The 71,184-nt window shown below is 43.3% G+C and overlaps 2 protein-coding genes and 1 long non-coding RNA gene across 4 annotated transcripts; all 3 read left to right on the top strand.

The window, feature by feature from the left end:
• Positions 1 to 3,547: 3,547 nt before the first annotated feature.
• On the top strand, positions 3,548 to 21,277 carry AP1S3 (adaptor related protein complex 1 subunit sigma 3). The gene is made up of 5 exons (XM_074877706.1): positions 3,548 to 3,610; positions 17,257 to 17,435; positions 18,645 to 18,753; positions 19,705 to 19,842; positions 20,790 to 21,277. Exons 1-5 carry the CDS (start codon positions 3,608 to 3,610, stop codon positions 20,823 to 20,825), a joined length of 465 nt encoding a protein of 154 aa, XP_074733807.1. The 5' UTR covers positions 3,548 to 3,607; the 3' UTR covers positions 20,826 to 21,277.
• A 22,127-nt stretch (positions 21,278 to 43,404) lies between these two features.
• On the top strand, positions 43,405 to 49,654 carry LOC141947059 (uncharacterized). Its single transcript, XR_012630011.1, has 2 exons — positions 43,405 to 43,536; positions 49,222 to 49,654. It is a non-coding gene; the product is annotated as an uncharacterized LOC141947059 (long non-coding RNA).
• A 1,311-nt stretch (positions 49,655 to 50,965) lies between these two features.
• SCG2 (secretogranin II) lies at positions 50,966 to 65,454 on the top strand. Of its 2 annotated transcripts, none has more exons than XM_074877705.1 (2): positions 50,966 to 51,019; positions 63,094 to 65,454. In XM_074877705.1, the coding sequence occupies exon 2, from the start codon at positions 63,108 to 63,110 to the stop codon at positions 64,986 to 64,988; it is 1,881 nt and encodes a 626-aa protein (XP_074733806.1). In that variant the 5' UTR covers positions 50,966 to 51,019; positions 63,094 to 63,107; the 3' UTR covers positions 64,989 to 65,454. The 2 variants fall into 2 exon arrangements, with proteins under 2 accessions (XP_074733806.1, XP_074733805.1); XM_074877704.1 differs by lacking the exon at positions 50,966 to 51,019 and adding an exon at positions 59,579 to 59,660.
• Positions 65,455 to 71,184: the final 5,730 nt, after the last annotated feature.

The following is a 71,184-nucleotide window of genomic DNA, read 5'->3' on the forward strand; positions in this document are numbered from 1 at the left end:
TTCAGAAGGAAATTTTTTGCAGTTTTTTAGAAGGAAGTGAGATGTTACATTTTGTTCTCTCCCTGCTGTTGTTTAGACAGTGGTTTGTGTCTCTTAATTGGAGCTGTCAGGATTTGTTTGTTTCCCTGGAAATATACGTGAAAAATAACTTCCCAATCAATTGTAAATCATTAGTGAAAGTATAGCTTTACTTATATGGTCCAGGATTAGCTTCTGCAGTCCATAAAGCTTACAGAAATTAGGAGGGCCTAAGACAAAGCTTGTGCAGGTTTAGGAGTAATGACTTCTTTTCAAATAAATAATGTCCAAACTTAACAAAACTTATACCTAGGAGCTAGAGGAGCTCTTACCAGCAGCTGTAGGCAAACAAGGCTTACTGAAGCCACTGTAACTCTCAGTGTGAACGTTTTCCACTTCTGAATGTGATAGGCTGCTTAGAAGAGTGGAATATAAGCAAAGAGGGTGCAGTAGCAGTAAAAAGCTGCTTGCTTCACTTAAAAGCCTTTTCAAAGGGCACTCAAGAAAGGAATACTAGCATTTTCCTCCAGGCAGAGACAAACCAAAAGAGAAGGGTCTTAAAGCCTTTTGCAGCCCACTTTGAGTTAGAGAAATAAATTTGCATTACTTTGCAAGCTTTTGTGTTCAGATGAATTAACTGGGCCTAAGGGAAGGACCCGAAGGGTCCATAGTATGGCATTTTTCTGGCATAAGATCACCCCACCAGTTCACCTGGCACAACTGTGTGCCACAGCTGCCTCTCCCCTTGCTCCCATTGCTGTGTGACACTGATAACCATCAGTAGTTCCTACGTGGGAAGTTTGAGCTATCTTCTTTATCATAACATTATGCAGGCACACAGTGCTAGTGGCAGAGAGGCAGGGAGGGGAGAATTCCAACTCCTTACCACTTCTGGTTAGCCAGTCATTAAATACAGCCTGGCTTTCTGTGCTGGAAAGCATCTAATTTAGGCATGATCCTACATCTGCAGCCTAGTTTCTGTAGGGCAGGAAAATTCTTCTCTCTGCTGACCTGCAAGATTGGCCATAATGGGTTGATGTTGGTCACTGCTGTTAATGTGCACTGTATGCATGCTGTGTCTGCTGCTGCTTTTTTTCTGATGTACTTGCAAAAACACAAAAGCAGCAGGCTAGTTCTCTTGAGTTCATGGGCCTAATTAGGTAAGGTCTTTTCATAGAAAAGTAAGATTATTTGGAAACAGTTGTTAAGCAAAAAAATATTATTGTCCATCACAAGTAAATTACATAGCTAGGTAAAATGTAGGCTGCTGAACAGAGTTGTTTCTGTGAAACTGAGGGGAATGTTCATCCCTTAATTCTGAATTAATTTCTGAGATGAATGTTGATGCCCCACATCTGTAGTACAACTGCACTGTGGTGTCCACATTCTTGCATATAAGACAAATCCAGTTCCGAGGGTTCACAGAGACGTGGCTTTCCCAGTGCTGCAGCGGTATCTGCGGACACTCCCCATTCAGCAACAGTGAGGAACGTCTGGGGTTTAAGTGCAGAGCCAGCTCTCTGCTCTGCGTAGGCCACAGTAGGTAGAGCTGTGGGCTGCAAGGGACAGGAGCATGACCGTGGTTGTGGGGAAGCCAGATGTTCACCTCCTGGGGAAGGCAGCGTGGGTACTGTGGCGCTTCCTGTGGCTTGTTTACTCATCCCAGCTATCTTTCAGAGAATCCAGCAAGAGGTTTTGGTCTACTTTAACAGATGCTGATAGCAATAAGCACTTATCTAGCTCACTGAAGGCAAGATGGTGCCCCAGCAAAACCAGCGAGGCCAGTGCTGTCTGACAGTGTAGCGCGGCGTGTGCTGCACCACAGCTGTGCAGTAAAGGGCGAGCACGTTCGAGTGGCCTGCAGGTAGTGCTGCTTTATGGGCCCAGGATATGTACTCAGGAAGCGACAGAAGCCAGAGGCAAGTGAGCAGATGAAGTACAAGTGAGATCTGGAGGCAGCTGGGACTCGTACTTCTTGTGTTGTGCCCTCCAGAAGTGAAACCAGAGTACTCGGAAGCTGGCAGCATCACAGTGCAGCATGCGCCATGCTGCTTGGCAGGACGGGGTTGGAACGTACAGAAACCAGAATGAGCAAGAGCAGCGAAGGGCTCTATGAACAGCAGCATGTCTGTATAGACCAAATCGAAGCTGAATGGGGGCAGAGAGGAGTAGGGTCATGCACGCTTAGGAAATTGTGGAAATTACCTCCACACTGTTAAATGAGTGAGTGTAAGGAGGACACCTCTGCATATGCTCTCTGCTCTGGCAAACAAGCGTTTCCAACGCAGAGTGGATTTCAGCCCCGTTGCCCTCTCAGCCAAGCACGCACAATTGCTTTTGATGGAAGGACCTCTCCCCCTTTGCTGAAGCCAGAGGCTGAAGCGGGGTTCCACCTGTGTCAGCCACTGGCACCAGTGTCCCCAGGAGTCCCTGAGCTCCTTCGGATTTCCCTTTCTCTCTCACCCTTCAGTTGCATCTAGCACTGCACGAAAGAGCAGGATGCAGCTCTGCCCAGAGATACTGCTCGGGGCTAGATGCCTGCTGTGCGCTGGGGAACTCTCTCCTTTAGACTGCAAACATGGGACTTAAATGTCCTAAATCTTCTAATTTTATGCTCATGCGGTAGTTTGCATCTGGATCAGACTCCTGGTAAGAGCTTGAGAAGCCTTAGGCCTGGATTTAGAGCTTTTGTCTCAAGTGCTGAGTCTGTGGATGTTGCACATTCTTTTGGCACCAGCCGCTTATCAGCAAATCCCTGCCAGAGGTTACAGGGATTTGCTGATCTACCGGCAGAGCTGCTCATGTCTTGCTCTCTCATCCAGCTCTGTCGAAGAGCACAGGTTAGCAAAGCCCAGCCATTTAAGGTACTTAAACTATCTGAGTTTCGTTTTGATGGTGATGGGCTGCAGAGCAATCGTGCCTGTAGCTCTACCCGAGTGTCTTTAGGGTATGAATGACGGGAACGGGAGTAGCTAGAGCCAGTGGAGGACACGGACAGCGTTCTTACTAAACTGGGGTTTCACTGGGGCGAGAAAGGCGCCCGCTGAGCGGTTGAGGTGTGCACAGGGCCACAGCTGGGTCTCTGCAGCCCCCGCCGCCTCCCAGAACCGGGCGGGCAGGGGGGAGCCGTTGCCCGGGCAGGCCGCGCTGCCGCCAGCACACGCAGCTGCACCGCCCCGTCCCTCTGCGGGGCGCCGGCCCCTTCCCGCGCTCGGCCTCCCCGCGGCAGGAGCGCGGACGGGGCAGCGCGGGCCGGCGGCCCCTCACCGCCAGGCCGCGGAGGGCCCGGGGCCGCCTCTGCCCACTGCGCCGGCGGGGAGCGCGGGCGGCCCGCTGCCTCCCACAGGCCCCGCTCGCACTCCGCGCTGGCCGCTGGGCTGCCCCCTGGTGCCCCCCGCCAGCAGCCCCGGCCCGGCCCGGCGGGGAGGAGGTGCCCGGGGAGTTCCCTGACGGGGCATTGTGGGAAGGCGCGATGCGGCCGCGGCCTCACCTGCGCGGGGCGGGGAGGGGAAGGAGGGCGGGAGGGAGGCGGCCGGCAGCCAGCCGGGCCGGGCCGGGCCGGCGCCCAGCCTGCCGCCGCCGCCGCACCATGGTAAGTGGGCCGGGGCCGCTGGACCTCGCCGGGGCCGGGCGGGAGCAGCCGCCCCCTGCCCCGCCGGTGCCGCGGCTGGGCCGGCGGCGGAGCCCCCCTCGCTGGGGCCGGCGGCAGCACGGCGGAGCGGAGTTGCCCCGTTCCCCTTGGACCCGCGGGGAGCGGGCTGCGCCGCCCGGGGCTCGGCAGGGGGAGATCCCCCCGCGGGGCCGGCCTGGACGCGGCTTTCCCAGGAGCCTGAAGCAAGCAGAAATGTTTGCGCGCTGCCTGGAAAAGCAAAGTCCCCGCGGAGGTGGGCTCAGACCTGGAGCCGCTCCGCCGTCGGAATACCCCTGTCCTGGCGTGCCTGGGGAGAGGGCAGGTCCAGAAGTGGTGCGCCAGCCGGCTATTTTGTGTTTGGAAAAAAGAAACTTGGATTTTTTTGAAAAACCATTCTGCTGGGATAGTCCAAGTTAGCTTCAAATAGAGGTAAAATGTTCTTTAGAAGCTGCATGCCAGCCTGTTAGGGCTGTGCCGGCTGCTCCGAGAATCAGAAATGCTATTTCTAAGAGGGTTTGAAAAAGGTCTGCACCTGTTTTGAGGAAATGAAAGTAATTTTCTTTTCCTTTCTGTTTTCTGACCCTTGGGGTGAGCTCGGGTCATGCTGACAGCCTTTCGTAGCCAACCAGGAAAACAAGGCTGTTAGAGAGAGAGGTTTTATAAAGTCTTCCTGTAACTTGAGGAGCTGAGGTTCAAGTCGGTTCCAGTACCTGGAGAAGGATCGAATGTGGTTTCATACGGATCTGTGTCTTTTGGCTGGCTCTGGGGTCAGAGCGGGGCAGTGCTGGGCAGGGGGTTTTCTTGTGATGGGAGCATTGGGAAGAGCTTTTCACGACGGGTAAGTGGAGAACTTGGGCAGCAGCCTCGCCTCCAGCTCAGGTGCCTGTGCTCAACTGCCTGGTCTTGTGGGGGTTGTAGGTACTTAGCTTTGCATTTCCATCAAGTAATGCGTCTGTGAGAGAGCATGTGGGTCTGGTTCTGTTCCTTGTATGTTGTCTATCGGCAACGAGTCCACGTGTGTGACCCGGCTTTATGGCTGGGTAGAGAGTGGCTTGTTTTAGCTTGGAAGGGGGCAGCAGCCCTTCAGGTTAAAGGGCTGACAGGCAGGATCCTGCGAGGGAGCCCTTGGGTTCTCCGGTGCTGTGCTTGGCGTTGGTTTGCTGGGTGGGTTGCTGTAGTTTGTTAAGCACGATGACCAATATCCTCAGAATAATGGCTAGATTTTCCCTAAGGAGGGCTGCGGGCTCTCAAGCAGTAAGATGGTCAGTGATGCCTCTTAATTGAGAAACCATCTCACTGCTTGATAATTCAGACTTGGGGCAGGTTCTGCGAGCATGCCCTGAGCTGCTGTCTCGCACAGTTTGCCTATTGTGTGCGTCTGTAGTATCAGTTACTGGCAGAGCAGCTGAACAGAAGTCTCTCAACTCCTTCATCAGAGGCCAAGTTTTGTTGTTCGTCTGTATCCTCAAAGGCAGAGCTATGTTGTTTCTTCTCAGTGGTTTCGCTAGAATGCTAAATACGTGTTAGTCCAGTGTATTTAGAAAGGTGTACCTGTCATTACATTTGCAAATAGAGTATGCACAGTAATGAATTTACAGATGGCAATGCAGTCTCCACACCTAAAGTCCCCATACAGATACAGCATTTCTGGTTACACCCTGAGACAGCCCTACCTATCCGCTTCCCTCGGGTAAAGCTTGTGTAAACAACTGGAGTTCCTATTTTGCTCTTGAAGGTCAGTAAATAATGGGAGCTGATTTCGGGGAAGCTGATCTCAAAACCCTCCCTGATGCACACACTTCACAAATGCTAGTTTTCAAAGCACTCACAGTGGTCCCAGGGGAGCGCTGCATACAATAGTGCTGCTTATTGACAATTTGGAGACTGTCTGCTGCATTGATTGTTATAATTTTATACGGTGAGTGTGCATTCTTACAATTAATATTTTTTTTTTTTTTCTTTTCTGAGGTCAGTACAAACTGGCATTAGGACATTAACTAGTGCTGTCAGCCTTATCTCATTCTCCTGTTGTAGAACCAGTGCTGATGAAAGGGTGCTTTTGTCAGGGTACTCTTTTGGTTTAAAATTCCTCTGTCTGTCATCCAGTCTCTGTGAAGGGGTTGTTACACTGGGTTAGGTGTCAAGAAATAAGGGTTACTGGGTTACAAACCAAGAATAAGCCTTATTCAGGCTCACAAGTGAAGAACTTTTCAACAGGTCATTTAAACTCTCTGTAGATCGGTTCCTCCGGTTTGGAATGACATAGTTGTGCTTGCCACCTTTTTTCTGTGTTTTGAGATCTGAATGGAAGGTACTTGAGCAAATCCTGTGTGTTTTAGCAAAACAGTTGTTTCAATTGTTTGCTGTGTTGCAGATGTCCAAGGAAGTTTCAGGGAAGAGTCTGTTTAGCAAAGCTAACTTCACATCCCGTTGAGAAAGACTGCTTTTCTGCCCGGCTGCTACTTTGTGACATGTTAAAAAAAAAAAAAAAAAAGACGACTCTTTAGAAAAGAGACTAAATTCTGCTCCCTGACATATATGGGTGCAGCAAAGAAACATGTCCTGAAGGATTGCTGTCTCAACAAAGTCAAAGAGCAGGGAGAGAGCAGAGAAGAGAAAATTACTAGTTTCCCCAAGGACAGGTGTTGCTTAGTGTTTCAGCTGTAAGTGTTGCAACACCTTGATCCTACTACCACCTCAGTGTTATCAGTATTAAGTTCATGACAGCACACAGCTCTGCATGTGTAGCTTTGAGTGCAGAATTGGTGCCTGCATAGCAAAGGGCCAGCTTCCCTCCTATCTGTGCTGCTCATCAGTACAATGGGAAAAATTAGTACTTGTGGGAATGATCTGAAACCCTGGAGAAAGATCAAAAGAATCCCACTGAGCACAGGGGCGCTAAAAATGTACTTGGCGTGAATAGAAAAAGAGTTGGCAAGCACTGTTTCCACTTAGCAAGACATTTGATACCAGCCACTGATCTAGAGGCTTGGGTGGCAATATTAGTTGAAATGACTGCAGCTTGCCTGGTGTTTGGAAAGGAACTCTCAGCTATTCTGAATATTGACCTCACGAACAGTCTTAATGCCCTTTATTGTTAAAATAGACACAAATCTGCAAAAAATGTTTTCAGTGCTGCACAGAATTTACTATCTACAGTTTGAAGAATAACTGCTTTTTTCCACTCTGATACAGTTGTGTATTGGCCTAGCAAAGACGATGAACTTTGCCTCTAGACATTTACCTCTGAAAGACAAGAAGGGCGGCAGATTAGAATAAATGAGGGAAGGAGAGAAAATTACAAATAAATGATTCTTATTGTTTGAGGCAGCTTCTACATAGGAAGGAAAAAAAAAAAAGAAAGTCCATGTGGTATTTCTTTCTTTCTTTATCTTGTAGTGAACTATTAGTGTGGGAGTAGATAATGGTAATGGAATGGCTTCCTTTTTAGAAGATCCTGAGTAGATAGACTTTTCAGCTTGGAATGAGATGACTGCAGGGGAAGTGATAGAAATGCATGAAATCATGAATGCTATAAAGAATGGTTGCTACAAGAAGAGTCAGGTTACATCCTGTGAAACTTTTAGGCACTAAATGTAAAGAAAACAAAAGGCCCTACTTTTCACACAGTGTAGATGAATGTTTTAATCCACTGCCAAGCATGTGAGTGTCCTAGTAGTTAGGTAGTTCATAGAGGATGGGTCCACAGGTGGGTTGTCTGGATCCAGTTTCTGGCCCCGAATCCTTAAACCTGTGATTCCTGGAGACAGGACTACCAGAATGATTTTACGCATGCCCTGTTACTTATATTCTCCCCTTCTGGAAGCTGCTCAGATCAGAGTACTGCTCAGGGGGTGATCCATAATCCGGTATTCAGTTACTCCCTGACATTCAGTTGAACTCTTGAATACTGTTTTGTGGGATTTCCTAAGAAAAATGTTTTTTAGGATTCTTCTCGGGAAGTCTGTAATCTCTGACTGTTGATGTGGTCCTCTTCCAGATTTGGATGTTCTCTTTCAAGTACTCACTATCATTACGGGTTGTCACTGTTGCACTAGAGGCTGTTCTGGACTGGCTGGCTACGCAGTAATTGCGATGCACACTTTACTGTCTCTGGGTAATAAGCTTATTTCCGGAAAGCAAAAGAAATGTTATGGTAGATCATCTGCTGATTCTTTAAGTCATTTTTTTATATTTTCACTCACAAATAAGGAAATTGTAGGCATGTCTCAGAGCCAGGAGTTACTAGGATGTTGAGTGCCTGCAGGGCTTTGGAGAAAGCCATGGCGTCTGGGGTAGGCAAATGCAGGAAGAGGGCTGGAGGGGTAATGGGCAGCCAGGGCTTTGAGGAGGCAAGAAAACGCTGCCAAGCATGTGGACCATGTAAAATGTTTGCTGCTTTTCTGTATCTTTACTTGAATTACTTCAAAATCCCATGCTTTATAAACCATCCCATAGATGTTCTGCCTTCTGAAGGCATCAGCAGCAAAAGGACAAAATGATGAAAGTACTGAGGAAACTGATAGGTCAGGGAGAGCAGGTGTAGAGCTGCTACTCCCCAAAGTACTTACAGGATTTATGCTTCATCATATACATCAGGTATGTATGTGAAACAATTGTAGTCTTTCTAGTGATGCCTAAATTAAAACTGTACTGCTCCTGTAAAAAGAATTATTTCTGTATCACATATGCACAGCTACTAATCACCATCCCTGCCCATTCATTTCCCTACTGTCCTTTTCCTGCAGGCTGTCATCTGCATTTACTTCGCTGCTTTGGGTGTATGCTTTCTTGAGTGGCCACCCTTGGCCTTTGCATTTTTGCAGATGTTGCAGTTCAGAGAGGTGCAAGATCCAGTCATGCACAAATGATATTTCATTTGTGAGTAGGAATATGGCATGCAGAGTCACTGGGGTAGGATGAAAAAAAAATTTACATTTCTGTGTTTGAAGGCAAGCTTGACATGACATGCCTTTTTGACCAGACATGTCTTTCTGGCCTAGTCTGTCCTGAATTTATATTTCTCAATATCACAGACATAATCCCAGGTATTCTATGTACCAGTCTTTTTCTTCTCTAATGTGCTGAATTTGTGTAGGATGTCCATCTGCTAGCCTCTGTTCAGACCTGAGAAGAGAGGGCATTGAAATCCCTCTTCACCAGCCAGTAAATGCCTGTTGTTGCCTTGCTGCTTGCAGTGGAGCTTGAAGGTGGTTTTGCTCAAACACTTGCAGTTCTCGATGGCTTGTTAACCAGCGCAGGAACTCCTCCTGTGTGGTCATCGTCCTCTGCTTGGTCCCCTGAGGTGAGCGATAGACACAAACCACAAAGGAATGAGAAATGGAATCATTTTTGCTTGAAGAAAATGCAGAAATTTACCATGTTGTTCCTTTGTTTTGCAATGCTGCATGCTGGAAGGAGAACATGTGAAGTGTTGGGTGAGTGTCTGCCTGTCTGCTCTGAGCTCTAGAAAAGCCATGGGAATGGCTACATGAAACTCTTCACAACTCGCTCAGGAGACAGCGATGGGGAATGACCAGCACCACAGGCATTTCCTTTCCTTCCAAGCCTCATGACAAGACCCAGATGAATAGCAGAATTAATTTTTGGTCCACTTTTTCATTCTGGAGGCTAAATTTTGGGCCAAAGCATTTTGTGAAATCCTGTGCTCTAGCCCTTCCTTCCATAAATAATGGTTGCTTCTTTTATGTTTAGGTTATGAAATCCATGTCATTTTTTTTACCTTATTGAAAAACTGTCATTTTAAAAGGGAAAAATGAGAATATCTCTATTGAAAAACGCCTAAATGAAATTCTTTGGTGTTTCCAAAAAATTACTCCTGTGGTCTTTTAGAGTCATTCAGAAACGTGATCCTAACTCACGTGTATCTTTGGTCCTTCCAGAGCTCAGGTTTTCTGTGAGTGTCTTTGTTGGGAGCTGGAGGAATGGGTGTGAGGCTTCTGCAGACCTGCAGTGTTCCTGCTCCATGGGGCACAGACGTCCTGGGCTGAAGCACTATCTGTCAGCTGGCTGAGGAGCTGGGGAAACTCCTCACCTTCCGGTGTGCCTGCCCTGTTCCAGAGCAAAGCTTTTTAACTTTGCTCCTTGAAAGGTCAGAGGCAAGGGAAGGGCACTGCGGCAGTAAGGCTTTGCAAATACCTGATAAGACAAACTGGAAATGAGAATAAAAGAGGCTGCTCCTTTCGCCAGAGTCCATTGAGCTAGATTTTATCTCTGTTTCTTCACCAGCTGTTCAAGGAACAGACTGGGAAAATGGCTTCTTGTGACTGTAAAGTACATTGGGGCTATAATGAATTAGAGGTAGCTCTCGGCAGCGTGTTTAGCCTTTCCCCTGGTCTCCTCCTTGTAGTAACCTAATGAAGATTTCCACTGCCTCCCAAATATGTATTATCAAATAAAAATACCTCTGAGAGCCCAGCCCAGGAGGCAGAAGGGATGTGATTACCTAGTTAATAATTGTTCTGAATGTCTTCAACTTGTGCTGCTTTCTGGCCCCAGAGCTGAGACTAAAGATGTGAGTGCTTTCTCTCTGCTTCACATGGCTGTAGTGCAGTCACTGACCTGCCCTCAAATGGCAGAGTTTGAGCCAGGTTTTCAACAGACTCCCCTGCCTGGATCTGTTCTTTCTTATTGCCTAGAAACTGGAGCAATAAAAAAGTACTGATTTAAGAAAACTGAGAATAATTATCCTCTGTGAAAACTGGATGTCATTGCCTGCATCTGCATCTTAGGAGCTATCTTGGAAAGCTGTGCAGTCTCCTCTCCAGAGGGGTGCTGGAAACCCGGCTTCGCTGTTGGTGGAACCTGCAGCAGCCTGCGAAGAGGAGGCACAAGCATGCCTGTACTGTAGGGAGGACATTGAAGGAATGCTACCGAAGAGAAATGAGCCAAGGTCGGGGGGACTAGACCCTCTGGAAGCAACGATAAGCAGGAGCAGGGCTGGAGGGAGTTTGTGGGGCACTACAACTTCCTTGAGCTTTGTTTTCTGATCCTTAGGTAGAGATCAGAAGTGAGGAGCTTCAAGATGGTTTTGGTTCAGAACTTGAGCTCAGCTATACTGTTTTGATCATAGTTTTATTTAACTCAGGTGAGGCTATCAAGAAGGTTGTTGGCTGGATCAATACTGTATGGTGTAAATATCCTTTAAATGCTAGTATGCTCGTCTATTTAAAATCTTCAGTAATAAGATAAGGGTGACTTCTGCATCATGAAAAGCATAAAATCAATGTGTAACTATAGTCACGTGTGCCTGTAATGATCTGGCACAGCTTTTATTGCATGGACTTTGGATGTATTGTTTAGGGGAAATTGTTCAGAAATGTTCCTAATAGAGATTAAGCGTGAAAGAATTTGTGCCAGTTAGGCAGCAATACACTACTTCAGTATTTTTGTGTTGCTGTTTTTTCACTTACTTTCTTTTTTCTTCTTTGCTTTTATCATACAGACTAAATATGTATTTTAAATCTTAAAGATGAGATTCTACTGTGTTTAATAGACATATGTCAGCTTCTGCTCCGCTGTGAATAAAAGTTGTGGTAACAGAGTATACAAGTAAGGAAATTAATATTTTTGATAAAGTAGCCTGGTTTGGATTTTACTTATTGCTTTAAAAGTCCCTAAAACCCCAGAGTGTATGTATTAAAGGTCAGTAGCCAGATGGGCACTTCGTGCAGCAGCAGAATGCCAAAATACATATACTTCAGTGTGTTATTATTCTGTCTCTTTCTGATCTGGCTAGATTGTTAATAGTTAGGTCAGTAGTTGTCCATTCAGTATGTCTTTCTCATTTCATCCTAAACACCTGGCATTCCAAATCATCTGTGTGCTCACAGTATAGCTGTTCATTTCTTTTGTAAAAATTTCAGTATTTACTTCCCTCCCTCCAAAAAAACCACTAAACAAAGCAAATACTAAAAAGAAATTTTTATTCTTCAAATGTTTTGGAGAAAAAAATAAATCAGCTAATGGCTGAAATAATTTGGATGTTCATGCTTTTTAAAAGAAACAATTTAATGAAAGCAGGTTTTGTTCATTTTCAGATGTGATGTAAAAATAAATACTAATAAAAAAATTCTGGACAGCTGTCTATGTACAGAAATACATTCTTTCATATCAGAGGAAAGAATGAAAGGTCGTAAAAGATAAGCAGAATATTGATTCAACTAGACTAGAACAGTGTCAGAAGACCAAGATGACTTCAAGGGAGTCAGAATAAGTTAAAAGAGAACTTTATGATAAAAAGTTGCTTCCTCTCCACCAGGTACAGCCAGTCAGTCTGGTTTTCCCCAGGCTCCTGTCAGCAGCTGTTGCCATCTCAACAGCTGAAGGTGTGGCTTTTTTCATCCCACCTCCCTTTTTATGTGGTCCATGAGTTTTTCTTTATTAGCATGCCATATATTGCCTGTTGCGCTACTGGCAGCAGCAGGCTTAAATGGAAAGTTTTTAAGGAAAACTTAAAAGTTTCCAAGTTCTGCCAAGCTGTCTGTTTTAGGATAGTAGTTCCTAAATTACAAATTCTAGTTAACTGATAAATTTCAGGAATCTTTCTGTTTTATAAAGGTGACTTTGTTTTGGGAGGGCTCTTAACTGGATTTGGAAAGGTTACAGCTGAAGCAGTAACCCAGTGCTGCTGGAGTGACAGAGCTGCCTAGCTGCGCAAATCCTTGCCCAAACCAAGCACCCAGGAAACAGAAGGATGCTTGCTTTTCGCAGCCTTCCAGCCGCCATCTCCTCTTCTGCATTCCCTCCCCTTAGGCTCCTTGGAGTCCTCCCATTTCCCTGTCCTCCCCTACTGAGGGACTGGAGCAGCCAGATGTCACAGAACAGGTTTGAAACAAGTTGGTAAACTTCACACAGGTTGAATTACAGGAGGAGGAGAAGCATTTCTAGTGCACATTCTTCTCACGGTGGGGTGAATTAGAGCATTGACCTCTAGAGTTCACCTCGCAGGAAGAAATGTGGCATCTTTTACATGTTTATGTCATTGGACAGTAAACTGGAGAAATTACCCTGGGAGTCAGGAAAGCCACTTTGTGTTCCCGTGTTGTCGTCTTTATTTGATATCCCTACAGGTGGTTTGTTCTGTATGTAACAGAATATAGTCTGGAGTCCTTTAGACAGTCATAGTAAACATTGCAGTACAGATTATGTTAGGTTTTAAAACCTTTGTAAAAGCAACAAATGCTCCGAGTTTGAAACCAGTGAGCCAGCTGTGAAGTGTTTGATCAGTTTGGAGTGTGAAATGGCCAAATACTGGGGAAGGCTGCACCAATGGGGACCTCCAGTCTTGGCAGGGAACAGTTCAGGAGACAAGCTTGGGTGAGCTGCTTATCAGATCATGACAGCCCATTAGCAGAAGGAGGGAAAGGTCTCCCAAGGAAGGTGGAAAAAAAATCAGTGTGCATTAGTTTTATGTATTTCTCTTACATTTACTGTTTGTGAACCTGTACACCTTCAGTATTTTGCATTTTCGATGTCTGTTCTATTTACTGTTAAATTATTTCATGTCAAAGTCTAACATTTTTTGTTGTTAAGGGTGTTGTTTGTTATCCTGGTACAGTTTTGTAGATCTCAATAAAACAGAAGGCCCTGTAACTTTCCAACCAGTTATATAACTTACAGCTGCAATTGATTCAGAGATGCATGAGAAGGGGATAGAGTTCAGGTTTAGAAATCTGGTTTAAATGCTTGATTTAAAAAACACAACTATTTTTCGAACTAGAAAATAATGGCCTACAAATATAAAATGCAGTCATTTAGGCTACTTACTGACGTTTATGGAGATCATTTTGCACAGTGCTCGAGGTGGTTGGGTCTGATTCAGTAAAACAAACTAATAAAATTACACTCGGCTCCCAGACCAAAGCTTGTCTCCTACAGATTCCACATGTGAAGGCAGCCGATGCTCTCATAGGAACTGTACTCCTCATCCCGACCCACTCAGGCTTGGACCTAAAAATTCCCTCTGGCGTTGCCTCTGGGTCTGGTGATTGTTAGTCACAGCCAGCACACCCTAGAATGGTAGGAGAAGGGAACCAAGCACCCTGTTTCAATGGTATTTTTCTTGAAACAAGTAATTTGCCTTTGTTTTCCTCTGGAATCTGAATTTACAAAGATGAGCAAAACATTGCAGGATAATCTACCTCTATTTGTAGTTTGGCTGCTGAAAACCAACCCAAAATTCCTTAATCAACATCTGTCTTGTCATTAGCACTATAGGAAAGCAGCTATGTTTTCACAGTCAAGGAGCAAGGAACAGATGAGCTGTTAGATTTGTGTTTGTGCAGTACTTCAACATTTCCATGTTTATTGATGCATCAAAATCCTTCCAGTGAGCTGTATGAACAGAGCTATGAGACCGAGGAATGTGTTGTATCATGTCAGTGTGGCTGGGCAGAGCAAAGCTCAACTGAACGAAGCAACATCTGTAGCAGTTGGATGCTTAGGCGTACAAGAATTAAGCCATTTAACTTCCTGAGACTGTAGTAGTATTTACCTCCTAGAGAGTTCACCAGATTGAATGTACTTCAGAAATTAGAAAAAGGAAGAAGAGTCAAAAAAGAAAACCCTACAGTATTTTCTAAGTTTCTGCAACTTTCTGACATATTGTTTTGTTATAGGAGCTCTCAGCTGGCCAGTCATACATACCTAGGCTTGAGGGTACACTGTTTTGCTGCAGACTGTAAAATTAGAAATAGACTACAGTAAAGGCTCTTATCTATTTTCTAGCTGTATATATTTCTATAATAGTAAAATTTCCTTTTGAGGTATGCAGTTACATTCTACGTATGAAACAGTGTGGGATGGAAGACCCAAAAGATAAGATTTTTGAAGCTTGTGTATGAATCTTGATGTGTTTAAGAGCATTAATGGGTATTTTCTGATTGCAAAGAATGTTGCCTCTGCTCGTGAAAGTGGTGGTGAAACATCAACTGCATCTTTATAAGAAACAGTGCAGTTTTCAAAGCTTTTAAATGGAGAGCAGCTCACTTTCCTATGGGTGAAGCATAACATCCTGAAGTAAACTAATCAGCAGAAAATGGTGGTAATATTCACCGTAATTCCCTGGGTTGCTGGTATTTAACCTTTTAGAGGCATAAAGTTGCTCTCCTGGAGATCCATGGCACTCAGATTTAAGGTCTGTTGGGTCCAACAGCTGAACCTAAACCAGAATACCCTTTCATTATCTTTCCCTATTGAAGCACTGCAGGCAAATATATTCCAGAGGATGTCTCCAGCATGATGTTGTTATGCTGAACATGCTGTCAGCTTTTGATAGGGATTCATTGACTAATTCCCTGCATTTGCAATCGAATCTGATCATCCTCTCCTATCTGATTCATCATATTTTTAGAAATTTATCAGATAGCTGCTACCTGTGCCTGATTGCTTTTAAATGGACACCCGCTGACCTGCTGCTCTTACCTTCAGAACCTACGCTTTGCTTTTTGAAGTGCACTCATCTTTACAAAGGCTTTGGAGTTAATGTGCTGTGCAGCAAGCAAAATAGTCTTGCATTGATCCAGCTCCTCTCAGTGGACAAGTGTATGGACAGTAAGTACTGTCCCCTCATCTGCTGGGAAGGGGTAACCCTGACAGCTGGAATATTACCATGTCAAAACCCGGTTGGTAATATGAACAGAGAAAAGCAAGAATGTGGTGCCTTGATCTTCACTGTAATCAGGCCATGTGTACTGCCAGCAGCATAATTGTTTTTATTTAGCGTGCTCATCTGGAGAGTATTACAGAACTCAACACAAGGCAGCTACAAAATCCTTGTAATTTTATCAAGCACATTAGACTAATGATAGCAAGAGCCATACTTCCAGCAGTAGATCCAGCCACAGGCACATATGAATAAAACAGTCCACCTTTTCCTAAAATGATCCCACATTTGAAGTCTTTCTCAATATAGTCAGAACTCTTATCTCAGGATTACTCAACAGCTATGTCACCTAATAGCTAGAGAATGGTTCTGAATGATGAATGAATGTTTTGTTTAAAATCCAGTAGTGCTTTTTTTTTTTTTTTTATTTTACCTAGAAGCTTACCTGGTGCACTTCTCTGCTTGGACTTCACCAGAGGTTTTGTAGAATAATTATGTCTTCACAGAAATCTGCATTGTAATCTTCATAGTAATTGTGAACATTAACTTTCATCCTCACTGTGGAGATGGAGTGATGGGGAAGTAAAAGTACAGCAATAAGCTGGAATAGAAAACAAGTAGGAGAAGGAACTAGGCTGTAGATTGAGAAGCTATAGGGAAGGGTAAGGCTAGGCTAATGGGAACGGGGATGTGGAAAGGGACCTGCCAGCTCTTGTGTTGGGAGTTTGCAAGGATTGGGAGCAAGTGAGGGAAATGAGGCTCCTATGCTTCTCCCTGGTCCTCCCAGGGAAGCCTTATCTCTGCACGGGCAAGTGACAGGGTGCCCGTCATCATACACGTGGCTGTGACTATGGTTAGACATCCTTCTGCCTGGCCTCTGTTGGGACTGGTGAGAAAAGCAGTGGGGATGTCTGTCAAGAACAGGGCAGTTCACAGTGTCTTCAGCCGCTGGAAGCATCTCTATCCCTGCTAGGTTTGGGGATTTTTTCCATTTAGGAGAAGACATCCCACTGAGATGGATGTCATCCTCAAATAGATTTCCTGCATTCTTAAAACCATTTCTGTGCTGTGGGTAGATGACTTGCTGTACTGCTTAAAGACACAATATGGTCAGTTATTTTAATCTGCTAATAAAAGTATTTGTATATATGTGAATTGATAATTTTCTCTCAAAGGCCTGCTGGCATTTGGAAGCTGGTACTTCTGTATTTCAATAATTAATAATAATGAAAAAATCATGGGTCAACCTATGTAAAATTATGTCTGGCTTTAAAATTGAAAGTTTATAAGAGTGTAGGTATTGTGCTTTATGTAACATAGTATCCTTGGTCACTGAGGTCTGTCCTTTGTCATCAAGGTCATCTGTGTTTTGAAATCTGGTGATTTCTTTAGTAAAACTAGTCAAGCTCCCTTTCCAAAGTAGTTGGTTTCTTCTGCTCCTCATAGCCCCTTATAAGGAACATGCTGCTCTGTTTGTGACCTGAAATACTGCAACACCAGAATTGTTAATGGTTATGATTGCTATCTAGGTATTCATATTTGTGCCACACTGCATCCTTGATCTCCCTAGCCCTGTTGTATGTAAGTCTTTATTCCCTTCACTAAGGTGTCTTAACCTTGCTGGAGGAGGGGCTGGGGCCCTCACCACTGCGAAGTGGTGATGCTCCTCCTGTTCCCCAGGGAAGTGACAGAATAGGAAGCAAGTCTGCTGTTTGCACAAGGTAAAGGAGGATGGGTGGGGAAGGATGCAAAGGGAATGCTTAGGGAGAAGTCCCACAGGGAGGGGAGAGCTGCCAGGGGATGAAACAGGAGGGGGGAGGGATCTCTGCTCACATGTTCATCTTCCCCCAGACCTCACTGATGCTGCATCCAAACGTCATACCAGGGCTGGAGATGCCTTCCCTAAGATCTCACAGATTTCCAGCATCAGGCAGAGGAATGCTCTTCTCTGGTGTTAACCATGTTGTTTTGTTTACTCTAGATACACTTTATACTGCTGTTCAGTCGGCAGGGGAAATTAAGGCTTCAGAAATGGTATACGACGCTACCTGATAAAGAGAAGAAAAAGATCATTCGAGAAATTGTTCAGATTATTTTATCTCGCAATCAAAAAACAAGTAGTTTTGTTGACTGGAAAGACCTCAAGCTTGTTTACAAAAGGTGTGAGTAATTTTATTAGAACATATAATTACTATTCAAATAAATAACACGTGCTAGAAGAGGAAAAATAAAGGCTCACTGTAAGAAAAATAGCAAACAAAACCCTAAGTGCTAGACTAAGCTAGTAGGATTGCCACATTGGGAATCTAACTGGGTATAACAGCAGTGTCCCTGGATAAATTGGCAGGGTAAATTGTGGGGTGAAAAATACTTTTGCAGTCTGTCAAATGAGAAAAATGGGAGTAACCTAGTAAGTATTAGTGGTTGAAATTCTGTTAGAAAGCTTTAGGCTTCGCTGCTCCTTCTAATTCCCCAAGGTAGCCTGCTGAGATGTGTGCTGGGCTTTATCAGGCTCTTTGGGAGGTTGCAGGAACTGTTCTGGGGCATGTTCAACATTTTGTCAAATTTTGTCTTTGAAATATTTGTTGCTCTGGAAAGTTTTCAGTCCCATTTCCTTTCCAAACAAATCACTGGTCCCCAGTTACACTATACTTAGCATTCTGCCTGTTAATTCTTGTAAAGTTGTAGCAAACAAAAGTAGCCTTAAGGTATAGCATATTGTACAAATTAAGCAGCATCTCCCATATAGCAAAAATTGAGTTCCATGCTCTGAAGTGATGGGTGTAAACATCTGACCAGATGATGTGACAAGTTGGGCCTCTAGCTACAGAACCAGAGAATTGAGGTAGATCATTACACCCATCTTGGGTTGATTTAAACATGAAGTTTTGCTGAGAGTTAGTTATGAAGACTGTTTGGTCCCAAGCAGTTTCATGCTTTCTGGCCCTATGTAAAACATTATCATTTGATAACCAGTAGGCTTGCTGAGTTGTAACTCCTTCCACCTTTATTTTTGTCTTTATTTTTTAATAAAGAGCAGTAACTCATTCTATAGTTTAATTAACCCCACTTACTGTGTTATTGCAGCAGGTGAGTGAGACCTTAAAGTACTACTGATTTACTGGTTTAAGACCAGTGTTGGAGGTATCCCACTTTGCCAAGGGTGGAGTTTGTTTTTCTAACTAAATTAATAATTTGTTTAAGTTACCTATCTTTTTAAGTGTTCTCTGGGACACTGTAAGAATGAAAAAGAATAATTATTTTAGAGTCCAGATAGACATTAACTGTCATTTGCGTAACTTCTAAGAGACGAGCAGAGCACTGAGGATCAAGCTGGTCACTCTTATGTTTTTGCCTTTGTTTCCCTAGGTATGCTAGTTTGTATTTCTGTTGTGCAATAGAAGACCAGGATAATGAGCTCCTGACACTAGAGGTCGTTCATCGATATGTAGAGCTTCTGGACAGATACTTTGGAAATGTAGGTTTCACTTTCTCCCATGAACCATGTTCCTGGCTATTTGATAATCAGTTATCTGAAGCTGTTTTGCTTCATGTTTCCATCTGCGCTACTTGTCCGGTAGGCTCTCTCAATCCAGAGTGAAATTAATTTTTAGAATATTTTATAGAATAGTGCTGAAAATAGCATAAGATTATTTTTCCATCCTTTCTTCCCACCGCCCCCCAATTAATCTTGATGCTTTGTATGTCTGTCTTGGAATAGAATTTGAGGGGAAAGCTTGAGGAAAATTACTTAGAAAATTTAATTCTCTCTCCTGATATCTTCAGATACACTGGTTTTGTTTGTTTCATAATATTGTGTAACAGTTAAGGACATATAAAGAGGAGAAAGGTGGTGGTGTTTTTTTAAAGAAAAGACCTGAAGAAGGTCCAAATAAGTCTTTCAGTAAGTGCTTAAAGACTACAAGAGACCCATCTTTTCTGTGAATATTTTTGAAATTATTCCCACCACCTTAACTAATGTCTTATTTAAATCACTGTGCCATGACTCATGTTTGTACCGCCTCAAAACAAAAAAGCAGTTGGTGACTGTAAGGTCACTAGGACAAGGAATTTGTCTTGCTCAGTGAAACTGTGCATGAATGTATGTAACCCGTATTACAAGTGCTATGTAAGACCTATTGTAAAGTTAGTAGGGTAGGAAGTCAGCTTTGTTCTCTGAGAACCAGTATGAATGTAGTGTATTAGATAAAACAAGAATATCTTTGCTGTAAGTTTAGGGTATATATGTGAACTGAATATGTGCAGAAGTTGCAATATTACATAATATGCAGTATCTTTCTTCACCCTGCTACCTGCCACAAGAGTGCATATGTTGAATGCATTTGATCATCTTCACAACTTTTGGCCCAGTAGTGCTTATAATGCTGTGGAAGTTATTTAAATGTGGGGTGTCCTTTTCTTCTGGCAGGTGTGCGAGCTGGATATTATCTTTAATTTTGAAAAAGCTTATTTTATTCTTGATGAGTTTATAATTGGTGGAGAAGTACAAGAGACTTCAAAGAGGTCTGCAGTGAAAGCCATAGAAGACTCTGACATGTTGCAGGAGGTAAGGCAGAAGACAAGAGGCAAACACCTCATCTTCCTACAAGTTTCTTGTTGGACAGGAGCTTAAAATACAGCTAAGCGCTTCTGGTACTTAATTATCAAAATGTGTCTTATGTTCAGTTTCAACAGGTACAACAAGGCAGTTAAGGTAGCAGTCACATAAGCTTTCAATTCAACCCTCTTGCATCTTGCGGAATCATCTGGAGGCTCTTTATATACTGCTGTTGCTCTGGTAGTTTAACTGCTAGAGTTTCTTGGATATTATATCGAGAAATAGTTTAAGACATATCTAAGATATTTATATAATATAAGAACATAATCTAAGATTTTATGTATACATGTATATATATAAATACAGAAAAAAACTCTTTCACTAATGCATTAGAAACAGATGACCTACTATTAACATTCAAAATTGGAAAGAGTATGTGCTGGCAAACTCCACATTCATTCATAAACACCCATGTAGTTTTTCTGGAGGGCACAGATATGTAACCTTTATTCAGAGCCCTGCAGGAATTCTCTTCTGTAACTTGTACCATTGAGCCAGGAATGGCAAAAGCAGTTGAATGTGACGAATTTACTTCACCCCATTGTAATACTGAAGGAAACAGCACGCTGGTAGAACTAGTTAGGGACACGCTGTGCAAGTCGAACAGTTTTTCACAGTGGTCTGGCATTTGCACGTGAAACTAAGCCAGCTATGTAAAAAGACCAGCTAGACATGATGAGTTTAGCCACAACAGTGGTATGTCACGATTTGAAGATCAGATTCTAAAACGCTGTTAAAGGTTTTTAAAGCAGAATTATTTCTACATTTTAATTAATGTGATCTAATTCCGTGTGTACCTACAAGTGTCTTCAAAGAGGACAAGAGGGTTTGTTTGAATATCACTGTACCACGCCATAATGCATCAGTTGTTTCTCTCTTTTTATTTTTTCTTCCAGACAGTGGAAGAGTACATGAACAAGCCTGCATTTTAATGTTAAAACTACCTGGAGAGAGAACTGCTGTATGCACCTGTAAAATGCGCTTCCTGAAATTGCTTCCCAATGTGCCAGATCCTCAGAGAAATACCAAAAACCAATAACTAAAGGGGTTTGTTTGTATAATGGTGAAGATGAAGGTCAGCTAATGTAGCACAGGGTTTAACAATTCTGTACTTGCGTTACTCTGCGTATGAGTTTCTCAGAGTTGTTATTACCCTTGATCAAGTTTCTCTTCTTCTTGCTGGACTAAACACTTGTTTTGTACCATGTCTTTTAGCTACGGGTTTTGTCATCATAAAATGTTGCTCTTAACAGTACTTTGAAGAGGTATTTTTACTAGTTTTGGTCCACTGCTGACCGTATGACTCTACTTTTGTACAAATGTCCATTATTTTGAATGTAATGATTATTCTGCTCTAATAATAATCTTTTTTCTAAAAGCCAAATTTTTGTGGGCCCTGATTTCACAAGGTTGTTTTCTTGAAGAGATTAGCCCATCTAGTATAGGAAGAAATATGCTCCTCTTCAGACCATCCCCTTTCTTTTACTATCTTCCTTCTATTTTCTGCTCTAGTCTGCTAATAAGACTGCTCCAAGTGCTGCTAGAGCACACTCCACACCTCCATTTAATCTGGAAGACTGTTCTGACTCAAGGTAGACTTCTTCCAGGTTTAATGAATCCTTTTTGCTGCTGCATGCGGATGGCCTGTTTCTGTCATTTTCCTATCCCCTTCCTAGATCCCCTGGACCTGGACAAAAGCTACAACCCTTGGAAGTGTGCAGCTTGAGAGCAGGAGATATCCTAAGGAGAAGAAATTAATCTTTAGGATTTTGGGGTGAAGATCATCTTGATTATCTTTTGGTATCCACCAATAACCGCCTTTCCCAGTAGAGTTTTCCAGTCCCAAATTCACACACGTATTGGAATGATCAGCTTCCTGGTAGTTGAACATGGCCCATTTTTGTGAAAATTGGACAATTTAACCAACCTTTTATAACTTTGCAAGCTGCACAAAGGGGAAAAGGGTGAAATAGTAGAAAGGAGAAGAATCAGCTGGACTGTGCATCTTACTGTGTGTCATAAAACATTGTAGCTGTGTGTGGGGAGCCAGGTGTGTTAGCTTGCCTGTCTTTCTGTCAGAGCAATTTGGACTCTATAAACTGATTGAACTGGCTTCCTGAGATTATTTCCTCTTTTAACAGAATTCAAAGCTCAGAGAAATTCTCTTTATCTTAGTCTGTCAAATCATGACATTATTGTGTACAAAAAATTCGGTAAGTTATCAGACAAATATGCCAGAATGATCTGAACATTGATTCGCATTTCCCTTCAACATATATTTTCTTTGATTTCTGGAATGTACAGCCAGTATTTTCCTGGAATGTACAGTCAGTATTTTCCTTCAGGGATTTTTCTAATCTTTAAATGCCTGCATGCCTAGTCTTTTTTTCACTGCTCCTTCTTTCCCAGTCTGTTTGTATCTTCCTGGGGAGGGGTTTGAGGGTTTTTTTTTGGAGGGTGGGAGCACTTTGACACAACATGACAACTTTGGTAATTGTCAACCCACTTTTCTGCTTGTGTTATCTAGTCTGTTAGTAAAACTGTGACAAGCTGGTTCATAGCGTCATGCTGCTCTTTTTATAATTACTTTATCCATCTGTTTTCTCTGTATTGATGTCAAAGGCATACTTTCAGCATTGGAAAAATAGTGAAATTGCTGAAGGGCTTTTAATAGCTCTGAAGACATTCAATTTAATAGTAAATTAATGAAATTGTATGAGTTGTATATTATTTTCTCATGGTTTGAAATGAAGTTTTTTAAAGTAGAGTGTTTAATTGATTAAGAAGCCACTTCAGAATGTGCAAAGAGGCTCTTTCCGCTCTTTACTTCTACAAGTGACTTCTATTCAGTGAAAAATCATCAGGAGTTTCATTTGCTTTTACTCTTTTTTTGGAGCCATGCTGTGATTCTCTGACTCTTGTAACTGTCATGTTGCTTGAATTCTAGAGTATATCAAAATAGGAGTTCCAAAAAGAAGATTTCTTGGTATGAATAAGGGTATCATAAGCCTGTCTTTTCAGTCATTCTAAGAAGAGCTGTAGGACTTCTTTCTCATTTCAAATGAAGAATAATTCCTTATGGAAAAAATAATACATTAGCTAGGGGTACTTATGCCAGCCATATCAATACAGCATCTGAAATAAATAGCACTGCCAAACAGATGTATCCAATGTCAACTTGAGAAGTGTGAAGGAGTGAGTATAGTTTGTTTGCCCTCGTGCAAAGGGTCATTGGAATATGGTGTGCCTGTTGTACCAACTGCCTTTGTGCTACAAAGTTGGATGGAAAGTATGTGTTAAGCACTCTAAAGAACTGCTAAATTGTTTTTGCTCTCTAAGAAACATCTACAGATTCCTGTTGCTTTGCCTATAAGATGGGCTACTCAAAGTAGGCAGGTGAGCATTACTTAACCTGACTTTTGCAAGTGCCAGTCTGTATGTACTTAAGAACACATTGGTTTGAAACATAAAACTTGTCTTTATACTTTTTACAGCCTTCAGTGAGAAAGGGGTCACTCAGCTGGGTGGTGTTATAATGGCATTCAGTTCAACCCGACTCTTTCTCCAAGCCCAAATGAAACCCAGTTATTGTCAGGTTGCCTTTAGGTCGCTGTGTCAAAATGCCTGTGCTTCCATCTTTGTGGAACTCCACTGCCATCAACAGGACTCTACATAGATTAGTGCACTGTGGAGTATAGCTCATCAGAAGATTTATGTCTCTCTCAATATCTTATTTCTTTGATTTTTCTTAAAGCAGGAGATACATATTGTATATATGCACAAATCTCTCTGAAGCATTGCACGTTTCATTTGTTAGCTGTTGATGTTTGTCTTTCCAACCTGCCTATTCTAGGAAATGCTTAATATAAAGCTTTCTGAGATAACTTTATGAATTTATTATCTAAGAAAGTATTAGAAAGCAGGTTCCTTAACAGTTTTCCCAATCTCAACTCTCACCTTGCTGACAAGTTTCAAGCACATATGTCCTAGTTTGCAGAATTGCATTTACTAAAATCACCAGTAATCGTGGTCATGTTGCTAGCCTAGATTCCCTTCCTTGCTTTCACCAGCTGCATCTAACAGAAGGCTTCTTGATTTTCTTACTAGCATCTCTGCCTGGAGGATTCTTACAGTGATCTTACTGCTTACTAGTTGTGACAGGGCTGGTTCTCTGTCATGCCATTATTTGCAACTCATTAGTTGTGACATCTTTGAACATATCATAGCAATTAAAAAGAGACAGATGTTAGACTGGGATAAAAATAAGTGTAATAATGTCAAGAGGAATACTATAAAAGTATGACAAATAATCATGAGTGAGAGGTAAGAGTGGCAGGATCTCACAGGATTAATGAATTCTTATAATTTCTGTTTCTTTTTACATTATGCATTTCTGAGTGTTGTGGCTCATTAAAAGGTGTCAACTCTTACAAATAACTGTAGGAAAATTGACATTTAGGTTACCCCTATCAGCCTTTGTTTAACAAAAAACCACTGAAAGTGAATCTTCAATACCTCCCCCTAGCTGCTCCTACAAAAAAAACCCCTGTGCTTTTAGAAACCCAGGTGGGAAACTTACTGTTAAGTTTAGGTATGGTTCCGTATCTGAATTTATGTTCAACAGAGTAATGCTATACTTACGAAAGGGTGAATTACTATTTTTTCATTTATTTTACAGTCCTTTCAATAGATAACACATTTCTTATCCTCTGCTTAGCACTGTGCTGTGTTGGAGTAACACAGCATGCAGTAACACTACCTCAGGGGTCAGGAGAGATTGGTTTATAAGGAAACATTAGAAGTGTTTTAACAGTGTGAGTGAGGCTTTCAAAGATACCCAGAGATGTTCAAAATAACAAGGCTCAATACATTTCATAGAGAGAGAAAACTCCTATCTGTACCTGTTCATGATGTTCTACTCCACTGAAAATGCGTTTGAAAATATTTCTGTTAGCTCCTGTGTGAGGGGGATGTTGCTCTTGCCCTGCATAAAATGACTAAATCCAAAGGTCTCAATTCTGCAGTTAATCCCTATGGTGGGATTTTCATTAACTTTATCTGATGCCTTTATGAGCATGAGGTCTGCGTCATCATCTTACATCATTATATTTTTGTTTTAGACAGCTGCCAAGAACTTGTGAGCTCAGACCAGGTAAAAGCATCATTCTGGGGAATTTGACGACATTCCTACTGAATTCGATAGCCTGCGTGTTCCTTAGCAAAATCATAGTACAAATAAAATACAGCTGTTGGTTTAAATGTCTATTAGGATTGTTCAGGGATTTTTTCTCATGAAGATAGCTGGTCTAGGCTGAAGTATAGTAGTGAAAGCGTTTATAGCAGAAATAACAGGCTGTGCTGCAGACTTAATGTTTGCTGTCATGGAAACCTGTTGCCTTGGAACATGACTAATGAGACCCAGGCTAAGGGAAGGGAAGAAGCGATTCTTGAAGTTATTCTTCAGCAAACCCTAAGGAAGACCAGCAATGCACACTATCATAAATTATAGTTATTTCAAGTTCTGTTGTCTTTTTATTTACTTATTTAACAGCTCTTGTAACCACATTCATACAAAGAATGCTATAAAATAGTTCAGAGCTAATCATTTGGTCATCTAGAAATAAATAGCATTCCTCTTTCCCAGTACACTACAAAATTTGTCCAACTTTTGTGGAAGGGGCACACTGAGAACAAACTTGTGGCTGGTATGGAATGCCCCAGTAAGCTAGGGGATAGTTAGCAGTTTAGCTGAGGATTTTTGCCTTTGGTCGTAGTTGTACGTTTTAAAGACAGTCCAGGTATATGACGTAGGGAACATTTCTGTGTACATATCCATATGAAAAAATCTGGTTACCCCTGTTTATCAGTGTGGTAAGGTTGCTGCTTTCTAATGCTGAAAGGAAGCTTGACAGGGGGAACATATGGAAGGTATCTTAAGGTTTACCCTTCTGTCATCTCCTTTTAAAATTCCCACTGAGAATTCTCCTCTCTTCTGGAGCTTCCTGCTCCAAACCCAATACGTATCATTACACACCAGATTCTGCAATGGAGAATAGAGTGCTGATGTTTCTTTCCTGCAAAGGTGAATTTGATGTGTCTGTTGTAAAAAACAATGCTGAATGTAGAATCCCTAGTTACACAGGGTGACAAATTCATTACAGCTTGCTGTGGATTTCAGCTGCTCTCTGGACCAGGATCTTCTTGCATGAATAAATTGCCAGCAGCTGTGTAAGTGTCCCTACCTTGTGGAGATCATGATTCAGGGTCCTTCTGGAAGCAAACAGTGAGGAGTCAGCCTTAGCTGAGCAGAGCCGACAATGACAAATCGCAGAGGAACATCTTCACAGAAGTTTCAGGTGGAAGAATATGGGGTTTTTTATTTCTCGAGAGGGCTTGCATGTGTCCTAGGTGAGTATTATGCTGCATAACAGCTCTGAAAGAACAGTCTGACAATGTGGCAAGAAGGAAATACTCTGGGAAAAAGAACAAAGAACTGGCTGGGTTTGTAAGCTGACAGCTGCATTTGGGGTGAAGGAGTATTGTTTTTCTGGTGTCTGTTAGTGACAAGGTGGTCCTTGTTCTCAGATGAAAACCTGGCTTGGTTAATCAGTTCTTGTTTGGCAATGACTGACACTGTTATGTTGGCAATGGCAATGTTCTGCTGGCAAAAAAGGTACTGCAGAGGGCAATGAAATGTTATAAATTATTTTTAAATACCATAATAAAACATTGATTCATTCTGGTTGGGTTAATGTGAGGAAACCGCAACGTTTAGCATGACAGTTCTGTCTGAATGATGATGAAAATAATTACTATGTCAAAAATGTTACGTTGTAATGTATACTCTAGCATTTTAATGTTTAAGCCTGGTGTAGGAGTGGAAAGACTAGGACCTCAAGAAATCCTGTTCATCCTTCAGTCCCAGGCAGGATCAGCTGTACTTAAATCATATCTGAGTTATGATTTTCTTCTTCAAATCAGCCTGTGGTGGAGATCCCAGAATGTTTTTGGACAGTCTGCCCTGAAACTAAACTCCCCCTCAGTTGAAACGCTCTTCCTAATGCCAGCTCCTTCACTGCGACACAAGCCCAGCACCACTTGTGATATCTAAGGCATAGGTATAAAAATACCTTTATTACATTTCTCTTTGCAGCAGCCTTTTAAGGGGTTTTCTGTTTTGCTGTCTAACTCCCAGGTAATGCTTAGGGAGTGATGAAGTACACACAGAGCTGTGCTTTCAGTGTGGGGGTATCGGACGGTTTTAACCTTGATTCTGTTGTGTGAACCATGTTCAGTTGTGGCTCACTGGTAGCTGGTCAGAAAATTTAAATAGCAACTAAATTGAGGAAGACCCAGAAACACGATTTCTTTCTCTTTCTCCTGTTTTCTTGCACTCTGTAACTGCTCATAACAACTGTGCATGAGGCCTGGATTCAGCAAGTTCTTTGGGGTGTCCTCTGTTACAAGTGTGTAAGAAAGCTCAGACTGCTTTAACGGGGCTACCTGCATTTTTGAGGCTTAAATTAATCCCCCTGCCTTGCTGGCCCAGCACTGGGGAAACAGCTGTTTCTTTTCTGATGTGGAAAAGGGGCGTTCTCTTCACTATTACAACTCAAGTCATGCTTTAAGATAAAATTAATGAGAAATAAAATTTTGTTTAATTCTAACAGGTGAGGGCTGTGGGTGGGAGTTTCAGCACATCATTTTTCAGCTGGAAAGCGGCAAAAGAGCTGACTTCCGACAGGCAGGCTCTCCCCCAGGAGCGCGGGGGAGAACTTAAGATATGAAACTGGGTATGTTTTGAAGCCAAGGCAAACAGTGAAGTGAGGCATTGCAAAAGAGATGATTCCTGCCTTGCCTGACTTCTCTGCTGGGGTGCTGGGGTCAGGCAGGGCTGGGCAGTCTGTGATGTGCTTCAGCTGTGCTGAGGCGGGCACAGCTGGGCACAGCTGTCCCTGCAGGCGGGGGCCAGCGCTCAGCCTGGGGCCTGCGGAGGGTCAGGAGAGGAGCTGTGCTTGCATTACTTACTGTGCCTCTTCTGAAGGCAGGCTGCGCCGCCTGCAACAGACCCCAAAAACGCAGGGCGCGTCGGGTTGCTGCCTTGTGGGCCTGGGCAGAAGTCCCTGGTGCTTGTCCTTCGTCCCATGCTCCCCCCAGCACTGCAGGGGCCCGCAGAGCACCCCACCGGGGTCAACTAGGAAATGCAAAAGTTTTAGGTCTAACTTCTGGCTTTTGCTAAAGCGGAGGGCTGGGCCAGGGCTCAGGCATGTGGTTTAATAGATGTGGCTCTGCTCCCTATAGGACTCGGCCTCGAAAAAGTATATCAAAACACTTTAACTTGTTAGTGTTTCACTGCGTGGGAAGGGCTAAGAGCATACATAGACAGCTGATCTCTGAGAGAGCATGGTGGTCAGGTTTGTCCCTTTGGCATATAAACACCCCAAGTGCCCCAAGCCCCTGCCTTGGCTTCCAGAAGGAATGGGAGATGAAATCCTTTGGGACAGCAGGAGGAGTGGAGGAGCAGGGTGGGAGACACAAGGGTTTGCTGTTGGTTGACTTGTCCTGCCATGTGCTAACAAGCAGAGCAGCCTCTGCATCCTGTGCTACTAAGGTTGTCCCAAATACTACAGCCACGTTGGAGCATCCAGTTCTCTCCTAAAGAACAGGAAAAATCTGAGACCCTAAGTATTTGCAGATTACTCTGGTAAAAGGAAACACTGTCAGAAAAGCAAAGGGGTGCTTAGAGAGGGAGGAGAGCCTCCATTTTTCTTCTGTTCCTTAATGAAGATGCAAGGACTGTATTTGCTTCTAACAAGGTACTGATAGCAAATACGTTGTTGAGGGTTTTTTTTGTTGGTTGTTTTAAATAATGACTTTATACAGCTGCAGAAGGCTGTATATGTGAGGCCAAGCAGTAACAGTGCGGCACAAGTAAACAGGAGTGAAAGCGCTTGCTGTTCCCTTTCTGCTCTAAGGTGATCCTGGCCAGGAGGAGGAGGGAGGTGTTCCAGGACTCTGGCACATAGCTTCCCCTTTGCACAGCTTGGGGAAGCAGGAGATCTCTTAGTCAGGGATGGCTGCCAAGAGCATTAGAGAAGCCCTCAGTGCCAGCTGGTGGCGGGAGTGACGGCAGGCAGCCTCTTCTGCTGCCAGCATCCCCCGGGCGCAGGGCAGAGGGTGAGCCGCCCTACATGCGGGAGAGATTTTTTTGCAAGAGGGAGGAATAAGACCTTTTCTTCTCCTTTCTGTGTTTCTGCCAAGAATGTAAAGTCTTTTGGAAAGCCTTGTTTGAGGAATGACCATATTTCTGGTACTGTATTCCCCATTTCTCCTTCTTAATTACAGTGCTCAGATGAGTTTTGCAATACAGTGATGCTTTGCATAGTGCGTTACTGCCTCTAGATAAGATGGCAGTTAGATGCTTTTTCAAGTTGAAATGTTGTTTGGGGTCTAAATGTGAAATTATGAGGCATGTGCAAAATTCAAGTCCGTTAGAAATTCATTGTTAATCAATTATAGAAAGATAAACAATAAGAGTACTTTCACTCCCATTTTAGAGTGCTCTGTTGTCCAGAGTTAACTTGCATACCCAGGGGCCATTTTTGCTGTGAACTTAACATCTCTTTGCCACATATCTATGTGAGAAAACAACTTCTGATTCGGACTGCAGATAGACAGAGACCTCATAAAAAAATAAGTAGTCAAACCAAGTTAAGGCTAAGAACACTAATTGACCCAAAAGGTCAGACAGTAAACCCATTTCTGCAGAATGACATAATGTTGATTTTTAAATATTTTTTTTAATAGAAAAGTGTGTTGGGTAGAGGCTCGTGTCATGGCAATTCTTGGCCTGTGTAACACTTTTTTTCTGCACCTTTTATGTTCTGTATGTTTGGTTGGTCAGTCAGTCATCCTTGGGGTTTTATATCATATCTGTGGCCTGACCAAGTATGGTGGGAAGGAGTGTAGGTGGGAGTGCAGCCGTACTCAAGCAGCATTTTCCAGCTGTGGCACAAACCCCATGTGTGCGGATGGCCCCCATGTTGCCACGCTCTCTTTCCAAACATCCACTTCACTCCCTGATTGACTACCTTTGGTGAAGAGATTGAGCTAGCAGCAGTATTTCTGCTTCCAACACCACACTGCAGGAAGCCAGGAGTCATGGGGTGCAAGCGATGCTGCCCTCCAGGCAGCCGGGAACCGAGCTAAATATATCTCCTGTCCCCTGCGGCGGCCCTTCGCAGTGAAGAACGAGCAGGGCTGTCTGGGATGCGCTGCCATGGAAGCTGGGCTCAGAGGAGGCTGAGGCTTGTCTTTGCAGCCTAAAGCTAGCAGAGAAAAAAAAAATATCACAGATGTTAGTAATTAATCCCATGTAAGAGCTAAAGCTCAAATTACCCGGCTTGTTCCCCTCTCCATTGCTTTGCAGATTTTCTGGGTAAAATGCTGTTGTCCATGTGACAGAAGGACTTGCCGTCTGGAGTAAAAATCTGAATTTTAACTACAGAGAAACAGCCCCTTTTTAGATTACCACTTCTGCTTCTAACTTACATGGCACTGGGCCCAGGTTTCTTCACAAAGATAGGGAGTCATGGCTGCATTCACATATGATTTTTTTCATGTCTGCACATTTCAGTGCAATGTTAGCAAGGCATGGAGGCAAGGGGAAGGTCCTGAATTTGGCAGCACTGGGCTTGTTGATGCTTCTCTGTGTGTCTGTTTGGGCACCCTTATCCAGCGTTACTGGGAAGTGTTATTGGGGCAATTTGAAGCACTGCTTAACAGCTGCTTCGGGTTGTCTAAGCGTGGGGGGGGGGGGTTAGGGCAGGGTGCTCAGTGCCCTGCCAAGCCCTGCTGAGGGGGCAAGCGATCCGGCAAGATGCACAAGCAGAATTTACCAAAAGGCCTAATGCTGGGCCTTTGTTTTGATTTTTGAGTCAGTATCTAATAAATCGACTTGCCTCAGGAAGTATGTTTTATGTTTTTTGTATCCAACAGAAAAGTTTACCCTTTGAAGGAGCTGTCGGTGCATAAGCATGGTGTAACTCTTAAGGCAGCAGCAGCAGAGATGACCCCTGACCAAACCCCCATGTGTCTGGGAGGAAGTTCAGGCTGTTATGTTGATACCTTTTTTTATCTTTTTAATGAAACCTCCTTCCTGCCATTTCAGAGGAGAGGAGGGTTTGACGTCATGTGCTGATGAGTCACTGCTTTTAACAGGCCAGCAAGCAGGGATTGAGAGTGCTGTCTGGAGCAGCTGCTCTGTTAATCATTCACAAAAAGTCCAGAGAAAGCTCAAGGGGAATGCTTGTGAATAATTAAATTTCTGTTTTCATTATGAAGAGGCAGTTGGTTTACCTGGATCCGCTAGAATCCAGGTATTGGGAAGTGAGGGAGGAGAACAATGATCTCACGGATTTATTGATACCACTGTAAATAGCTTTTGGAGAGTCATCGGTGCCAGTCAAGCATATACATGATTTCACAATTCCATGCGAAGCTTATGTAATATAGCTCTGATGGTCAGCTACATCTCACTTGCTGCAACCACTTCAACCATACCTATGTTTTCTAGAAGAGAGTTATTGGCAAAGCAAATGCCCTTGATAGGGCAAGGCATGGATTTTACTGGAAGGCTGAAGATCTAGCATATCTCATAGCCTAAAGTCATCTGTTCTCAAAGGAAGCAGAGTCGTCCAGGTTTGTTTACTGATGGTTCTGCTCATAAACACCTTCTGGGGCTGACTCCATCATTTTGAGTTAATGCTGAGTCAGTATCCTGGTGGATATTTTGTACTCATCCTTGTTGTGATGAGCTTTAAACTGCAGTTGCCAACATGCAATGATCAGAGAGTTCATTAGATTCTGCTTTGGATGAGTAGGACTGTTATTTCAGCCAAGGTCCAAACTGAATAAATTTCTACATGGTGAATTATTCACTGCTCAACTCTTCCTCTTCTAGGTTGTTTAAGTGTCTTAGACAAGAGCTGCTGCCTTTTACCCAGAGGTAGAATAAGATGGGTAGTTTTACTCCCAGATCTATTCCATCCCTTAAGTAGTGGGCTGAAGCTGACTTAGAAGAGAAGCATGCCACTCGGCTTTGACAAAATGTTAGATTTAGCTTCACCTACACAGTTGGAGTGCTGGGACTGTTAGGGGAGTGGGATTGCTTACAAACATTTACTTTAATTACCTATATGATGTCAGTAGAAAGTTGTTATTCTGGATGACAGAGGAATAATGAGAAAAAAACCCACACTATGAAACCATTTGAGTCTGAAGAACCTTTCTGTCTTTGGGCATTGTTTTCATGGATTTATGATATCCCACTGGTGTGTAGGCAGAACCTAATCAGCTACAGCCATTGAAAGAGCAAACTTTTAAATAATTTGTTGAAAATGGAATAGGTTTTTCTTTCAGCCCTGTGGCCAATTTGCTGTGGATTTGCCTTCTGGAATTGATTAGTAGAAAAGTTTAACTGATTATATCAACTTCTCCATATGCACATTAGCCCCAAATTCTAAAGCTTCTTACCACAGTAAAATGTACTTATTCAATTGCCTGCACTATTCTTGATAGATGAAAAAAAATGTTGGTAAATGAAACCAGATATTATCACTGTGGAAGAGAGAGTTATCCTAGAAATGAAATAGCTGATGATTTGCCATTTCTGTAATGAGATGATTTCCAGACCCCACTTCTCAGTCTGCAGATATGACGGCCAGTCTGGACCCTTTCAGAAGAGTTGGTCTCACTCCCTGAGCAGGTATGTGCCTGCTGGTGGGGTCGGAGAAAGGGGGTGGCTGTTTAGATATTTAGGGGGGACAGCAAAGGACGAGCAGAGATGATATGTGAAATCTTATGGGAGGAGCAGGGGGTTTCATTGGAACGAGTTGAAATCTGGGATGCCAGCAACAGGCTGACTGTCCTGAGCTGGAAAAACAGAGCCAGAAGGATGGAGAGAGTGGTGGGCTAAATAAGCAGCTGAGCTGCAGCTCTTCTGAAGAGCAGCAAAAGCAGAGGTAAATGAAGGCCAGAGGAATGGTGGAAAGGCTTCTCTGCAGACCTGTAGAATTGGTGTTGGTGGAGAAAGTGGGAGATTCCTACTGAGAAGTTCAGACGACAGCTGGACTGGTTCTTTCCCAAGAGGACCAAGGATGAGCCTGAGAAGTAGTAGGTGCTGGGACCACAATAGCTGATGTGTCAGTGTGGTGAGTCTGGGGTTGTTAAGGTTTGTATGCTGTCTGTAAGTAAATGAGAGCTGGCAGGCGTACCTGGGTCATCACACAGCACAGGAGACTAGCTATGCAGAGACTGGGAACAAACTGAAGCTGAAGTGGGAGATCAGGGTGGGAAAAACAGTAACGCTGTGCACTTTTCACAGGGGTGACCTGGTATCTACCAGGGGACATGGGAGGGAAAATTTTGGACTTGTGCTGGTTTTGGCTGGGATAGAGTTAATTTTCTTTGTAGTAGCTAGCATGGGGCTATGGTTGGGATTTGTACTGTGAAAATAATGTTGATAACACACTGATGTTTTAGTTGCTGCTGAGCAGTGGTACTTACACTAAGTCAAGGACTTTTCAGCTTTTCATACTGCCCTGCCAGTGGAGGCTGGGGGTGCACAAGAATCTGTGAGGGGACACTGCCAGGAGAGCTGACCCCAGTTGGCCAAAGGGATATTCCATACCATATGGTGTCGTGCTGAACAACAAAACTGGGAGGAGCTGGCTGAGGATGTTGGTGGCCACTGCTTGGGTCCTGGTTGGGCATCAGTCAGCGGGTGGTGAGCAATTGCATTGTGCGTCACATGTTTTGTATATTCTTTTTTCATTATTATTTTTTTCCCTTCCTTTTCTGTCCTATTAAACTGTCTTTATCTCAACCCATGAGTTTTCCTTTTTTCCGATCCTCTCCGCTATCCCACTGCTGGGGCGTGAGCGAGTGGCTGCGTGATGTTTAGCTGCCTGCAGGGTTAAACCACAACAGTCTTTCGCATGGCAGAACAGAGGCGATGAAGAAATTGTAAGTGAATGGATTCTATGTCACTTTTCTAATCATTGCCATGTTGTAGTGGGTAGTATCATCCATGCAAGAGGTGTGATCAGTATTAAATGAGGTTTGCATTGATTTTGGCAGTGGTAAAGCTTGATTTACAGATGTTGACAGTGAGAGGTTCTGTATATAACCTGTCCCAAGTGATCAGAGATCATGAACCAAGTGTCTGTCTTCCCCATGGAATCACAGCCTGAGAAAAAGGATGCCCCAAGGATGGCTGATTTGTAACTTTGGTCCCGTGGCACATCTTTCCTGGAGCTCTTCTCGTTTGACTTCTGCCTTCTGAGCCTTTGAGATTCCTATGTTCAAGTTCCTATTAATTTTAAGGTGTAGAGAAACTTAAATATTGAAAGCTGTGATTCTAATAAATTAATGACATTATAAATATACTTAGCCTTACTAATAACTCCACATATTGTGAGATTTGAACTCTTCGGTGTCACAAGCCAGTGAGTCTGGGACGTGAGATAGAGCCCTGTTTGAATATCACAGCTTAGGGTGGTTATTTATACTAGCAGGGGAAAAGGTATCAGCAAAGCAAATCATGTTGCTTGCAGATGGAGCATATTTTGTATGGCATACAATAATAATGAAGGTCATCTTTCAGTGCAAAGCTGCTATAGAAAAGTTGAGGAATATTGAAATTAGAGGAAATCAAACAGGAGCTTATCAAGTATGAGAATAAAACAAAATCAAAAGGAGGGAAGCAGTTAAAATCTAAAAAGAACACTTTCTGAGACCTCATGTCAAATGTTGATTTTACAAAAGATGCTTCTTTTTCAGTTGCTCATTAAAAAGGGTCCTAGTGAAGAGTTATTGTTCCCTAAGAAATCAGATGCACTGTGTAGTCAAATACCATACTGAAAAAGAAAAGGATTTCTGTAAAGATGTGGATGGAAGAAAGCAATAAAGCCTGAAGAGGTTATTAAAAGCCACCCAGAGAAATTTGCCATGTGAGGTGTATTACAAAACTGAGAAGCAATCAGCAACAAGAAATCTTCTGGGACACCAAAGCCTAAGTCTGCATGTAATCCTGAGTACCTGGGAGCCTCTGATCTCCCTCTCCTGGAGTCCTCGCCATGTGGATGAAGATAGCTGACAGCCTTTTGCTCTGACATTTCTACAGCTGGAGGCATTCTCTGTGGGAAGGGCTGGCAGGTTTGAAAACAAGTTTGAAAATTTTCCCTATTCTCCAACCACAGTTTTTTTTCTCCTAATTGCAAAGCAAGTATAGTTTTTCTAAAAAATAACTGATTCAGCCAGCCATTTAAACTCTTGCTCTCTGTACCCAGCAGAAAAGTGTGAGTTTGTCTGGAAAAATTATAATTGGAGAAAGATTAACAAAGGGGACAAAAACCATCTGTGGTTAAACGATGGGCTCTGGATCTTTTCATCAGCCTAGGTCAACAGTAACCAGAAATTGTCCAGTGGGTTTTGACATAATTTGTGGTCTCAGGCCAGTGTCCAAGGGTAGGTATCAGCCCTATGACAGTAAAGGGTGGTATTCCCTCCCTCAGGCTCTTTCATCAGAGCACAAGCCAGTCTGCTTGCCAGCCTTGGTGATCTTTAGCCATCACGGTGTTTTGGGGTAGGAAGAAGCACAAGTGGTTGCTGGTCAAATAATCGGATTTCTTCCCTCGCTTCTGGCCTCTCGAATTGTACTTGGGAGAGGTCGTCTGGACTCCTCGAACCTGCCAGCTCTCCAGGGCTCCAGTCAATGTCTTACTCACACGACAAAGCATTAGGGAGTTCTTGTAATGCCATAGCCTATTATGTTAGATGTGTCATTATTAATTATTGATAGAGCACTCAAAGATTGGATTGTGATATTTCCGTTCTTTGTTTCTTTCATAAGAAAAATAATAGTTTCTAAAGTTAAATCTAAACAGTTTAAAGAGATGCCTGTTCTTCCTGAGGGATAGGTTTGTTTTCTTCTAAGGTCAGAAATAAGTTTCTCTTCCAGTTTCCATCCTTGATCTGACACAGGATGATTACAAAGGGCTCTGTGCCCCATGTAAACCAACACATCAGATGACTCCCAACACATCAGCTACAAGCTGTTCTCCCAGGTACAGTACCAAAGGCAGAAGAGTAGTTCTGACTTTGGTGCAGTTATTAACTACTCCCTGCTTCTCAAAAGTGGCTAGCAGATATCCTCAGAATGCCCGAGGGCTCAAGTCGATGCTCATAAAGATGGAAATACCTGTTGCACCCCCTGCTTTGACAGCCTGATCTTGCCTATCACGAGCACCGTCCTTCCGTGCGTTGTGGCAGCGATTCTGAGAGTCCCTGTGAAGCTGTTCTGCATTTTGAGAGCATGGCACTTTGTCTCCTCAGAGAGGAAAAGACGTGCCTTTCTTTTAGATCCTAGCCTACTGGAAAACAAGGTCAACCCGATTGTTTTGGAACAGATGGCTTCCTTCCATGTCATGGCATTTCCCTGGCTAAATGGAGCCTGACTATACATAAAGATCAAACGCAGCTATATGTGGATTTATAAGTATAGTGGCAAATTAAAGCGTTAGGAAAAAAAATGACCATTTTTTCCCCCAAAAAAATCAGTCAGCACTTTAAGTTAACTAGTTTTCTTTATCTTCAATAGTCATCTTTTAAACTAAACTAAGCTGGCAGGTAACAGATTATCCCAGTCCCTCCTGGGGAGTGTTTTCAGTGGAAGATGACTGGAAGCAACTGCACAAGAAGAGCTTGATATGTTCTGAGCCATCTCCCCCAGCAGAGTGAGGTTTTGTTGGGTTCTGTGGAAATGTGAGCTAAACCAGATCTGATCTGGATAATAAAACACCAGATTGACTGTGAAGCATGGGTGATGAGGCTAGAAAGAGTACAGGTGCATTAATTGGACATAGAAAGACTAACTTACTGTTCCTAAGTAAACGCATGCTGTTGTCAGTTTTGCTTGGTTTTTTTCAGAATATAGGGAATGATTGTGCCCCAAATTCTTGTCTGTCTGTATTACAACATGCTTGGGGGCAGGAGTGGGGGTGTAGGGAGAGTGACCTACATGCCTATGCAAGAGAGCGTTATTTGAGATTTCCTGTTTTTCAGGATGTCTGCATGCTCTTCCTGGTCCCAAAGAAAAAATTTAGATTATATTAATTAATTATTTCAAATAATATTGTGCAGGAGGGAGAAGTACCATATGCCCTCCAGAGACCCATTCCAGCTCTATTTTCTACAGTTTTAAGAAAGCGGGTGGCACCAGCAGTGAACGTCACTGATGCAGGCTATTTACCCCCTGCAAAAGAGTAGCCCTGGCAGCATGTGGAGAGCCCTGCCTTTCCAAGGGCGGCATTCAGAGCTCTCCCCTCCAGCTCTCTCAGTAGCTCTTTTCAGAAAATACAGCAGAAATATAATCCAATCACTTTGGCATTCAGAGGCCCTGGCTCAGCGTAGGACACTCCAGCTCAGTAACAGAGATGCTCATTCGTGACTCATTTCCCCTCCTCAGTCACTGAGTCACTGTCCATTCTTATTGCTAAAAACTACCTGAAAGAGTCTGAACAGATTCCTGGGCACTCGGTGTTTTATCTAACTTTAGATGTGGTAGGAGGCACTTAAAGACATGGGAGATTGTCGCCCCCTCCAAAACACCATCAACTATGTTGAAATAGAGATTTAGCAAGTGTGTTTGAAAGCCTGGCTTAAAAATGTACAGGTTTTCTTTGGCCAGTGGGTCATCGCTAGAAAAGGACTGAACCACAAATACAAGGACTTCAAAGGGGTTCACATATGAGCTAGAGCTGAAATTCTGTTTTGTAGCTTGGGCTCGTTTCCAGAGCAGACCAGAACTCAGATCTGGATTTTCAATACCATTAGTCTTGTAAGTCAAGTACCAAGTTCAAGTGTACAGTCAAGCAAGGACCTTGACCTAGGTATCTCTGTGGCACCTAGTTGTAGTTTACAGGTCTTTGTGCCTGTGCATCTGTGCAGGAGGGGAATAGCCACCTGGAACACCTCCATCCTGCCCGTTTGGCAGCCTGTTAGCTTTTCTCTGCCCAAGTTTCCTGTGTTGTTCTTTTTAACTGCTAGTTCTGCTTCCAGAAGTGCTGCCAGCTCCCCACAAGTTTGTCTTTTCTGTCCAATTTCCTAGTGCTCATGACTGCATCCCGCAAGTCTCCCTGTTCCAGCTGTAAGTCCAGAAGCTGATGTGGTCTTAGGACTGAGCCTGCTCAGCCTCTCCTCACATAAATCAATCCACACATGGCAAGAGATCCAAGGTGTTTTAAAAGCAAACCCAGTTCATTACAAAATAGAGACTTTCTGAAACAAATACTCGTGTTTATTTTAAGGATTTTTCCTTTCTTTCTCACTCAAAGGTGTTTTTGATCTTTATCAGTATTAAAGTCATCCTGTTTCAAGGAATCTAGATTTTTCTTTTTTGAGATGTAAACTGATTTAACACAGTAAATCCCAGTATTTTGATAAAACTTGCTCATTGTTTAAACCTCTTTACAAATCCCAGGGAATAAATACCAGCATAAGCATTAACAGACTGAAGTGAAGTTAGATAGTTTTTCAATAAATTTAGGCTAGCCCATCCCCCCAAATTCACGTTTTCATCCTTTTCTTGTGATTCGATTATCTAAGGTAATGATTACATAGTGATGTAATATGATGTAACATTCCTTCACGAAGACCTTGTGTTTAGTTCCAGTAGTTTCAAAGGAGACCTCCCAACCTGCTTGGAGCAACCTGCCAGAAGGCAAACTCATTTTTCAGAGGCCTGCTTTACATAGATGTCCTTTCTGCTTCCAACTAAAAGTGATTCTAGTCATGAGAGTTGTTGGCCCCCTCCATATACTTAACAGCATTCATCAACCCAACTGTTAGTCCAGAGTAGGTTTTTTTGACTTTGTTAAGATCTAGTGAATGTTCAAAGTGACCAAAAGAGGGTCGGAGCCACTGTAGAGCTTCTGGCTGCCTTCCCAGTCCTGTACTGGTGCTTGTTCTAACCTACTGCACAGCTCTAGTGGCAGCAACCAGGCGCTTGGGCTGAGACCTTCGTTCACCCCAGTAAATTGATACATCCCCCCTGTAATAAACATGCAGACCAGAATATTACCACAAGTAGGCCCATTATGTGAGACAGCTAAGAAATTAGGGTGAAACAAAGCAAAACCTGGCTCCATAAAATCTGACTAGTAGTTTTTGCTAGAAAACGCTGGCAGAAATTTTATTTGTGTTGTTTCATAGAGATTGGCTAGGACTAAATGACTGAAGGCGAGCAAGGTTTGATGTATGTGCTTGATTTACATGTGCTCTGTCTGAAACGATCTTGACGTTCATGTACAAGTTTAAATCCTCCCAAAGTCTTTGCAGAAGCAAGTCCCTGAAAATTAACTTCAAAGGTTGGAAATGTATTTCCCCAGAGCCCATGAATATTTAAATCCCTGTTGTTTGGCTTTGCTCGTTATGGGATGTGACCTCCTCTCCTGATTAAGATGTTTATGAGATATGTACGGCCAGATAAGCACAAATAACTGAGATTGATTTATGACTTACCAGCCCTCAGTTACCCCTGATGATTGATGCAGTCTTGGTGTGGTTTGCATCGTATCTCCAGTGCAGTGGCTTGGGGTTTTCTGTACCCTCCTTGTGGCTCTCCTTTCCCTCTGGGGGGGAGAAAGGACCGTCGCTGAAGTCTGAACCTGGCTTCTGAATTTCTGCACTCTTTTAAGTTTGCTTTTATTGGTAGTATTTGAGACATGTCATGAAGGGACGTAGTAGTGGGGCACTGAATACTGCTGAATATTGGGGCTTCTTCATTTGGTTTTAGTTCTATAGCTGCATTTTAGTTAGTCCTCTTTTCCATCATATAAGTCATATTAAAATACACTGTATGTTTTGGAATAGAAAATTAAATGTACCGAAGGAATTTGAAAGCTAATAGCTATCAGGAGCTAAATCTAAGTCTGTGAGCAGCCTAGGGGTTTGCTGTTCATGCAGACAAGTTTTCAGAAAACTCTCTGGGTAAGATACAGAAAGGTTGCATCATTGCCACAGCTCTGGCTGGCAAAACATGCCATAAGAGCAGAATCCCGTTGCTTAGCGACTTGTGAAAGATGATGATTAACCCTTTCCCAACACTGCCCAATATTTGTATGGAAGCCCTCCAGAGACATCTTTGTGGACAATAATTGAATATGAAGAAACTACTCTAATATATTTAGCTACTAGATGTATTGATTTATTCATCATTAATGTTAAATGAAGGGCCATCTTAATCTTACCATTAGTTACTGAAGGAGATCATTTAATCAGAAGTCATTCTTCCATAGTATGACATGCAATTATTGCAAAGGAAGGGTCATATAATTACCGTAAAGATGGAGTAAGAAGTTATTAAAAATAATTTGGGGGTGATGGTGATTAATGCTACTGCTGATATTTCTTCATATGAACTCAAGTATTTCTAAAACTTTTCCTAGGTTTGAAGACTGAGTCCATGTATTGACACTGCTCTTGCACAGAGTGCCTTAAAGCAGAGTTTGGTAGCAACGGTAGTTAGGGAAGTTCCTCACCTCTCATCTCTTTCCAGTGCAACAGGGAAATTAAAAAGGCCATTTCAGTCTGAAAACACTCATTTAATTAAAAATGGAATTAATCTCTAAGGTTGATGGGCTGCAAAATTTCAATTTTCTTCTTTGAAAGGTGCCTGAAATTCAGCAAGAGTTGATAAGCAGGAATGTGTGGGTGTGGTGGGTGTGTTTGGTTTTACCTGGTTTCATCCTTTTGCAGATACTACGGTGCAGAACTTTTCCATACGGTGTTACTAGTATGTTCCAGCACTTGGGTTACATTTTTCAAATGTGATCACTTTGGATGGTGTCACCTCATCCAGCTTGAGCTGTTTTAAAATGGGATGTGGAGTCAGTCTAGCCATCTACAGTCAGAGCAAGAGGAGCAGTTCTGATGGGTCATTCATTACATATCTTTTAAGCATACCCTTGGGTGGGCTGAACTGCCCTGGTTTGTGGTCTTTCACAAGCAGCCTGGAAAGACCATTGCACTTGCAGCCAGTGCTGGGTGAGATGAGCCCAGCCCTCTGGTTTTAGTGGTGTCTTGTGTAGCCTTGTTACCACAAGGATGGCTGTCTAGTGTTCAGTATGCTGCTTAGTAACAGTGACAGAGCAACATGGTTTTCAATTGCAGTGGTGGAAAAAACCTCACATGGGAACAGAGGTTAAGGCATAGATAGAGGATTTTAAATTGCAATGGCCTCTCTTTGTGAAATTAGCTGGTAATAAAGGCAAGAATTCCCCTGCAGCAAGAAACACTCTGGGTTTCACCTCTTCCCCTTGCAGTGTTCCAGCAGTAATTAGTTTCTGTAACTACTGGCCCTCAATTCTGGTAGCTTGAGAGTAGGTTGGGGCTGTTGACTGCCAAGAAGAGCTGCTGCATACACGTGAATCTGTGTGTAGCATCATCCCAAGCATCTTCGTGTCTCTGCTGTCGTCAACAGAGAAACCTACCTGAGCTAGAAATATTTTGTATTTGGTAGTGTTGAGATTGTGTTCTCCTCTTGTTTGCAGGTGGGTTAACTCTGTGACCTTAACAAAGGCTTGTAATGCATTAGAATCAATCCAGATGACAACTTGCCATGAACACAACTTTCCTATGACATATCCATATGCAGTCCCTGCATTTCTTCATCTGTCCTTATTCAGTAACATTATGGTGCTCCTATCAGGCAAATACAGAAACTGCTGGAGATCTTGTTTCCCTAATGTCTTCTCCTGATGCATTTAAAACTTTCGGCTCCAGAGAGCAGCCTGTGTGATAAACAAGCTGACTGTGTGCCACGTGGTGTTTTGCACTACTGCTTTTCTTATGAGTCTTCATGCCACTGAAAGATCTCAAGGGAGATTAATACTGTAACAGAGGCACAAACCAATGCAGATACTTCTGAATTGTTAGTCAGATTATTTACTGCTGTTTTGAACACGCTTTCTTAACAGCAGAAAAAAGAAACGTGTGCCACCAGTATCTGAGCTGTTTCTTTCGCTGCTGTCAGTAAGGAGACAGAGCTTGCAAACTGGGCTGTTTTGGCGTTTCACTAGAATGGATGGATTTGACTTGTCTGAGGTACAATTTCTCTTGGCGCCTATCAGAGGAAATACCCATTTATCTTGTGCTGTGCTAGCGGCATGTCATGTAGTGGGGACAGCATGTATTATTAGCCCAGCTTTGTACCCCTCCTGGCATGCATTAATGATGCGAGTTGTGGTGGTTGGGTTATGAGCAAGTAATCCTGTGCTTGTGCTTCCAGTTTCATTTCTGGGTGGAGACCAGCCTGGGAAACCGTAACATAAGTGCTCATGTACAAAAAAGTCCAGCAGTCCACTGTGTGCTCCAGAGGAGAAACAAGTACAGTGCTGCTGCTGGGGCTGAGGAGGGACAGGGCTGAAGCACGGGTGCCCCAAGCTCTCTGCTGAGCCGTGGTGAGGGAGGGCAATGTCTGCCTCTCTGCTCCATCCCCCTGGCCCACTCCCTGGGGTTGGGAATCAGGTCACTGCATCGCTCAGTACCCATGGGTGCACCGGGAAGCAGCAAGTGTTCACACCAGGGGTTCTTCCTTAGCTAGAGTCTAAGTTTCTGTGTTCTCTTACGTGTGTTTCTAGGGGAGTTTTCACAGAGTTGAGATGCTGGAACTTAATAGTAAGTAAGAGAAACAAACAAGAGAAACTTGTACGAGAAACAAACAAGCCAGGATTTTTGTAGGCTGTAGGGCCATAGCAAAGTAATATGTGTGGATGAATCTGGTTGCCATTGGGGAAATGCTTGGGATTTTTTGTACCGTTCTGATTCGGATGTTGTGTGTAGCTGAAGGCCTCGTGATTTTGAGGAGCTGTGCGGTTTTGTCTCTGTAGGAGAGTCTGCACTTTGGAAAGGTTGCAACTTACCTTGATACTGAAACATGACTTGCTGTTACCTTTCTCTTCCTCTCTTCCTTCCCTGCTGCACCAGGGAAGGGAGTCCTGTGGAGGAAAGCTCAAATACCCTGGTGATGAGTGAGGGGAATGTTAGCACCTGAGGACATGCTGGGACCTGCCCCTGTGCAGTCCTGTGCAGTCCGGATGGAGTGGACCCGAGTCAGCTCTGGTCCAGCATCCGCAGAGCAGTGCTAGCACCGTGCTGGATCTGCTGCTTGGCAAATACACAACTGTACCTGTCTGCAGGGATCAAATTCTCCATTTCCCAGAAATTCTTTAATTTGGGGGAAAAATCTGGACATGCAGATATTCATTAGGTCCAGGGGTGCTTCAGCCATGTGAATTGTGAATAAAAAAATGACACATGAAATTCTAGTCACTAGAATGGGGAAATAAAAGGCAACTAATCTAGAAATTATTGATTTTTTTTTTTTTACTTGGTTAATATTTAGCCACCCCTAGCTGTGCTTGAACACGGTGGTAAACACAAAATGTGAGACAGGCAATAAGGAGTAGCTGATCTCATTTTAACATCCTTTAATTAGTGCAGAAAGTAGCCTGTCGACCGTATCTGAAGTGGAAGGGCTGCACGCTGAAGCGTTCACCGGAATGAATTAATACGTGATTCCAGGTGAGGCTGTTTCTTTCAGTGCTGTCAACAGTGAGCCCTGGGGAGTTAGTTCTTTCCAACCGGATGACAGCTAGTGACAGATTTCTTAATATTCGTTACACTGTTGATGCCTTTAACTGTACAGCACATCAGGAGAAAAAGATTCAGTGCTCTGAACAGCTGAACCTGGCCTTTTTGTTCTCACCATTTGAGTTTAATGGTATAGCTTAAAATGTAAAGCCTGTGATACAAGATCATCAGAAGTCCTTTAGTTAGACTGTAAACTGCCATATTTTAAATTGCTTTAAATTCATCGTGCTTCAGAGCTAGAATGAACCTTAATGCCACAATGCTATAGAACACAGAAATGTTTGCAGGTAACTTCTGTACAAAACAACTGTGCCTGTTCAGGCACAGTTCAGGGAGCTATTCTGTCACATTTCTAATTTTTTTGTGGTTTATTTTGAGCAGTTTTCTATCCTGCAAGATGTTTCCCTCCCTACCTCTCAAAACCTACTGAAAATTTTATTACATGTTTTATACTAAAGGGGCCTCCCAGTCTTGAAGAATGCTTAATGTTGTGATGGGCAGGGAAACTTATCTGTTCTGCAGGGAAAGAAACCAGGGAAGTGATCTGCTGAAGTCACTGCAGGAAATCCGTGGCAGATCGGGAAAGACATGCTCTTGGTTGCCCTGCTAACCCATCTGACCAGCCTTGCTCTCCAACTTGCTATTTGAACTTGTTTGTTAAGCATCCCTTACGCTGCAAGGAAGGCTCTTCATTACTAGGAACAAGCCCTGTGCCTAAGCCAAATGTAGTGAATTCTGGAAAGAGAAACCCCACAACTTTGGGTGGATGTGCCTTCAGATATAGTGCGACAGAATACCCTCTTTTCCACCCAGAGATATCTCTGGGTGCCCATGCAGCCTCTGCAGCCAGCATGGTAACATGGCAGACCGCTGCTGCATGCTTCTAGCCAGCAAAAAAAAAGAGCAGAACCTGGAGCCCCGTCATAATTTCACTTTGGAAATAACGAGTGGTCACTGTGTCTGGAAATCATCATCTGATTTATTTTCAGTGACTGGGTAAACGTATTGCTGCATTTTGTGTTACAAAGGAGAACCTGCTTTCTGTCTAGGCTCTTCCTCTTGTAGATTGCCAAGTGTTAGCAGAGACCTAGTAAAGGCAACTCTTAGAGGCATTTCTTTTCACTGGGATGTAGATAACTGTGGAAGGATGGTTGTAGGTATTCAGGACTGTCCGTTGGACCTTACACTCAGAGACACTACATACAGGCCGAAAGGCTTACTTTCATCTCTACTTTAATCACTGCTTAATTTCTTCAGAGTCTCCATCCAATCTGAATCCCTTGGCTGCGACACAGGTGAGTGTTGGAGAACAACTCTGTGCTTTGCCTTAAAACATTAGAGAGAAGCTACTAGTTGTCCTGACAAGTATTTCAAGGTTTTCCAGCCCAATAAACTTGGATGATATTACAATGCAATGGCTGAAGATGGTGTTTTGCAAGCATTACTCAAACTGAAAACACTTTTTTACAAGTGAATGAAGCCAGCTCCATTAAACAGGCTTCCCCCCCTGGCTCCAAGAAGTTCCTGGTAATGGTAATACTGAATGTTTTGATTCTGTCTTAAAAACTAATTTCTGTAGTATCAAGAGGGAGAAAATACTACAGAATCACATAGTTCCAGTAAAGTGCCTGCGAGAAGGGGGCTCTGTTTGCAGATAGAAGATATAATTGTTATTGAGAAAGATCAGAAGCAGCCCAAGAAATATAGGACTGAAAGTGTATTTGACAGTAGGCAAAGACAGCCATTGAAACCAAAAGTCTCCCAGCTACAGACATTCAGTGCGCTTGTGATCTGGATCACCTAATTCCATCTGATAAACATTAGCTTTAGTCTAGGAGTGGTTTTTCCCCCTCTGTCCCATAAGAACAGTTTGATTTTTCTGGCCCATTTGCAGCAGCATGCAATAGCAATGTGTGTATCTTAAGATGTTGCACAGGCTTTGACATCCTGGGATCCTGGCTATAGGTCACAGCTTGGAGCATTGACAGTATCCAGTAATGAGGCAGTGCCATGTCAGATACAACTGGTTGAGTTATTTGTAGCAAACAACTGGTTTAATTTCTTTCCCTCAGTCCCTGAATGATCTACTGAGAGGTTTTGACTGCCGGAGATCTGCGTGTATGAAATGACAATGACTGTTTTATGCAAATTGCTTTCATGCTCTGGATCGCCCATCAGCTATTCAGAGAAATTATTTCTCATTATTTGTTATTTCGGCTGAATGACAGGCCTTGCAAGTCACGGGGTGTTGAGCCTGATCCCTGAGTGAATAGCTTCCGAACTCATATGGAGCTTTCAAAATGATCTTTCAATAGGGCTGTATGCATGCTCTGAGCAATAAACCCTCATGCAAACAGATTTGCTGTGTTTTCCTCTTATGTCCCGCGTTCTTGTCGATGTTTGTTTATTGTCGGCAAGGAACGGGAGTGTTCCCTAGCCTGTAGGGCAATCAATTGCTTGTCTTCAGACAAACCTTTGCAAGTGCTTCTTGCCAGCATTTTCTTGACTGTAAGTACAGGACACACTGGTGCAGGAAGACAGGACTGAACTGGCAGGCAGTGTGGCAGTGGTCAATGGATGACCTGGCATGGGTTTGCTGATGCAAAACCATGGTGCAAAACGGCAGGGCTCAGGCAGTGTCTCTGCTCCTGCGGGCAGCCGCCGGCGCAGCCGGGCTGCAGTGCTCACACAGCCCAGGCCCTGTCTCTGCCTGGGAAGCAGTCAACATTTGCTGCGTTCCTTATGCGGTGTTTCAGCAAGAGGTTGTACACGAGAGAACTACATCATTTGTGACAGTTGTAGCTCTAAATAGGAAATGATTAATATTTCATGATTATTTTTCTGTAAGGCGTGATTCTTGGGAGAACGCATCAGTCTGACTTGCTGGAGAGAATAAGCCTGCCTTGCTTAGCTTCAGATCAAAATGTAGTCAGGCACTGCATGCTAATATACCTATATTAGATGAAAACTCTCTGGCTGGCTGACTAATGCTCTGCTGCCAATATGTCAGTAGAAAAATGAACACTTAAGTTTTAGAAACTTCTGCTTCACTCGTCAGACTTGAAGGTTAGCACTCTTTCTGCCTTTGTCTTGTGCACTTTTAATCTAGGTTTTAAAACAGTGCAAGAGCTCATGAATGTCAGATAACTGCATCAGTTGCAAAATCTTTGATTCTGATCTTTCCTTATTTACTTATTTTTCCCTTTCTTGAGTCATAAGCAAAACTCCTTAAAATATTTCAGGATTGCACTAGAGAATAACAAACAATTGGCCAAGGAAATGTTCTTGTATCTGTGACACGACTTTTCTGTGAAGGTAGCTATTCAAAATGCCTCAAGGTAAAATATATTGGCAGATATCTTACAGGACTTTTGTTCTTATAATATTAATAGGATGGTCCCAGAGTTACTGTTAATTGGCAGCTAGGCCTCCAAGACTTTGACTTATGCCCTGGACTGCTCACAAGAAAGTCTATAGGAAGGTCATGAAAAGGTTGGTAAGAAAAGCGCAATGGAAGCCGCTCTTCTTTTTTCTCTGCAAGTCGTTCTGTAGGAAAACTTATACTATATTGTAGTAGGATGCTGTTAAGTGCCATCAACTGGGATGAAAGAAACAGTGAGACAGATTCCTATTTACATATATAGGGTCTATTCTTTAATCTGAACTAAGTCAGACCAGAAGAAAATGAGGCTAAAAGATGATGTATATTCCCACAGACTAGTATAATGGCTTAATCCTCGTGCTAACAGCAATACTGGAACATAAATAATTCACAGCAGATTCTGCTGGTCCCAGCCAGGGTTTCATTCTGTTAGACACAGTAGAGAATACTACAAAAACATGATGAAGGAGAGTTAGGATTGCAGAGAAAACATGTTAGGAAGTGTCAGCATTAAGGTGATCTGTGAAATGTTAATTTAACACCCCCCCCCCCCATGCAAGTGCTACACTTATTCTTAATTACAGTCACGTCTACTCGCTCTGTCTGTGCAATGTGGTGAATATACTTGGTATAACCAAGCAAAACAAGGACTCCTGGTTCTTTCTAGGATGCTATTTTAGAGTTGGATTTAGTTTTATATCACAGCTGTTCCAGACTTTTTAAGGGCTGTTGGTAGCCTCTAAATAAAGCAGAAGGGAATGTGTAGGAATGGCAGCTACTTTGCAAGACAGCTCTACATTCACAAGACACTTGAAAATAAGTTTGGAGAGGAATGATTTACAACACTAGAAGTACTTTGAGACCTCATTGAGAGACAGGGTCATCTCAGAACTTCTGTCCGCAGTATCCAAGGTTTCAGGGACTTAGAAAACTACATAGCTGAATTGCTTTGCTTTTTTTTTTCTGTCTAAAAAAATGGATCAGACAACCCCTTTGGGGCGTGTATAATTTTCTGCACTTGTGGGTATATCCTGTGGTATTGGATGATCCATCTTTTTTAAGCTAATGCAGCTGATATGTCAGGCAAGACTTGCTCAGCAGTATTAAAATTCATTTTACTTTATGAATTTAGGACTTACATCAGCACAACGCGAAGTATGAATTCAACAGCTACGCCGTAGGTTAGAGTAGTCTTCAGATAACAGGCAATACAGCCATGGGAAGATACTGCATTTATCAGTGGATTGTGGGCACCTTTGTAGATGTTGCTTTCAATGATCAATGTAGCAATCAAATTTGCAGGCTTGTTTTATGATCTGTTTGCCTGAAAATCATTGTTTGGTTGTTTGTTTCTTGGGATCTTTTCTCTTAAACTGTCATTGCTTGATAAAAGGAGGGGTTGTACTTGGTTGTAATGATTATAAAAGGGAGGTTTGGTTTGGTTTTGTCTGATGCCACTGGCACAGAAAAGCCTCTGCAGTTCTTTTTGGTTTCCAAGTTAATTCTGTCCGGGTCTTGTCAATAGATGGTCTCTGAGCCCTGGCTGTCGAAGCAGCTGTAACAACATAAACTTAGAATTAAGAATGGTCAATAGTAATTAAAAATCATGGTTAAGGGCTCTCATTCGGCAAACACTGACTGCTGCTCAAAGCACTTAGGTATGTATTTATTTTTTGCACGCTCCAAATTTATTTGGTCTTACTACAACTGAAGCATATACAAATATAAAATTCTATTGTTTTACTGCTTTTTTAAAGCAGCTATAATTCATATATGTACTTGGTGGGTAAAAATCAGGGAACAAACTGCAGTTGTATGTATGGATTTACTTTTGGGAGCAGGTTCTGTATTTCTGCTTCCCTGCAGGTTAATTGTGCTGGGATTTGCCCTGTTGTGCTTCTCACTTCAACTTATTTTTCCCAAGATTTCTCTTATATTATAAGCCTCATTTCATACATTTAATATCACTGTTCATCAGCCTAATTACCCTTTGGTCCCCCCACTTTGGCACAGACCCTGAAAGAGAGACTCGGTATTCCTGCCTCAGCTCCTGCACCATCTGGTCTTTCCAGCTCAGAGCCCCTGGCCGTGGTCTCCAGAGGAGCACACATCTTCGCAGCTGTGCTGGCTCACATGTTGGCACTGACAACTGAAATGTTTCTTTCTCTTCCCAATTTCTGCTGTGTCTCCTCACGTTACAGTTCTTCTTTCCCATTTCCTCCTTTTCTGTACAGAATACCTCCATGCTACAAAAAATATAGTAAGATGGGAATTGACGTCCTTCACAATGCCTAGCAGTGAGAAAGGAAATCCTTCCACAGAAGCTCAGGGAGGAATGCTGCTATACAGGACCAAGTCTGTACCCACCAGCCACTGCTGGGTCCTTGGAGAAGAGAGGATGAGGAATGAGAAAAGGACCTTCGTGCACCAGGGTGAAAACCAGCCAGTGGAGGCTTATACAAACAGCCACTGATCCGAGACAGTTTCTGCAGCTGTAGGCTGAGAGAGGCGCCGAGCAGCAGTATGATGCTGTGTGGAGCACAGTGGACATCTGCTGCATCAACATCAACAGGCAACAGCACAGCAGGAGAAGCTGAGAAGATATCACTTCAACAGACATATATAGTCATGACTTCCTGATTAAAAGCAAGCAACATCAACCCAGAAGGGTTGTGTTTGGTTTTATTTGTTTGTTGTTTGTATAATAATGTCGTGAAAGTTATGTAAAATTGAGAACCTCATCAATATTACATCTGCAACAGATGGCGAAAACCTCCCTGCATGGACAAGTAATCCATTTAGTTCTTCAAAGATCACCAGTGCCAGATGTAGTATCTGGCCTTTTGATTCAGCTTCAAGATACGTTAGTGGAAACCCACAGCCAGCCAAACAACTCCCTGTTGACCCCATGTCTATGCAGGAGCATATGCAAGCCACGCTCTAGGTAAGGCTGACAGTAACTCCTTGAGGTGCTTTGCGACCTGATTTTAAACAGCTGCAGTGAATTGCTTTGCCTTGAATTTCAAACAGTTTCTTTTGGGTGAACCAGAACACTCCTATGGGGTCCAGCATCGCGCCGAATGCAGTAGATACAGATGACAGGATACCCGTCATTTTTCCAAAGATGGCCACAGAGTCCTTGGGGGGACACAGCTTGCCTTTGTAAGCAGCTCCTGGGCTGTGCTCTTCTGTGTGTGCAGACCTGCTGCTGGTGGGATGGACCTAGGGTGATGGTTTGCAGCACAGTGGCAGTGCAGCAGTAGGCCTGCTTCAAAATAAAGTTAAGAGCTACAAGTCTGGTGGAAAATGTATCATGCTGATCCAGATCTTTCCACACCACGTTGTCTTGTATGGGGGGAGATCATCACTGAAAATTGTGTTGGTTTTAGGGACAGGTGAAGAGTTTGCTAAAATGGTGAAATAGAAGAGGTAGAAAAATTAGTGTTAACAGTAAAAATGGACAGACCTGAGTCTCATGAGCAGCCCTGCCTCTGGCCCTGCGTGGCATCCCTGCGCCTGAGAAGTCTGCTCAGTCTGTGGAATGAGAATAGCACTGGGGAAGCTACTGCCAGCATCACATAAATCCATGTTGCTACCATCAGGCAAAGATGAAATAATATTATCTCAGTTGTCACAATGCTCACATGATGCGTGTGGCAACAAGTCGGTTTTCCACACTCAGTTGAAAAGCCCTGCGTGAAAGTAAGAAGGCTTTTTCAGTGTGAGTGCTTGCAAATGGAAGCCAATAACTCAGTCCCATCCTGCTGAAAAAGTGCATTTCCCGCAGCCACAGCCCTGCCTGCAGATTCTCACTGGAGTAAGCAGTGTCTATAGAGTTCATGCTTGATTTTCAAATGTATCCGGGAGAAAATTTCCGGAGTGAGGATGCTGCAGATTTAGGGTGAGATACAATAATGTGTCTGTTTACTTTCAGATTTGAATCCTATTGAATCTGAATTATTAGCCCAGCACTCAAGCAGCTATTTTCATGAGAAGCCTTCTGTTGCCTGCAGGGATCCCTGGATACAAATGGTTTGTTTTGAGTACATTTCATTCAATTGGAAAAATAGCTTATGTTTAATATTTTATAAAAGAGGCTGTGTATTTTATCTTTGCTAGTACAGAATCTATGCTTTCCATCTACTCGTTAATTTTTTGCTCAATTCTTTCATTGTTTCATTCTGAGGCAGAAAAAATGATCTTGCATCACATAGTCCTATCTTGTGCTTAAGCTGGAACCGCTCAGCAAGATGCCTGTAGCCATAAGCTGTTTGGACTCATATTCAGACAAGATAGTGCGTGGGCTACTTTCTCACTGGGTATTTGTCCCTTCCTCAACTTACTTGTTATGGTACCATTTTCCTACCTGAAAAAAAGCTGGCCAGGGGGTTGTCACACATCTGCCTTTACCCAGTGGTGGTATCTCAGCCTGGAGCGTGTTTCCATACAACCCAGCTGGTGGGTGGCTGGGTGGGTTGGCCCAGGGTTTGGAAGAAGAGCAAAACAGGAGCCTTGGGGCTGGGAAGGGCACTCAGCCCCTCTAAAGCACTTACCAGCGAGGTGTATCAGACAGAAAGCATTTACCTTAGGGGAAAATCGCAGCATTTTCTCCTGATTATATGGATTTTACTTGCCAGTCAAGGCTCTGATAGCTGAGAGAGAAATGCAAGACTGCTATCTAAAACAGTTTGGAGGTCCAAGCAAAGGTTCTTCCCGGCTTGCAGAGGTGTCACTAGTTGTCATATAGATTGCAGCCTGTTGGGGGAAACAATGTCACCACTTACATGTTGGCTTTTGCTTGGGAAGGGAGCAGCCTTCCTAGCGCTTTTTTTCTTAGCCCAAGAGACCTTTCCAGGAGTGAGTGATAAGAAAATTATATATGTTAACAGAGCTCTTAATCTTTTCAGTGGATGGATGTGTTGTGCCATGTCCCCAGCTGTACCCACCCTCTGGTTCCCACCCCGCCCCACGTTGGATGGAGCATGGTGACTTGTCCACGTGCACTTACGCAGGGTGGCTGCTCCCAGACCGTGTTGCTTGATTTCTCTGTCTCTTGCTGTTCAGAATATGCCTCCTGCATACCTGGGCATGGCATTAAATCCTCTCCGTCCGGGGAGTGGCTCTGCCAGTTGACAAATGGGCTGCACTGGAGTCCTGCTCAGCTGCACGAGCCACGGGGCACCCCTGACCACAGGCCAGACCACAGCCCAGCTGCTCGGAGCAGCGAGGATGGCCAGGCAGGAGGCTGCTGCAAGGCTGGGGGGTAGATGATCAACCCTCTGTCTCTTCTGCTTTTTGCATCAAGGTTCTGGACTTGCCTTGATCCTACAATCCCTAAACTAGCAAAGCTGCCATTGAAGCCAACCAGCTCTCCCTGGCTGTGTATCCTGAAATTCAAAGTACAGTTCAACCCTAAATGCTAATGGGGTAAATAGTAATAGTATAACCACACAGGATGATATGAATTTGTGCTCTCGTTTTGATGCAATCACTCATGTTTATGTTGAATTAACTTTTAATTTAATATATATTTTTAAAAAAGGCCCTGACATGAAGTGGTTCTGCCTTGTCCACATGAGCTACCAAATCAAACTGTTTGCCCTCTTCTTGGTAGATATTGTCTCCAGGAAGAAATTCTGTAACATTGGCTCTGTGCTGTGCCTTGCACTGAGTCTCTTTTTTTCTATTTTTGTCGCATTCATGACCAAATGCTAAATTTGGGTTTGACCCAGATCTATATAAATTACTGTAGCAATAGGGTTGGAACCTATGTAGGCACATACTTAACTAAGCAAAGAAGGACAAACCTATGGCCACAAAAAAGGCTGTAATGGCACTGGTGAAACTAATGACACTAGCAAAGACAAAGCAAGAGAAAATTGTGATAATGTTTTATTTCAAGGAAACAGAGCATGGCTTCCTTCTTGCCCTCCTAGTTTTAGCAGATAGATTCTCACACTCCGTGTTGCTAAAGCACCTGTTGCCCTAATGGTTTGGGCATGGAAGAACATTTGCCCACATGAAGTAATGCAAGCATGCTAGTTCATGGTTTGAGAATGGTTGGATTCTCAGAAAGAAAAAGGAGTAAGAACAGGAGTGTTAATTTTGGAGTGGCAATTTTGCTACTCTGAGTCCTGTCCCATGTTGTCAGACAAGGCAGCAGGTAACAAAACGGAGGTTTTGTGCCAGAGACAGGGAAATCCAAAATCGTTGAGGTTTTTCATGTTTATGAGTGATTAATGTGAAAATTAATGAGGCTTTAATGTAAGGGATAGAAATGGCTTAGCCCCAAGATCATAAAGTTTCTGCAGAGCAGAATTGCTGAAATGATTTAGCAGAGGACTAAGTAATGTAACTAACCTTATGCACAGCTGTGAAATCACTTCTATCTGTTTATTTAAAATGGAAAATCACATAAATGTGTGTACAGATCACAGTTGTGCCAACTTTTTTCACTCCCATGTAAAACCTTTGTGTTCTCTCACGGAAAGACATCACTGAAGGTCAGACTTGGCTGACCCAAATACCCCAAGGGGTCCAATACCCCTCACACCACCCATGGAGCTTGACATGGGTGGGTGGCACTCGCCTGGCAAAGCAGAGGCAAACCAGTTTTGCTGTCTGTAGTTGCTGGTTGTTGCCACAGCTGCTCTGAAGGGCTTGGTGGTTTTAGTTAAGTAATCTCTAATCATTTTGGGTGAACCTGTGCAGTTTCTCCAACTGCCAAGCCATGGTTGCTTTGTCTCCTTCCCCCAGCAGTGGGGAGCGGTGCAGCTTCTCAAAAAGATACAACCTAGTTACAAGCAATCATCAGTTTTTTTCAACTCGACTTTGGCAAAGGTAAGTTGGCTGGGGCTGGAGTACGGGCTGCATCTTTTGTATCCTGATGACGCTAAAAGTTGCTGGGTCGTGCAAAGTCTTGTGAGTGACGCATTGTTAAAGCAGCTTGTGAGCAGCAAAACTTCCCTGAGCACAGCGAACCCCGCTGCTGAGCTCCTCTGGGTGTCAAGGAAAACGGAGCCAGCCCCACGCTAATTAAAACTCTTTTCTCAACTTCTGCTTGGCAAGGTGCAAAGAAATCCTCTTTTCATGCTCAAGGACTAAAAATAAATCCTATTTTGGGTTTCAGAAGCAGCTGCATGACTAAAATGAGCCGTTTGGTTTCATTCATGTTTGCTGTCTATTAATCTGTTCTCCTCACCCTCAGCAGGGTATGACTCAGGGCTTCACATTGTCTTCCTCCCTAAACTATCTGTGTTTTGACTTTAAATTCTGCCGTCTGACGCAAAGCAGTGCTGAAATCATGACAGTTTGATCCAGCCAGCTCCCAGGAGGCTCTTGATCTTTACTGGCTGGTAAATGTAGCACTCGGAACAGCTATGCGGAGCAGATATTGATATTTTTACACCAAATGTTGGTAAGCAGATGTCACAGGCTTGTGAAAAGCCTTGAAACTCCATGGAAGAAAATATGTGAGTCTGTGTGTGGGGGAGGCCTGGAGATAAAAATAATTTGGTGGTTATATGTGAAGACATATTCCTTAATCTGTTGGTGTTTTGCTATTCCTGTTCATGGTACTCAAACTGGAGGCTGCACTGGAACAAGTATAACAGTAAACTCTTTCCCTGTTGATTCATCTGCTGCTTTTACATGGTCCTTCCAGTGGAGGCTTCTCACCTCCTCTAGCCCTAGCTGAGCTGGTAGGGCTCACCCACCTGCCATGAGCAGAGGGTCTGTGCCATGTGGTGGACCCCAAGCTTGAGGCATCCTACAGTAAGTGTAGGTCATGGGGCAAGGAGGTAGGAACGGTGAGGCAGCAGGTCTGGGCTCCTCCAGCAGTCACTGGAGAAAACAAGAGGCATTTCCAGGGGTGACAGAGCCCTGGGGTGGGACTCACAAGCAGGCACAGCACAGCTGATCATTAGGTGACCCCAGCCCTGGCGCAGGAAAGCTGAGCTGCTGAGTCACTGTAGGTGCAGAGCAGCATTTCCCATGACAAATCACCACCCAGTTCAGTTTGCCCTAAGTGGTTGTGCTGCAGGCTGAGCAGCTGGGTTGGGTGGCTGCTGCAGGCAGGCTGGTGGGCACACGTGGAGGGAGAGCCTGCAAGGCGCCCTCGGCAAGGCAGCCATACCGTCTTGGCCACCTCCTGGAGCTGGGCACCTGCACAGGCCCCTGCAGAGGGGCCGCTTGCCCGTCCAGCATCAAGGATTCCTCAGGCGTATGGGGTCCCAGGTCTTAACCAGCGCAGGGAGGGTAAGGGGAACCCCACCCGAGGCACAAGAGGCTTCTGCTGAAATAGTGACACTTGCAAGGTTGTTGGTATGTTGGTATGCAAAGGTGGATGTACACCCATATCTCGGAGGTCACAGTCAAGTCTTGCTGTAAGGCTCCTCTTCCCAGTTAAATTTTTTACATGCAGGCAGCCTGAAATCCTGAACATGTAAATGTTGGGAAAAAGTCAGGTTTTGTATTTTTTTGGTTCTTAGCAAACTCTCTTTTTGAAATGTCCCTACAAAGAGAGTAGCAAACCTTCAGGGAGGCGTGTCGGTCAGGCTGGCATTGAACCTATTTAATCTCATTGCAGCATGGAATAAAGCCCAGTGATCTACAGCCACCAGACGCTTGCCTTGACATCCATGCTTTTAAAGGACTGTGGTTACAAACTGCAAAGCCCTTACTTTTCCTTACAGTGTTATATTTTCCCCTACCCTTACAGCTTTGGTAAAGAAATTTCAGCCATTTATTATGTACTAAATTTAGGGAGGCCAAAAATATTTGCATACAAATACGTTTGATCTTTGAAGCATGCAAAATGAGCAAAAAATAACAAGTCTAATGTTGGACACTGGCAGAGTTCAAGTATTTTAAAATTAAAATAAATTAATCTATAGCTGTGATGGCAAATGAACTTTTTGTGAGGAAAGAAAACCTCCCACTTCTTGTTACATACAGAATAAATGCAGATATTCAAGTCAGATATGGACTGAATTTTAAATGTGACAATGGCACTTATTCTTCAAGAAATGCCATGTCTGTAATGAATTGTAAATTATTTTTAGTTGCCACTGGAAACAGAGGGAGGGGGGGGAAGTAATATTGACACAACCATGCTTTATTTTTAAGTGGTACTGATCTTTGGTGACACCAATTAGAGGAGGAGAGAGCTACAGCTGAAGTGAACTGCACAAACTGCAAACTATTTTGGTCTTTAGAAAAGAGCTACAACAGCCAGACAAACGTGCTGCCTGCTGCTGCACGTTACTGCTGGGATGGTTGTACCATCAAGATTGTCATTCTGATCCTCTATGTGAGCTGGACACATGTGGTGGGAGGCAGGTCTCACCAGGAGACCACGGTCCATGGACAGTGGAGGTTCTTGCCACCGTCATCCCAGCAGTGCTGGTGCTGTCCCGGGGACTGGGCACAAGGGCAATGGCACCAAGGCCCACATCACACCTTGCTACCTCCAGAAGGCAAGTTGTCTGACTTTTCTTTCTCCATTAACGTTAGGGACGATGATCTTCTAGCTGGGTATGACACAACACAGTGGGCTAGAGTCCTCTTGCCTCTGTTCCCTGCAGTGAAGTCCCCCCCTCCATGCCCTCTTTCTTATACAAAATTAAATAAAATCTCTTCGAAGCTTTACTTACTCTTAAGTTAGAATGCAAGATGCAGGGTTGATTGATTAACTTTTAGCTTCTCATGATGCATAACTGTGTAAGGGAGAGCATGTGACAGGGCAAGCTGTTCAGAGAAACCACTGTGTTTATTGCTGGTCTGTTCCCAGGATCCACAAAAGGATTGTCAAAATGCTCTCAGAAAAACAAGATTACTGAGCTCCTCTGGTTAAACAGTTGATACTGAGCTAGTTCTAATGTAATTTCCTAAAATTCAGAAATGCCATGATGTGGTCTTACTCTTGTATAAAATGCCATGGAACTTCTAATGACAGAACAGATCAAATTTTCTGTTGCATGACTCAGTCTGAGGAAAAGAATGCCATACACTCAGTATGACAAAAAAAAGAGTACATTCACTAAGGTCCTCCTTACAGGACTCTGTTTGCAATCAATCATAAGCACAAAGTCCAGGCAACACTTTTTGATATGGAGTAAAATTGACAGCTGAATTGTGGATACCCTTTGGTAAATTTTATCCACTGAACCCAAAATAGCCACGGCAGAGACCTAAGCCAAGTGTCTGCCTGATTTCACACGCTGTAAATCTCAAGTGAGTGGTTAAGGAGCAGAGGAAGGAATCATGCTGACGTGCCAATTAATCTGTGTTGTCTGAAATACACACTGATGATGAGGATCAGGGATAGATGGATGGGGGGCAGCAGGACATTTCATGGGAAACAATTTGCTAGATGAATATTAGGCGTTTGGTGGCAGAAGGCACAAAACAAGAGTCTGTTGGAAATAGCTGCAGAGGCACAAGAAAATTCCTGAAAATCTGGATTTAGCATTTTTCTTCTTGTTTTTTGTTGTTGTTGGTTTTTTTGTTTTGATCGCAGTGACTATGTTCTCCATGGACTAAGGTGTATTAGCAATAACAATGTCTGCAACTATATGTTTTGTGGGCATTCAGAGCCTTGCTGAAGGGGGATGTGGTGTTCAGCAATACCACTCCCAGCTGCTCAGGGGGAACTTGGCCCTTGCTTTCTGCTTACTGCAGCAGATGCCTTTCTGTTTTCCTTCTACAGAGATGCTATCAAGGGTCCAAATGTAACTTCTCTTTTGGCTCTTTTCTTCCTGGATCCAGTGATGAAAGCGAGCATTTTGGATGGTATCTGGGGCCTGAATAAAGCTGCTGATGGAGAGTTTCAGCACAAAGACTGGTCCTATATTTTACTCATAAATCTACGTAAATGAGAGGCTTCCAGATCTCCATTTCAACTACAACAAATGCAGCGAGGACAGTCCTTTTGTCTGTGTTCATGGCTGCAATTATTTCTGCCTTGCTGTTCTTACGACAATTTAATTTTGTAACATTTATTGGTTTGGAAGGTACATTCATCCTAGTTTTTTGCATTTTGTGCTGTAAAAGGTCAAAATTGTCAGGAAAGATTTATTTTTGGGGAACAGGAGTCCTTATTTAAAAGCCAAACTAAAACAACCTTTCTGGAATAGAAAGGAAGCAGAAGAAACGAGCTAAACCCCAGAGCAGCAGCTGGAGCAACGTGTTACATTTCATGCTCTCTGATTTATGGCACAGTGGTATTTACTCACCCTAGTGATCTAGGCGTGCAAGCACTGGCCTTTTTGCGCCTGGAGTGATGAGAATGGAGTTCACACTGCGAGGGCATTGCCAGCAGTGCCTGGCAGTGGTGCAGAGGAGGGCAGTCCCTCTCTGGCTGCATCCACACCCGGGGGAGTGGGGCCGAAGCCGGAGCGCAGCAGCCTGGCCCTGGTCCCACGCCGCAGCCACCAGCAGAAGCAGAGCCCTGCAGGGGGGGGGTGCTTGCCCCCTCCTGCACTACTGCCCACGCGCCCAAGGCAGGGAGCTACCGTGGATCCTTCTGCCTTATCTTTCCCCCATGTGCTTCAGTTTTTCTATCTATCTATCTATCTATCTATCCATCCATCCAGCTATCTATCCACCTATCTATCATCTATCCATCCATCTGTCTATCATCCATCTATCCATCCATCTATCCATCTATCTATCATCTCTCTATCTCAGGCATACAATGGAGGGGTGTCACCCCTGCCTTAGACACACACACACACACACACACACACACCCCGCCCCCCCCCACCCCAGGAGCACCCAGCCCTCAGTGGGGTGCTCTAGTGTGTCGAGAGCTCCTGGGCCTCCAACGCTGGATGAAGAGGCCAGAGACACCATGAATTGCTCCTACCCTCTGACAAAGCCCGATCCATGCTACAATGGCTCATTCAGTGGATTAAAAAAACAAAATCCACGCAGACTGTAGCTTTGAAAGGCCAGTTCCTGCAGAAGGCATGGGCACAGTTAGGCGCACACACGCCGACCTTTGTGCCGTGCTGCCTCCACACATGGTCTTCCTCGCAGTTTGGCTCACGCTGGCCTCCAGTCCCCGCATGCCCCCCGCTGCGCTCCTGTCCCCAGACCAGGGCGTGTGCCCTGCGGCTGGCTGGGGCCCTGCGGCTGGCCGGGTGGGCACCCACAAACCCGAGGTGTTGGTCAGCTTAGTACAGTCCCTGCCTCGCTGCTCCTTGCTACCCCCTGGTCTGTGGGAGCTGAGAAGCAGCAGGCACTGACTGTACCCTCTCTGCCTGTTTTCTTTCCATTTTACCCCTTTCTTTCCTTTTCCCCCCTCTTTCTTCCTTCCCCCCCTTCTCTTTTTTCCTTTTTTTTTTTTTTCCTTTTGTCTTTTTTCCTTTTCTCCCCTTCTTTTACTTTCCTCCCCATTTTTCTTCCCCCTTCTCTTTTTTTCGGGGGCCCCTCCCCTCCCTCCCCGTTTTTCTTTGCTTTTGTATCTGGGGGGGTCCCTCCGGCTGCCCCCGGCAGGGTCCCGCCGCCCACCGCCCGTTTCCCGCCGGCGCGGCCCGGCCGAGGCTCCGCCGCGCGGGCGGGGCGCGGAGCGCGGTGACGTCAGGCGCGGCGAGGGCGGTATAAGCGGGCGCTGTCCGGGTGCTGAAGGCGGCGGCGGCGGCGGCGGCGGGAGCGGGCGCGGCGCGGGCAGGTAGGGGCTGCGCGGGCTCCGCCGGGCGGGCCGGGGCCGGGGCCGGGGCCGGGGCCGGGGCCGGGGCCGGGGCCGGGGCCGGGGGACGGGACCGGGGGGGACGCTTGTGCCTCGGCTGCCCTGCGGGGCTCAGCTGCCGCCCGGGCAGGCAGCGACAACAGAAAAAGAGGGGAAGTTAACAACGAGTTACGGCGGAAAGTTGATGGGGTTGTAGCTGCTCTTTGCAATTAATATATGTCTATAAAATATAGACCTACACCTCTCTATATTACATATATATATATGTCTTATCAGCATCGTTCGCGGCCGAAGCTGGGAAGTAGAGCGTTTCTCTTTGCGATCGCGTTCAGTCGCGCTGGCTCACCGACATGGCACTTCAGCCGCCTCAAAATATAGGAGGAGAGGTTACCTTGGGCGCAAACACAGGCTGATTAACGCTCCAGGTGTATGCCTATACAAACAGTCATTACACTCACTCAGAACTGCTTGGGGTTTGGGCTTTTTGCCCTTCTCCTCACTCCATCGTTATTTTGTTCATGTTTTGAGTCCCTTGAACAGGGTGAAGGGCTTTTAAAAAAAGCAAATTTAATGCAGCCGTATTTATTGCAAAAGTAAATGGCAGGAAGAGTGTGTGATATATTTCTTTATTTTCCTTATGGAAAACTGCTGCCAGATTCCCCCTCAGACTCTCAGGGCAGGGACTCATCTATAGGAAAGCTTGAGTTTTCATTGCAAATTTTCGCTGGAAACATTACATTCACATCAGAGACAAGTGCTGAGAGAGATCGAGAGAGAAAATTACCGCTACCATGGAAACATCCCAGAGAGGAGATTTATTTTTTTGTCTGTTTTGGGGGGAACTTCTGTCAGTCTGCATTGCCTTTGTACATGTTAAATTGTGACTCGATTTTCTCATTTTCTAAAGAGGAACTTTTACATTTGTTGTCCAAAAGATGATTATCCTGTGTGTTAGGTGCTAATAGAGGAGAAAATATGCTCCCCATCTAGGCTAGCTTCACAGTTATCCATCTGTAGACAAAACAGCCATTTTAGCATATTGTCCTCTGAGAGGCACCGAAGGGAATGTTTTACTATAGACCCTAAAGATAGTCTAAAATGTCCTCTATTTTCCAAAAAATATGGAACTAAAGTCTGAAAGACTGGGGAGGCGTACTCTTACCCTAGATAGCACAGTATATTTAATGACAAGATTTTATGACCTGAACTCCAAGCTGTTAAAAGAAATCATTCCCAAATCCATTGGACAAGGCTTTCAAGTATCACCTACCAATAAATTAGAAGTGAAAATTGATCCAGAGACAAATGCACCCAAAATATGTCCAGAGGAGCCAATGACCTGTTATTCCCACAAAGGCAACATCCTTGTGGAACACTAAGCTAAACTTTGCCTGGCTATGCGCATTTTTATTTTAATGGGCTGCTGAGGACTCTTACAAAGGCTGTAACAATACATAATTGTGTGCAGGGAGGGAGGGTGAGTTCCTGGTCTCTGTGAGTGGGAGGTGTCTGGCAGATAATTATGGAACAACTCTCCCTTCCCCCATCCCTCAGAAAGGACAGTTTCTCATGCACTAATCAAACTAACTCTGTTAATAACCAGTCTCTCTGCTGGAAAGAAAAAAAAAAAAATCTTAATTTTATTTATTTGCTGCAGTAAGTAGCAAAGTGCTTTTTTTCATGGAGATAGACATTTATGTATAGGACTAGCACCTTTTCTGTGATGGAAAATGAAGCGATGCGTTGGCTTTGTTTCAGGGCAAACTCAGATCTGGAGGGTGGGATCTTCTAATCAGCTGTTCTGAACTAACCCTTTGTGAAATCAATGCCCAACCCTATCCAGGCTTGAATAGTCAGAAACGTTTAGGGAAATTGTTTGCTGTTAGCTTACCCAGGCATACTGAGGGAAAAAAAGCAGCTCTCTGAACTGATACTGCTTTAATTATTTAGTTGTCACATTATGTTAGGAACAAAAACTGAGCAGAAAAATCTACAAGTGAGCTGAAATGAGCATATTCATGCTCACTTTCTGCTTATAGCAGTGGGTAAATAGTGGTATACATAGCTCTTTCAGTCTGTCATGAATCACCGACATCCCAACAGGATGCTTTTACCAAGACAAAAACCAAAGGAACCAAAATAGGTCAATTAATCAAAGTGGTTTCTATCTTTATCATTTCTTTCTCATTATTGTGCTTTATTTGTTAATGTAACTGAATCAGAAGAGAGTCTCACGGCCCCAGCGCATCAGTGCCTGAGCATCTCCTAGAAAATGAGTGACGGCAATTTTTCCCTTCACTGGGTGGAGGGTGCTCGGCTTCCCGCAAGACTGGGCTTGTGCAGATGTATCCTCATACGCAGCAGTGCTGTAATCTTCTTAATTCGGAGGCATATTTTCCCCACTTCTGTTCCAGACTTCATTGTTGGCTGGCGTAAGCTGGGCAGACTGACTAGACATGGGCTTCTACTGATCTATTCTAACTGAATTTAGCTCACTTTTGCCAGTGGTCACATTTCTGCCTGTCCTGGGACCTGATTCAATTTCTGCTGAAGTGAATGAATGAATGAAATCACCACTTAGAACCTACCTACTTGAGCTCATTTCCAAGATGGGTTTTAAAGGATTCAGTAAAATTATATTTTATGTTTAAGATAAATTACGGTTTGCCCTTCATATAGGGGATCACTGCCCATAGGAAAATGGTTCACTCATAGAGACTCTTAACTAAAACTCACCTGTAATACAAATAATTTTTTTTTAATGAAATAGCAAAAGAGAAAGTAATAACACTAACAGTAATGACAGAAATAAACTTGCAAGTCATTTTATATGCCATGTTCTTCACTCACTACATTAATTTTATTGCAGTCTAGCACCATTCAGCAGTATTACCCTGGCATGAAATTAGATGCCCCGTGGAACAATCTCACAAAATAATTCTGTATGCAGTTTTAATATTAATATTTTGAGTGGCATTTAAATATATGGATATACTGATTTTACCATTTGAAGCCTTCATTTTCATAATCAAAATGAGATCTAGATTCTTCTATCAGCATTTCATGAGCTACACAGGATTTATATTTTATACTTTGGTGCTGCCATTGGGAAATTGATGTTCATACAGTACATTGAGCATTGAGATAAGAAATTTCTAGCATAGGAAACCAATAGTTTCCAGTAAACTGAGGAATCATAGGAAATATTCAGAAAATCTCAAATTTCCACCAAAATATAAGGCTTCCATGTATGAGTTATATTAGGTTTCCATAATTAATAAAAGCACGTGTATTACTGGGGGTATTCTTCATGATGAGTTCCAGTTTAAAATAACAATCTCTATTTTGCTTCTCAGTTTCCTAAGTTTGTCTCCCTATTAACTGCTTCTTTTTTCTTCTTCTTCTTTATTTCAAGGAAATATCTTAAATATGGCAGAAACTAAAACCTTACAGCTTGGAGCAGCCTGCACTCTCACCTTTTTCTTTGTCCTAATCTGTTGGGTTGATGCAGCTTCCTTCCAGCAGCATCAGCTGCTTCAGAAAGATCCAGACTATGTAATGAAAAACTTGCAAAGATTTCCAAATCCCGATATGATCAAAGCTTTGGAATACATTGAAGATCTTCGCAAGCAAACTAACAAGGGAGAAGGCCCTGATTACAACTCTTATCAAAGTGTCCCATATCTCCTGCAACAGAAAGAAGGCAAAGATCAGGTTCACCTACCAGATAACGTAAGGGATTCTTTGACCGAAGATGAGTCCCAATGGGTTAAGGTAATGTTGGAAGCCTTGCGGCAAGCTGAGAAAGAGTCAAAAGTTGGCCCAAAGGAGAATAAACCTTATGGTCTGAGTTCAGATAACAGCTTTCCAGCTGGAGTAACTGATGATTATGAGGCTTACAAGTGGCCTGAGAGGTGGCAAAAATATCTCAAAATGCCTCTTGGGCCCTATGAAGACAGTTCGAGAGACAGTCCTTTCAAGCGTACTAATGAAATAGTGGAAGAACAATACACACCCCAGAGCCTTGCTACATTGGAGTCTGTGTTTCAGGAGTTGGGGAAGATGGCAGGACCTGGTAACCACAAGAAAGAAAGGCTGGATGAGGACCAGAAATTGTATGCAGATGATGAAGATGATGTATATAAAGTGAATAACATTGCTTATGAAGATGTGGTTGGAGGAGAAGATTGGAATCCCATAGAGGAAAAAGTGGAAAGTCAAACCCAGGAAGAGATAAAAGACAGCAAAGAGGAAATTGATAAACATGAAGAGGAGATTGATGATGAAATGAAAAGATCTGGGAAACTCAGCTTCCTTGAGGATGAAATAAGAAGAGACAGTAAAGGTCAAATTTCAGAGGATGTTTCAAAGCTAATGAATTATTACCTGAAGAGGCTGGTGGGCAGTGCTGGGAATAGGAAATTAAGGACTGGAGGAGAACTTGAGGAAAAAAGAGCACCTATGTTTTTGGATAAGCAACTTGATCCTCAGTCTATAGCTCAGCTGATAGAAATCTCAAGGAATTTGCAAATTCCTCCTGAGGATTTAATAGACATGTTGAAAGCTGGAGAAAAAAAGCAGCTTCAGAGTGAAAGGTTGGAAGCTGAGCAGGAAGTAGAATTCCCAGAAGACCTCGACGAGATCACTGAAACCAATCTAGGACAGAGTGATATATTTAAAAATAATGTAAACTCTAAAAATGGGTACATGAAGCAGCCTCCTAATGTTATTCCAGAAAATCTACCTGAAGACCTCAATATTGAAGATATTGTCAGTCTTCTGGGAACTGACAGTTTAGCAAATCAGAATCCCTCCTACTTACTAAATCGTCTTAATCAAGAAAATGATTTGCCAAGACTGTCTTACATTCCCAGAAGATTGAAAGGACACCCATTTCCTAAAGCTGCCTGGATGAACGATTTGGAAAGGCGACAAATGGAGTATGAGAAACTGAATGAGAAGGATGAAGAGCTGGCCGATTACTTGGCAAAGTTGTTGGCAAACTATCCCGAAGTTATCAATACGAACCAGCTGAAACGAGTCCCAGTTCCAGCTTCTGAAAGCAACCTGCAGGAAGACGACCGGCTGGAGCAGGCCATCAGAGAGCACCTAAGTCAGGTGGGACCACAGGAGGCTGCGCAGTTGGCTTCACTCAGCAAAAGGCTTTCCATGGCCGGGGAAACTGATGACACACAAAACAGGCAGTATCTGGATGAGGATATGCTAGCAAAGGTGCTAGAGTATCTAAAACAAGAGAAATCAGAGCTTGAAAGAGATCACATTACTAAACGGGCAATGGAAAATATGTAATTGTTCCCCAAATATTATTTCTCTTCAATGTGTTGACTTCTATCCCAATTCAGTTGTGATTTATTCCCGCTCTCCCACTAAACAACCTATGGTAGACAACTTACCATTGAACAGTCTGCATATCTTTCTCAGAGCTGTTATATTGTTTATTGATATACTTATATATGTTATAAATTATGGGGCAAAAACCAAATTGCTTCAAGTGTTTTAAGAAACAATTTAATTGAATCAAGTAAAACTATAACATGTAAACAAACAATTTGCATTGTTAATAAAACATGATAAATGAAGAGTGACAATTATAATTTGGAATTTTTAAGATTAATTGGATTATTTTGTTACTGTCTGTAGTGGTTTTTGTGGAGTATCGAATAAAAAATAAAGCATTATATATATAGTTTTATTTACAAGGCTTTTTCTATTCAGTGTTTTATTGTTGATGAATAAATTATTTCTGGACAATAGACTGTGTTTCTTTGTGGCAGTTGATAAAGTCATACTAATTTGAAAAGGAAACATTTTTACTTTTACAGACAACTCTTCTGGAGTCTATTATTTTATCGTAGAATAAGTTGGTAGCAAATACTTCTGGTTTTCTGGGTTGTAAGAACACTGACTGGCATTATCTTTAAGAGCAGCATGTACCTGAAGATCTTGCTGAAGTCAACCAGGGCAGTAATTGCATTACGTTTTCTGAAAATTTGGCCCCACATAATTAATGATTATGTATCTCTTGACAGTGGGAAGAAGATAAATGATCTGGCCATCTAAGCCAGGCTTTATGATGAAAGTCTAAAAATATACAAAATTGAACCTTTGCATGTGAGTAGCAGCAGCTCTGGGAAGCTCGGCAGATGGGTTCCTCACCATCTCTCACGATGGCTACCACAGAGAAAGAGACAGGCTCCAAAGCAAGGCAAGCATAGAACTCACCCTGTAGGTAACAGCTTTTTGTCTAATGAAAACATTATTCCCTATTTCATGAAACAATCATTACATGTGTACATAAGTATACACAGAACCTTTATTATTCACTACATTACCTGGACACTTGAAATGTCTCTTGAGCTCCTGTTAAGACCTGCAGTGGATGTTCTGGAAAAGCTCAGGCTCTTTTACAGAAGGAAATGTGCTTGTGTAACTCTGTGAGTCAGACATGGTTTTCACTAGGATAGCTCAGGCATAAACACTTCCAGGATTATAGTTTAAAAGTGGTTTTTCCCTGTGGTATTCTTCAGCAACTCATCTCCGCTAAGTGGGGTGGAGATGATTTTTGGCAAGGCAGTGTTTTATGAAGCAAAGTACAAAGGCTGCAGAAATAAGACTTCATCTTCAGTGTCACCATTACCATGAGCAACTGCAGACAATAGGAGTGCAGTCAGAGCTCTTACTTTGGTCCACAGCAAAATCCTTCAGTTTCTTGTTACTGGATGAGTCAAAACTTTGAACATTAAATTGAAAGAAATACGGGTTAAATTCACTTCTGTACTCTAAAGAAGGACAAAGCTGTTGCCGTTCGAGGTGTATTAGCTTGGGAATTTGGAATCACTATTCAAAACAAAATTCTGCTTTAAACAAATAACATTTTTAATCACCTTGATTCCTAATACTGTTATTCTCCTTGATCCTAATACTGCTCCTGCAATGCTCATAGTCCAGAAAATTTTCTTTTGTCAAATCAGTAACATTTAATACTTAAATATATAAAACTGGGGAAGAGTAATAAAAAACAACTGAGACTTAACTGAATGTTTGCTGTTTTCAATGAACAAGTGTCACAATTTTATATTTGCCTTCCAAGGTTGTATTTTAACAGGAAACTTCACTTACTGCCATTATTCAGAGTACCAAAGCCTGACTCCATAGCCAGTTTGCTAGACACTTTGTTTTTTCCAGGGCTGTAGTTAAATGTCTTTTTTTTCTTCTCTTTTCTTACGGGAGAAAAGAATTAACTCACATAAATATTTTCATAAAAGGAAATAATGGGCAGGCAGAGAAGCACAAGGCCATGTGAAGGCTGACGCAGGCGTTGTGCCGCAGGGGACAGGTGCTGGAGGGGACTTGGCAGCCGGGGTCACAGTGCTGGCTCTGCTTGCATCTGGCTCTCCTGGGCGTAGTGAGGGCACCTTCCCACCACTTCGTCTCACGTACCAGGTGAGGAATGGTTTGTCAATCTCTGCAGAATACCTCTCCCAGAAGAAGAGGTTTTTTGGAAAGGGTGGCTGCACAGGCTCTGCTGCGGTCCAGGGACAACGGCCCCTTGGGAGCAGCCTGCTGTCCTGCAGCTGAGCTCAGTGAGGGACCAAGGGCTCCGTGATGATGACACAGAAGGAGTCATGCTCCTGCAGCCTCCCAGGCATGGGTATCTCATATCTCCTGGACATGGCTGCGACCTGCATGCTGTAGCATGGGGCTTCCACTGTGGAGCAGCCAGAGGCTGTGCAGGGCTTTGGGCACTCACAGCTTCGATGGAGGTGTACAGTGGTTGCAAACAGGCTGTTCAACACACCTAATAAACACCATCATGATACCAGACTAAATAATTAAAAATATCTTTAGCAGGGCTTGGGTAAAGCTCACTGAAGACAACAATCTTCTCCTCAACTTCTGCACAGACCCTGAAACAGCACATTTCTCCTGCCTCAGACAGATCAAAGCATGAGCAGGATAGCAAGGTGGCTCTGAATGTGTTTGCTTGTGTTTTCCTTTAGTAGCAGTAGCCTTGAAGCATGTGTGTGTACCTCTGCCCTCCCCAGGTCTGGGCAGACAGTGAAGTCACACATCAAAGCTAACACCTGCACCACTTGTGCCACCACACAGCCACGGTACAGTGCATGTTTTTGGCTTTGTTCTCATGGCTAAAATAGATACAAGGTTTTTTTTTTCCACAGTGAAAATTAAAACTGCTTCCCCCCGCCCCTTTTGCTGCCCTCCTTTCTTTCAGTGGTGACATACAATGGTGTCTTAAAAACGAGTTTTTCCTTCCTCCCCTCCCCAGCGGTTGCCGAGCCACAGGCACGGAGGAGCATCACCCTCGCCCCTCCGATGCAGGGCCGAGCAACATGTTGCTATGGCAGCCGGGAGGCAGCTGTACCGCCTCCCAGCATCACATCGCAGCGCTGAGGAAACGAAGATGAGTGCTTTGAAGTGCCATCCTTCACTTCTGCTTTGTCCTAAAATTGTGCTTGGATGGCCTCTGCCACAACACAGCCAGCCCTGCCGTGGGTCTCTGCACTGTGCTGATGCTCCTCTTTCCCTTGAGCTGATACTTGTGGCACCACAGTTCCCCTAATGCCACCAAAGGTCCCCAGACCGGAGTGCCTTCCTAAGGGACTTGGCTCAGAGTGTATCTGAGAATCTCTTCAAGTGGAAAACAAAATCATCAGGCAGTGGGATTTATGGTTTAAAGGGTTTGGAGTTTTTTAAACTCAATGTAAAAGGTTGACCATCAAAAGAGTGACATCTTACAGCAGGTATGTTAATGTAGCATGCTGTTATTATTCCTACTTCTTTAGCTCTCTCATTTTTTTCAAAAGAATGATTCCAGCAAAGGGACAGAGGTTCACAGGTCCCTGTTTCAGCCATTATTACTTGAACATATACCAGGCAATAATATATCTAATTTAAAAGATGTGTGGAGGACCTTGAAGAGATGCCACACAAAAGAAACCTGGTCAAGCATAACTGGTGGTAGTTTTAAGTTCCTTAGTTTCATTCCCCTCATTCCACAGCCTGCAGCACTCCCTTTGCCTGGGCTACCCAGGCTCCTGAGCTGACCAAAGCCCCAGGGAGTCGTTTGGCATAAACACTACCTCTGGGCTCTTATTCAAGGAGAGTTCAATGAAAATTTTGGATACCAGAATGATTTTGGATCTAAGGAACCAGAGGTACAAACCTATGTATAAAAGGACAGATTCTTTCAGGGACTGTGTAGAACAGGAAGTATGCTTTGGAAAAGCCAAACCTTGGCATCAGGAACTACATCACTTTTTAGAAAACCATCTCACTTACAGGGTGTGCAAGCCTTTGGGGACTTCATGGTTTGTGGTTCATCTTCATAAACAAAAAAAGGGATGTTGAGCTTGAAATAACAGAACTGCACATTGTATAACAGAACTACATGCGAGTTTCAAGCAAGTGACACCAATACCTTTTCCTCTTCTAGTCACAGAAAGCAGACAGCTAATCTCCCTGTGAAGTACTTTATTTCTAACAAACAAATCTCCAACTCCATTTTGAAATGAAATGAAATGAGCAAATACTAAATAGGCAGAACCCTCTTGGTAGCTTTGGCTACATCTTGCTACGTAAGCAAAGCTCCTGCAGAAGACCAGATAGTTATACCTGAACGTGCAAGACAACATTATCAAAACGTACATCATAACATGAGATCTGTTCCATTAAACCACTCCAGAATGGCCCCCTGCAGAAAGGCTGTGTAGTGCTTAATTGTTCTTAATAGCCACCAGCACTTCTGCTTTCATTTGTCTGCATTTTATGTTTTCCTTATGAGTGTAGTGGGACAAACAGTCATGTCGTTAATAATGCACACAGAATACATAATCCATAACAGATACACTATCAAGCTTATTATTATAATTGTAATTATATACAAAATAAAGTGACCACCCTGCAATTTTTACTCAAAGTAAGGAGCAGATTTTTAATTCCTCTTTCGTGCTATGATTTGGCAGCATCCCAGATGCAGCTGGTTTGTACTCTGTTTATCAGTGGCTTTTGTCCAGCAAAGAAAAATGTTTCTGCTCACATCTTCCTTTTAAAACCTGCAGTAAGCTTCATCGTGTCCTCATATTTAAGGTTCTCCCCAACAAGCAGATTGAACAGAAATTGTGCATTTGGTCTGAACATAACAGGCTGCTGAACACCTTCCTCAAGAGCTGGGGGAGTTCTTTGTACCTATACCAGAACTCATTGTATTGGTATCCATAATAGCTAATACCTTTTTGTTTTTCATTAATTCACATGCTACTGCAAGTGTTTTGTTTACATCTGCATCTTGATGGCTCCATTATTTTGTCAGCTGGGGCTCTTAAATGAGAACATTTGTTGATTCAAAATTAACGTAACCACATTACCTCATTTGAAGAAATTAGATTGTTGCAATTATTTTTTTCTAAAGGGGTATTTTCACATTGCAGTGGAAGGGGTTTGAGTCTCATATAATATGACAGTCATTAGTATTTCTCAAAGCACTTTAAGATACCTTATTTTGCAGGTGAAGCAATGCAAGACATCTATGATTTTCTTAACATGGCAAAGGGCAAGCCAAGGCTGGACCTGAGTGTCCTGAGCCATGCTTTGCTTCACAGCTTTATTCTGCCATTCTTGCTGTTGCTAGCTAACATGACTCAAACATGCTTCTCCAGGCACACCTTACCCGGACCAATCTTCCATTACTTCAGGTCAAACATAGCACGTGGGAGTGGAGGACTTCTGTGGACAACAGTCACGTGCAGTGATGACTGCCATGTGGGAACTGCGGTCCCTGGAGCATCCCTTACCTCCCCCAGGATGCACACCACCCATCAGTGGCTATTTACTACATGATGCACAAATCTATACAGACACAGCTGGATGCCAGCTGCACTTTGCATTTGTTCAGCTACTCAAGTGCCTCCAGAGAGGTTTATCCGAGCTGCAAGGAACGCCAGTTAGTAGCAGCAGACGGGTGCAGAGCCTCTAGTGCATAAAGTGGAAAGGAGAAGCCCTGAATCAGAGCTGGTTATCTGAAGAGCCCACGTTATTCCTGACTTTTGGATCGTTCAAAAACATCTGAGATTGTTAATAATTCATTTGCAGATGTTGCAGAGCTCTAAATGTGGCTGATTAAATGCATTTGACATTTCTCTTGAGAGAGACTGTTATTCCAGGAAACCACTCAGTATCTGCAAATGTCTTGGAATTAGTGTACTCAAAATTACAGGTTCACATACAATGTTTTTCCCTTGTAAAGAAAGAAAAGCGACCTCTGATTCCGAATGTAATGTACACTGGTGAATAACTACAGTACAATTATTTTAAATTCACCACAGCCATTCAGCAGATCTGCTATGTAATGACTAGCAGTCCAATGCAGAGAGCTCTGCCTTCCTCTGCCGAGACAAAAACATGCAGACAATGAGCTGTGTAGGTCCTACAAGCCTGGGGGAGGAGAGCTAGAAAATGAATGTTTGGC

The sequence above is a fragment of the Strix uralensis genome, chromosome 9 (genome assembly GCF_047716275.1).
Source record: "Strix uralensis isolate ZFMK-TIS-50842 chromosome 9, bStrUra1, whole genome shotgun sequence".
NCBI classification, from domain to species: Eukaryota; Metazoa; Chordata; class Aves; order Strigiformes; family Strigidae; genus Strix; species Strix uralensis.

Excerpts from the sequence above, each read along its gene's own strand:
- AP1S3 (XM_074877706.1), top strand. Across the intron at positions 17,436-18,644 it reads CTCAAGCTTGTTTACAAAAG|GTATGCTAGTTTGTATTTCT; the intron begins GTGTGAGTAATT and ends TTGTTTCCCTAG. Across the intron at positions 19,843-20,789 it reads ACTCTGACATGTTGCAGGAG|ACAGTGGAAGAGTACATGAA; the intron begins GTAAGGCAGAAG and ends TTTTTCTTCCAG.
- SCG2 (XM_074877705.1), top strand. The coding sequence starts at position 63,108 with ATGGCAGAAACTAAAACCTTACAGCTTGGAGCAGCCTGCACTCTCACC.